Genomic DNA, 72,089 nt, shown 5'->3' on the forward strand with positions numbered 1-72,089 from the left:
GTAGTTTTCAGCCTTCTGAACTTAGAGTAGAGAGTTCTGTGTAGTCAAAGCAATGCTTCTGAGCTACTTTAAAAAAACAATCCCCAAATTCTTAGTGGCTTAGTACAATGTATGTTTACTTTTCACTCACAACACACCATAGTCCAATGTGGGTCAGCGGCTCTCCTTGGCATCCCCTCTTCAACGAGTTTAGGTCTGTCATCCTGGGGACCTTTGATTCCAACCATAATAATGAGGGGAAGGGAGAGTGCAGATGTGCATGGATGGTAGCATGGTGGGTATGTGTGTGTGGGGGGGGGTTGTTCACAGGACTGGAAGCTGCATATACAGTTTTTTGGCATGACATCCATTGACTGGACTTTCCAGTGCATAGTCACAGGGCCCTGATCTAAATACAAGGGAGGCCAGTCAACACAGTATTCTTGTATTTCAAGAAAAATGAAAATGGCTTGCTGAATATTGCTTCTATTCCTTTTTTAAAAAGTAAAACTCAACCTAAATTCCTTTAAAAGTGTAATGCTTTTAACACTATCTGAGATAGCTAAAGAACTTAGGTGCTTGGATACTAATACAAATATTAAGTACATACTGAGAGTCTAAATTCCCACTGCATAGCCATCACTGTTCCAGTCAATGCTAGCCAAAGCAAGACAGGAATAAATGCTGCAAAACTAGAGTATACATCATGGTGACACATGTGGTGACAAAGGTGAATTTGCAAAGAAGTGACATTAAGATAGTTTATGTGAACTCTGAAAATTTATCTTCATATTTTCTTTCTTTAGGACACCATTTATCTTTGGCTGGATTATCGTTAGATGGAGTGAAACAGTTTCCTTGCAGCAAGAAACTGGTGAGTTGACAACTTATCATTCTGCCCATGCGGTGAACGTGGGCATTCTCGCTCATTATTTCTTTTCCTTTTTTACTTTCTTTTCCTGTTGTTCTTATATTTATTTTTCCCCCAATGACTATTATTTTATCTTTTTTAGCTATTTTGTATGATTCGATATGAACCCCCATAATGCTGCCATTAAATGTATTCATATATTCTGAGCTCATTTTACTTGATACTCTTTTCTTGCCCCTGGAACAGCGTACTGAATGGTACTAAGTGAAACTGGCTCTTCAAATTCCCTTTATACTGTGCCATGGGGCATGGATAACTCACTCATGACTTAGGAGAATGATTCCCCTCTGCCTCTTAAACATGGTAAAACAAAAGGTCAGCAATCATTTGATACTACAAAGAGAAAAAACACGACAGTAACAACAACAGCAATAAAAAAAAAACGGAATAGATTGTTTGAAGCTCATGAAATTTTATAAAGAGTCAAATAACTAGAATCAGAGATTAAATCTTTTTCATGTGAACTTGAATATTCCTGAGGGCAGATGACAAAAAAAGACATGGGAATCAAGTCAGAGACATTTCCATGCATTCTGAATAATAATCTCCCTGTGGTAATGGAATAAAAGGGAATTAGAAACTTCAACAAATCAGCCAAAGTTTGTCAAACCTATCACCTGCTATTTAAGCCTGATTTAAAATTTGTAACGCTTGAGAAAGTAATATAACATTAAAGTTACGAGAAACAGAATTCTGTTATCTGGCCAGCAGGTGAGGATCTTAGAAGCTGTCACATTGGTACTCACAACAAGAAAAACAATATGAACAAACTGAAAATCAATAACTTGTCTTAGATCTATCAGAGAAGTGAACTGGGGAAGCAAGCACATGGATGGAGAGAATAAGTCACTGGAGCTGGAACTACTGTGAGAACCAACAGCAGGGTAGAGAAACCTCAACTATAATCAGCAAATGCTGGAGGTTCAGTGTGGGCCAGCTTGAGAATTAAGCCCCAGGACATGGCCCCTAGCCTTAGGGACAGTCTCCACTAACACTGATTTCATCTCTAGGAGCTCCACCATCTTCTCACATTGATCATCAGGTGAAAAAAAAAAAATATCTTGTGATTTTTTGCTGAGGGAGGAAAAAAGAAGCCATCTGACATACTCCCAGAGCATTCTGTTCCTTCCAACCGAGGCCTACCCTTAAGAGAAACTGTTTTTATCACAGCCTAAGTGACAGGGCTTTGATTGGAGCCTAATCCATCCAGGAGAAGGGGAATGCCCAATGTTATCCCTCTCTAGTTTTACATGTAGAAGAAGGTTAATGTATATAATTTTAGCCACGTTTAGCCTTTCTGTCTCACCTCTGGAAGTAGGGATGTGTTGGGAAGCACTTGGGGAAGTCAAAGCTCTGGGTCACCGGCTCTCTTAAAAACTGTTACCTACAATAGCCAAATTGTGGAAGGAGCCACAATGTCCTTTGGCAGATGAATGGATAAAGAAGATGTGGTCTAAGTATACAATGGAATATTCCTCAGCCATTAGAAATGATGAATACCCACCATTTGCTTCGATGTGGATGGAACTGGAGGGTATTATGCTGAGTGAAATCAGTCAATCAGTCAATGGTTTCACTCATATGTGGAATATAAGAAATAGTGAAAGGAATTATAAGGGAAAGGAGGGGAACTGAATGGGAAAAATTAGAGAGGGAGACAAATCATGAGAGGCTCCTAACTCTGGAAAACAAACAAAGGGTTGTGGAAGGGGAGGTGGTGGGGGGCTGGGGTGACTGGGTGACAGGCACTGAGGAGGGCACTTGATGGGAAGACCACTGAGTATTATACTATATGTTGGCAAATCGAACTTAAATAAAAATAAATGTAAAAAAACCGAATACCTAATCATAGGATAATAGAATGTCTTAGTTCAGGCCACTATAACAAGAATATGATAGACTGAATAGCTTATAAACAGTAAAAATTGGGATACCTGAGAGGCTCAGTGGTCAAGTGTCTGCTTTTGCATCAGGATGTGATCCTGGGATCCTGGGATTGAGTCCTATATTGGGCTCCTTGGAGGGAGCCTGCTTCTCTCTCTGCCTATGTCTCTGCCTCTCTCCCTATGTCTCCCATGAATAAATAAATAAGATCTTTAAAAAAATGAAATTTATTCTCAGAGTTCTAGAGGCCAGGAAGTCTAAGACTAAGGTGGTGGCAGATTTGCTGTCTAGTGAAGGCCCACTTTCTGGTTCACAGATGGCGGTTTTCTGTGTTCTCACATGGCCATCTGTGAAGTGGTAGGAACACTCTCTGGCATCCATTTTATAAGAGCACTAAGATTCTTAAGAGCTTTACCTTCATAAGCTCATCACATCCCAAAGGCCTCACCTCTTAATAACATCATGTTGGGGATTGGAATTTCAACACATAAATTTTGGGAAACATACATGTTCAATCCATAATAATACAATAGAATGCTTTCTCTTCCCTCCCTCCGTTACCACCATATCAGTAGGGCTCCTGTAGGAGATAAAATTGAAAGAACCATATATCTCAGACCTTATTTAAGAAGTCTCTAGAGAAACTCAGAGATAGCAGAGAACACACAATGACACCAGAGGAAATTTTAGTCTCAGACACTTAGAATTAAAACAAATAGTAAACACAGACTTATAGCCAAATAAATGTAAACTTCACACAAATCACCTACTTATCTTAGTTTCCTTTACGTAGGTGTCCAGATTGGTTACTTACAAAGCATTCTAACAGATAAAAAAACATACTTTGAAAAAACAGAGTAATGATCAAAACTAGACCTTTTTGTGGCAGAAATATTAGATTGTTTTTCTACAAGAAACCCTACTGAAATAGACAAAGAGATTAAATCTTGGGTGATGGAGAAAGACAGTATCATGTTAACACTAATCAAAAAAAGCTGGAGTAGCTATATTAATTTCATACAAAGCAGACTTCAGAGCAAGGAAAATTATCAGGGATAATGGGGGATACTACCTAATAATTGAAAAGGGCAATCCTCCAATAACTTGTAATTATCGTTACAACAAAGTTTCAAAAATTTAGGCCAATATTGATAAAGCTGCAGGGAGAAATAGATGAATCTACTATTATAGTTGGAGACTTTAATACTCCGTTATCAGTAATCGATATGACAAGTTGATGCCATATCTAAAAACTGTAATCAGCTTTTCCTGAAACTAAGGACATTTTAAATTAAAACACTAAGCTATAAAGCATAATAGCAAAGAATATTTCAATTGTGCTATAGTCAGGTACTAATGGAAACTAAAGAGATAATGATGTAGTGACACATTTAACCTTTCTCCCAGTAAGTATAAAAATGAAGAAAACAAGAATTAATCTAGGGATTTCTTTAAAGAGTAAAAAAAAAAAAATCTTCAGAGCAATTGAAAACAAGAAATTTCAACCAATAAGATTCTATTTTTTTAAGATTTTATTTATTTATTCATGAGAGATACAGAAAGAGAGGCAGAGACACAGGCAGAAGGAGAAGCAGGCCCCCCACAAGGAACCCGATGTGGGACTCAATCCCCAGATCCTGGAATCAAGCCCTGGGCCAAAGGCAGACATTGAACCGCTGAGCCACCCAAGCATCCCAATAAGATTCTATTTTAACTTAGTAAGAGAGGTTCCATCTTGGCTTAGAAACTAGAAGACACTTTGCTTTAAGAGAAAAAAATGTAAAAAGAGACTTCATATTTTATATTTTTATGATCTTTTAAAAAGTCTCTTCCCAACCACATTTTCAGGTTCTGGAGGAGAAAGAAAGTAGTATTTGAGACATACAACACTTTGTAAATACATCCTCTGGAACTGATTCCAAAAATTTACCTGAATTACTGCATCATAGGTAACCTATAATGTGAAATATTTTAATAAATTTTCATTTATTAATAAGAGACTTGTCTACTTCTTTGACATTATTGCTCTTTAAGAAATGCAACCAAATAGGCGATCCCTGGGTGGCGCAGCGGTTTGGTGCCTGCCTTTGGCCCAGGGCGCGATCCTGGAGATCCAGGATCGAATCCCACATTGGGCTCCTGGTACATGGAGCCTGCTTCTCCCTCTGCCTGTGTCTCTGCCTCTCTCTCTCTCTCTGTGACTATCATAAATAAAAAAAAAAAAAAAAGAAAAAGAAATGCAACCAAATAGACTAAGCGTTTGTGAGGACAGTATAGAAAAGTACAAGATGAGGAAAATAAATGACAATGTAAAGTGAATGCAACTGAAGCAAAACATTTTTCAGAGATTATAGAATACTTTTTGCATTAAAAAGGAGGTTTTAATTTTCATTTCACTGAAAAATCAAACTTAGAGAAATACAGAGACCACTTAGTTCTTAATCTTCCATAATTCTTTTGGAAATACTACAAAGTGATATGAGAATGAAAAAACATACTGTATTTTCTACAAAACTAGGAGACAGAAAACTTTTAAACTCTGAATGATGTGTGAGGAGCACAAAAGCTACCCAAACAGCTAGTTTTCAAAGTTTCTTGACCTCCATCAGTGCTGAAGACTTGGGAGTATTCAGCTAGTCCAAAATACAGGACAAGAGTCTGCAGGCTGTGATAAGACATGATTACTGGCTTACTGAGTAATGCAACAGCCAGACCAGTAAGAAGTGTTCAGCTAGGTGATTGGCAAATTAGAGGAAATTGAGTACACACTAGTGGGAGATAGTGAATCCTTTGGGAAAGCAAAATTAGGTCAAGTTCATATCCTGTTAGAAGCTTTTTCTCCACCAGCTCCATCTAGAATTCACAGAAAATTTGGGAGAGTACTAAACAAGTCTCTCTATGGTACAGAACTCATACAGGGGAAAAGAAATCATAAAAGTATTTTTTTTCAGGTCACAGGGGAATGAAAATAAAATCAATAATATCTATCTATCTATCTATCTATCTATCATCTATCTATCTATCTATCTATCTATCTATCTATCTATGGAAAATTGCTGGACATTTGGAAATTAAGCACCACTTCTAAAAAAATCCATTGGTTCAAAAGAAATTAAAACATTTTGAACTATATAATAAGCATTATAAAGCTTATCAAAATGTGTGGGATATAGCAAAATACAGGGTTTAGCTGGAAATATATAGCATTTAAATGCTGATGTTCCAAACATAAAACTTCTCAAATTCAAATCTAAATTTCTATCTTAATAAATCATAAAAATAAAAACAAAGTCAATAGCAAGCTAACAGAAGACACTCATGAATAGAAATCAATAAAATGTAAAACAGTAAAGGAAATCAATAGAGTCAAATGCAACTAAAAACTTGTTCTTTGAAAAGATCAATTCAATTGATAAACTTCTATCTAGAAGGATGAAAAACAAAATACAGAAGATATATATAAATATATAGATGCTACAGTAATTAAAGTTACCTAATATTGGCCACACACACACACACACACACACACACAGGAGTGGAACTGAACAGAAAGCTCACAAAGACTCATACAAATATGCCCCATTAATTTCTGGCAAAGAACCAAAAGCATACACATGCAAAAAATAAACCTTAAGACACATCCTATACCTACCATGAAATGTAACTCAAAATTTAACTCAAAAACTCAATTTAACTAAAATGAAAAAGCAAAAGTATAAAATTTCTTGAAGAAAACACTATAGAAAACAGGCATGACCTTGTGTTTGGTGATGAGATGTTACATAGAAAATCAAGGCAAAATTCATGAAAAGAGAAGTTATAAATTCAACAATTTGAACTTTATTAAATTTAAAAACTTGCTTTGCAAATGACACTATTCAGAGAAAGAAAACAGCAATCTCAGGACAGGAGAAAATATTTGCAAACCACCTATCTGACCAAGCACTTATACATAGAAAATGCAAAGAACTCTCAAACCCAGCAGTAAGAAAATAAATAATCCAATTACAAGGGGGTAAAAAATCTGAACAGATCTCTCTCCTGAGAAGATACGCAAATGGCAAAAGAGCACATGACAACACACTCAACATTATTTATAATTAGGGAAAAACATATTAAAACAACAAGATATCCTTACAGTGTCTCAAATGAAAAATTAGCGAGAGCAAACACAGATGAAGATGCAGAGCAATAAAAAATGTTTTCACTGGTATTGGGAACATAAAAAGGTATAGCCACTTTGGCAGACAGATTGGCAGTTTATTACAATATTAGAACACGGAGGGATCCCTGGGTGGCGCAGCGGCTTGGCGCCTGCCTTTGGCCCAGGGCGCGATCCTGGAGACCCGGGATTGAATCCCACGTCGGGCTCCCGGTGCATGGAGCCTGCTTCTCCCTCTGCCTGTGTCTCTGCCTTTCTGTCTCTCTCTGTGTGACTATCATGAATAAATAAATAAAATCTTTAAAAAAAATTAGAACATGGATTTATCACATGACACAGCAAACACAAACCCAGTTACTGACCCAAGTGGCAATAATTTGTATCCACATGAAAACCTATACGCACAGGTTTTCAGCAATTTTATTCATTCATAATTGCCAAAACCTGAAAGAAACCAAGATGATCTTTGAACGGTGAATGGATAAACTGTGGTACATCCACACTGTGGTGTTCAGAATTGAAGAGGTGTCAATCCACACAAGGGTGAATGTTAAGTGCTCATTTTTAAGTGAAAAGCCAACCTGAGAAGGCTTCATTCATACTGTATGACACCACTGATATGAAAGTATGGAAAACTAGTTGAAAAGCATTGCCTTTCAATTTATTAGAAAATATGATACTTACATCTTTGATGGTCATACAAGGCATTTTGTTGCACTTGTGTTTTTAGAGTCCTAAATGTAGCATCAGAGTTGAAGGAATTACTTGGTTTCACTGTGTGCTTTCATTTTGGACCTTTAGAAATTAAGATCGATTCCTTTTTTTTTTTTTTAATTTTTTTTTAAATTTATTTATTTATGATAGTCACAGAGAGAGAGAGAGAGAGGCAGAGACACAGGCAGAGGGAGAAGCAGGCTCCAGGCACCGGGAGCCCAACATGGGATTCGATCCCGGGTCTCCAGGATCGCACCCTGGGCCAAAGGCAGGCGCCAAACCACTGCGCCACCCAGGGATCCCCCCCCCCTTTTTTTTTAAGATTTTATTTATTTATTCATAGAGATGCAGAGAGAGAGAAAGAGGCAGAGGTAGAGGGAGAAGCAGGCTCCATGCAGAGAGCCTGACGTGGGACTCGATCCAAGGTTTCCTGATCACGCCCTGGGCTGCAGGCGGCGCTAAACCGCTGTGCCACCGAGGCTGCCCCAAGATCGATTCCTGAACATTCATAAAAGCACTTGGAATTATGGAAACTTTCTTGATGGTAGGCACATTAAAATGTAGAAGTTTCTTTGACTATGAAAACATGCAGAGTGAAGGTGATCTATTTCTGAATTTCTTAAGTATTTAAATATTGACTTTCTTCCCCTTTGGACTAGTACAAAAATTCAGAGTAGATTTGAATAAAGTAATTAGTTTCATGTACTGGCTTTTCTAGGGCTTATACATTAGCATGAACATTATTTTAGTGGAATTAATACAAGGTTGGGTGGGTCTTACAAGCTACTACAAATCACACTATCATACTGTGATGCTATAATTTTTTTTCTTTTTGCTTTACTTGCAGAAATAGGGAAGAACTAACTAATCCTACACATTATAAACCTATGATTCTTTATGAAAATAAACCCAGCTCTTGCACAGATCTTTCTCTTCAGAAGAATGTTTACCAAAGTACACTAATGGTCATTAACGCCCACCCGTCATGGCTTTTTGCTCATTTCTTCCCTACATATGATTTCACAAACTCCTGTGCTTAAATTTATTATATTCATGTAATCACTTAAGTTACTTATTGAACATCGACTTTTGAGCATTGGGCAAGACACTGGAAATAAGATATTTAACTCAACAGACATGGTTCTCTCTAAATGTTACAAGTCTGTGTCCTTCAGAAAGATATATTCGTAATACAGAGATGATCAACCGATGGATAGATAAACAGGCTACAGTATATAATACTATGGAATGTTATTTTGCTTTCAGACACATGCTCCAACGTGGATGAGCCCTGAAGATAGGTATTACACTAAGTGAAATAAGCCAGTCACAAGGGAGCAAGTTTGATTCTTCTGCTATGAGGAACTTAGATTAGCCAAATTTATAAAGAGAAAGTGGAAAGTTGTGCTAGGGCCTGGAGAATGAGAAGTTATTGTTTAATGGGTACAGAGTTCAGTTCTGCGAGATAAAAACAAGTTCTGGAGATGATGGTATTGATGGTGTACTGCAGGAATGTGAATATACCTGAACAATACACTTACAAATAGTTAAAATGATCATTTTTATGTTAGGTATATTTCACCGCAATTATTAAAGGGAAGCATAAAGAACAAAACTGACACCTATATGAAATTGTAATCAGTATTTCTAAAGTGTGAATTTTCCGCGTTAAGAATGGAGATCATATTAATAAAAGGACAATACAAATGAAATATGAAAAAAATGAATAGATGCAAGACAGATGGTCAAGAACCAGTGCAGCACCTTTGCATCTTCAGATTCCCCCGACATCAGGGAAGTTCAGTGTTTGTCCTTTGTTACTTTCTATTTTCTTTTTTTTTATAAATTTATTTTTTATTGGTGTTCAATTTGTTGTCAACATATAGAATAACACCCAGTGCTCATCCCATCAAGTGCCCCCCTCAGTGCCCGTCACCCAGTCACCCCCTTTAAAAGCTTTATACTCAGGGAACCAGTGCTACCACAAATATCTGCTAATTTTTTTTTCTCTCTGCTTTTCCTCTCTTCTGCTTCTTCTACTCTGGGTCTTTATGCCATAAATCTTAATCATATGTTAATTCTATGGTCTAATACAGACATCACACACAAGTTTTTCTGGAGTATTATTTGTCCCTGCACAGAGCAACCTAGTTAGCGTTTTAAATAAAGCTTTTTTTTCTTTAGGCTTTATTTATTTGCCACTGAATGTCTACTTTGAGACTATCTCTGGCTGCCAAAGATATTTTTCCATCTCTTGAGGATCTATTTGAAGGTTTTTCCCTGTTTACTCAATAATGCTCTTTATCTCTCTGAACTCTGACCAACTGACATACTGATATCAAACTATTTATGGCCAAAAAATATTTTCAGTTGTTCACATAGTAGTCAACCTGGAATTCATGGTGCTCATTATTAAATATCATAAATGTAATGAATAAACTGCACGTGTTTCTATTATCTATAATTTAGAGATAATTTTTACCACTAGAACAAATAGAATATAAAATTGTGGCCATGGGCAATTTCTACTGATAAATAAGGAATTGAATTAAGAAAAATTGGTTGGTTCCAAGTTTTTTTTTTCCCCTGTAAATATTAGTATAAAGAAAATAAAGAACCAGAAAGGCACATACTGATCAAATATATAAACGTATTTTTGATAATTAAGATGGTTTAGTATTCATGCAAAAATAAATAGAGATCAGTGGGATAAATAACTTTATAACACTGTAGTATACATAAAATCTTAACATGTGATAAAGGAGGCATCATAAATCATTTAGGAAAGATTGAATTATTAAACATATTGTGTTTGGAAAATTATTCAGCTTTTATTGGGGGAAGGGTCAATTCACACTGTTCCCTATTCAACATGAACACATATATACCAGAAGAAATTAGAGTAATGTAGGAATTAAAGATTAAATATAATGAAGAGAAATTGACTTTTTTTGTCCTTGAGATTGGTACACTTTTAAAGAGATCATAAAACTGAAAAATCCTGACAACACTTAAGTTTTGGCCTCAAATACTTGGATGCCTATGGAAATTCACTGAAAGGTAGAAAGTAATTAAATACAGGTCATCATCTGGCCAGAGCAAGGGAACAGAGCAGGAGATTATGGGGTGCGGCAAATGAAGAGTGAAAGAGAAGTAATGTGTGATCAACAGAGCTACTCAGCAGTTTTATCTTTAAAGTTCTTAAAAATTAAGAAATATAAAGAAAACATTTCCATATATGAGAGCCAAGGGTACCTTAGAGTTACATTACAGAAAATGTACAAATTACTTTCACGCTGTTGCTGGCAGGCATCGGCATTCCAAAGTACATTTTTTAATATTTTGCCAGTCATTCCTGAGCAATCTACTTTGAGCTAAAAAAGTAAACTTTGAGCACATAAGGCATTTATTGAAAAATAGAGCAATAAGGCAAGTGGAATGGGCAAAGAGCAAAGAATTGACCCACTTTCAGCAAGCAGAACCTTTACTCCTTGCACATACATGAATTTGTTACATGCAGCGTTGGGTCAAAAGGCTATGTGCTTTTTCAAGGCTGAAGTCCGAGTGGTTTTACAGAACAGACCACAAAGCAACATTTTCAATGCAAGGTTTACTTGAATACTCAATAATCACTTTCTAAAATAGCTTTTTCCAAACTGCAGGTCAAGACCTATTAGTGGATTATGAAATCTAAAAATGGTAGGTTGAAACTAGCATTTTTAAAAAAAATTAAAGTAGAACAAAAATTAAGAGAATACAGATATGATGAGCTATATTTTAATGTATTACTCATAGTAAGAGCACATACTATTTATGAAACTTTGCTATTTTTATGCATGATACTTATAGCCTACTTAATCCTATCCACATGTACCCACAGGCACACCTATGTACACTTGCATGTACACCTCTGCACATCTCTGCTAGGCTTTTAGTGTAAAATGAATTCCCTATTGTGGAGAAGTCAAAATATTTTGAAATCTGCTGTCAGCAAACAACCACCTGGATGAATAGATCTTAATGTGATTAAGGGTATAAATAGTGTGTGCATCCATGATGTGTGCATGTATATGTGTGCATGTGTGTGCATCCGTGTGACCATGTGAACTCCCATAGGAGCAGATATGTGAAATCAAAGTCCACATCATGCAGTCAGCTCGGTGGGAGTGTGGTTAGCATAGAGCACTATGCTATACACTATAGAACCTCTTGGTTCTGCAGAATAAATATTCTGCTTATCTAGACTATCATGTTTCTTTTCTTTTTTTTTTTTTTTTAGACTATCATGTTTCAATTGTAACAATGCTGCGAGCAAGTTCTAACAGTTTACATATTCTATCATGGACACTCTACTGCTGTAAGATACTTACTGATCATGTTCCATCGCCCAGCCCTCCTATGGACACTTCCTCTTAGTAGCAGACCATCCTACAGTGTTCTCGCCCTCTTACATCATTTCATCTAAGCCAGCCACAGTGAACCCTTACCCCAGGCTCGTTAAGTACCGTGGAGCTTACTTACCTATCACTTATTGTGATATGGGCCTTGCCTCTTGCTGCATCATAAGAAGACATTGCTATCAATACCTGAGCATTTCCTTTCTGCCAGATGCTACATTAAAGGTTCCAAAGCTATAATCTCACCTAATTTTTTTAATAACATAGACACTGTAGATAATTTATCCTTAATTGATAGATGGATGCTTCTCAGGTAAACTTTGATTTCATTTTGTTTTTATAAGAATTCATAGAGGTGACTGTAAGTACCCCAATTCTGAGATGAGATTAAGGGACAGGTCAACAAAGTCAACATTAAATCAACAGAGAGATGTTCCAAAGTGGAGTTGAGGCCTCAGTCTATGGTCCTACTTCCTACTTTTCTACTCTTCCATACCACAGCATCATCAAAGTTGCTTCTGCTCCATTAGGTCACAACTTTGCCCTCCTTGTGACAGTTACAGTCCCTCCTCATCTTTAAAGGTTCTGGTACATGACAGAGCCTACGTCCGTGCTGAAAGCTGACCAAAAGGTCAATTCTGTTTTTCTAAGCAAGTAGGTGGGGTAGTGACTGCAAGAAGTCAGGTGCTGAGGCTTTAAGAGAAACAGGAATAGTCAGGATCTGGGGGAAGAGAGTAGGAAAAGCATACCATACAACCCCAGAGCCTCATAGTAGGTTATGCATCTGGATGTGTACAGCTTAAGGCCTTTTCAGGCATATGTTTAATCCTGAAGTAGAGTGTCTCCCAGAACTAGTCATGGGCCTATCTTAAGTCAGCCTTCTGAATGATTGAGGCAAGGACAGGGCTCCTGAGATTGCCTTAGTGATTTGTTCATATCCAAATGGTTCATATCCAATGTCCAAAATAATTCTTTTTTTCTTTTTAAAGATTTTGTTTATTTATTTGACAGAGAGAGAGAAAGAGAAAACACAAGCAGGAGGAGTGGCAGCCAGAGGGGCAGGGAGAAGTAGGCTCCCTATAGAGCAAGGAGCCTGATGTAGGACTCAATTCTAGGACCCCAGGATCACGACCTGAGCCTAAGGTAGATGCTTAAGTGACTGAACCACCCAGGGGCCCTGGTACAGACAATAATTCTAAAAGCTAACACTTGTATTACGATGTCCTGGATGCTATTCTAAGAAGACCTTATGTTTATATATCTGAATAAGCTTAACAAAACCCCTATGGGTAGACTGGCATTGTATCATCACTTTACAAGTGCGACAGTTGAGATGCAAAGAGTTTTCACAACTTGACCAAAGTCACACAGATATGGAATTTGGACCCAGGCTCTCCTGGTCCAAAATTGTGCCTCAGCGAGAGCACAATCAGCTATATGCATGTATCTACCCTGCGTGACGGTGAGAGACTGCACCTCATTTTCAGCATGGGTAGGCAAGGGTAGATGTCCTTCTTCTGTGAAGGATGTAGAAATAATATGCTTAACCTCGCACATCCTGAAAGCTGGTGATACACAGTCCTTTCAGCTAGGGAGAAATGCAGCGAATTAGAGAAAAAAAAAACAACAGTTTTCATTATACCCCAAAATATCAGACTTAGCACTTAAGAATGGATTAGAGCAATAAACACTAACACTCTAACAGACTGTTGAATACTTCATATTTGGATCAAATCCAATAATTCCACATTCTTGATAGTCTTCTGAATTTTAATTTGGCTGGAACAACTATTCAAACCTCATGAACTCTAATTGGCTCATTTGCCAGTGGGCTTACTTGCATGCACAAGGAGGTCCTTGGAACATCAGGGAAGGTGATCAGCTATTACCTTGCAAGCCACTAACAAGAACAGTGGCTTCAGGAGCACAGACAATGAGGGAAGCCCTATTTAGAATGAAGCATTTGCTGGGATCACTGTAACTTCATCCAAAATTGTCGCAGAGTTATGAGTTTCCAAATATTTTGCTAAAATGCCAGACAGAAGACAAAACTGCATGATTATATATTTAATGCAATGTCATTTGGAAGTGTTCAAAGGGTTTACTGTGTTTTTTTGGTCAAATAAGTAAAAATATTAGTGCTTTGATTCATTAATAAACTTGCAAAAATGGGCAAAGCTAAGCTCTTGGAAGGCAGGATAGTGATTATTCACTGGAAGCCCAAGGAGAACTATTAGAACCTTGGTAATGTTCAGGGTTTTTTTTTTAAGATTTATTTATTTTAGAGAGAGAGAGTGCACATGTGCAAGCAGAAGGAGGATCAGAGGGAGAGAAGGTCCAGCAGACACCCTGCGGAGCATGGAGCCTGACATGGGGCTCGATCTCAGGACCCTGAGATCATGACCTGAACTGCAACAAGAGTCAGACACATAACTGACTAAGCCACCCAGGTGGTCCAATAATGTTCAGGTTTTTGACCTGGTTGTTGGTTTCATGTGCATGTTCTGTTTGTGAAAATCTTATCAAGATACATATACACTGATGAAATATGTACTTCTCCCTATGCATAATACACTTCAAATATATTTTAAGAAAAAAATAAATTGTGTCACTCACTCTAAATAAATGAAAAAAATTCAGATTAACACACACTGAGGTTTTGCTTATAACAAAATTACATGTTCAATACATCTCTGTTAATGACAAGGGTAACCATCGCCATTCTGCAAAATGCACAAGCTGCCAGCTACCTGAGCCATGGAACTACTGACTGGAGTGTTTAGTGTTCAAGAGCTGGGGGCATCACAATGCCAGATTTCAGGTTGTACTACAAAGCTGTGGTCATCAAGACAGTGTGGTACTTACTGGCACAAAAACAGACACATAGATAATGGAACAGAATAGAAAATCCAGAAATGGCCCCTCAACTCTATGGTCAACTAATATTTGACAAAGCAGGAAAGACTATCCACTGGAAAAAAGACAGTCTCTTCAATAAACAGTGCTGGGAAAATTGGACATCCACATGCAGAAGAATGAAGCTAGACCATTCTCTTACACCAGACACAAAGATAAACAAAATGGATGAAAGATCAAAATGCGAGACAAGATTCCATCAAAATCCTAGAGAAGAACACAGGCAACACCCTTTTTGAACCTGGCCACAGCAACTTCTTGCAAGATACATCCATGAAGGCAAGGGAAACAAAAGCAAAAGTGAATTATTGGGACTTAATCAAGATAAAAAGCTTCTGCACAGCAAAAGAAACAGTCAACAAAACTAAAAGACAACCTACTAAATGGGAGAAGATATTTGCAAATGACGTATCAGATAAAGGACTAATATCCAAGCTCTATAACGGATACCTTACTTAATCGTGTTATTCAGGAGCATGCTTGTATTCAAGTTTGTCTCCCTATATAAAGCTTTGTGTCTGTTTTTAGATATACATAGTTCACTAAGCATTTAATTATATTTTCCTATTTTTTGCTTTTTTTCATTTATTGTGATTGACCTCTAAGAAATATATCTATTCCAGTATAAAGTCTCATTAGTAACTACGTCATCATATGCTAATAATAGTTTTCAGAATAGTTTTCATAATAATATAATAGTTCTCCTAGTCATTCTTAGAGTAGCTTAATGGTTCTCAGAGTTACTCTGTTGATTACCAAGCTTAGTAATCATAGATAATGCTAATTTAGTTGCCTCTTTCCTTTTTCTGTGTAACAAACTAAAATTTTGGGGATCTGATCACTAAAAGAAAGGGGCAGAATTGACAAGGAGACAATTAGCAATACCAAGTTCACATTTCCAGTGTTTCATTATTAAATATGATTTTTGCTCTTGATTTCACATAAAAAAATGTCTTCTAATACCAATGAGAGAATATATTTATATTTCTAGGGTTTTTTTTCTGGAAAATGCAGCATTCTTTTTTTCCTCTTATTCATTTACTGCTTCTTTTTTTTTAAAAAAATATAATTGATATATAATATTGTATTATTAGTCTCAGGTAATACAACATTGCCATTCGACCTTTATATGCATTGCAAAATGATCACCACAATAATCTACCATCTTTCACGATCTGTCACTATGCAGAGTTATTACAATATTATTGAACATATTCCTCATATTGTACTTTTCATCTCTATGACTTCTGTATGTTAGAAGTGAAGGTTTGTATGTATTAATCCCCTTTGCCTGCTTTGCCCAACACCCTTGGGCCCTCCGCTATGACAACCACTAGTCTGTTTCTGTATTTATGAGTCTGTTTTGTCTGTTTTTTTAGATGCCACATATAAGTGAAATCAGGCAGCACTTGTCCTTCTTTGTCTGATATTTCACTTACCATAATACCATCTAGGTGCATCCATGTTGTAGCAAATATTAAGATTTAATTTTTTATGGCTGAATAATATTCCTGTGTGTGTATTTCTTATGTGTATATATCTCACATCTTTTTTATCTATTCATCAATCCTTGGACTCTTAGGTTGCTTCCATATCTTGGCTATTATAGGTAATGCTGCAATGAACATGAGGGAGCATTTGAAAAGACATATGTCTTTTCAAAATAGTGGTTTTTTTTCCCCCTTTGGATAATTATCCAGAAGTAGGATTGCTGGATTCTATGATAGTTCTGGTTTTCATTTTTGGTGAACCTCCGTACTATTTTCCACAGTGTTTACAACACTTTACATTTGCACCAACAGCGTGCAAGGGTTCCCTTTCTTCCACATCTCCACGGACACTCGTTTTTTTGTCTTTTTTGATAATAACCATTCTGACAGTTGTGAGGGGGTGTTGTGATTTTGAATTGTCTTTCCCTGATAATTAGTGATGCTGAACATCTTTTCATTTGCATCTTGGCCATCTGTAATGTCTCCTTTGGAAAATTTTCTATCTAGGTTCCAGAATTTTTTAAAATTCTGTAGTAAATGCTAAGTTTTATCCAGTAGTTTCTGAGCATCCAATGAGATGGTAATTTTTAAAAAAATGTGTGCCAATAAAGTACTGAATATTTTTTATGGACATTGTATTGTCATGGCACTGACTGAATACATCTGTGTTTTCTGGCTATACTGCATTAACTTTAACGTGCAACTGCATATGAATACTTGGAATTATTATAGGGTATGTAGCTTTTGAAGGAATGTAATACATAGTGTCACTGGTTTTTGTTTTGTTTTGTTTTGTTTTACAAAAAAAAACCCCAAAATTGTTCTAATTTAAGTCCTACAGGTATCTGCAGTACCTAGAATTATGTAGCTTAGTGCATTTCCATCATTGTTAAATAATTTACTAATATCTTTAAAGTTTTCATTATTTTTATAAGTAGTCTTACCTCTTAGTTTTCTTTTATTTTAAATTTCTGGTGAGATAAAACATTTTCCTATGTTTCTTAGCAATTTACTTTTCCACTTAATACATTTCATTAAAAAAAAAAAAGGGTGGGGGACACCTGGGTGGCTCAGTGTTTGAGCGTCTGACTTTGGTTGGCTCAGGGCATGATCCCGGAGTCCCAGGATCAAGTCTTACATCAGGCTCCCCACAGGTAGCCTGCTACTCCCTCTGCCTGTCTCTCTGCCTGTGTGTGTGTGCGTGTGTGTGTCTCATGAATAAATAAAATCTTTAAGAAATTGTTTTGCTTGAACACTTATTGAACTCAACATCAAGAAACAAACAATCTAATCATGAAATGGGCAAAAGACATGAACAGAAATTTCAACAAAGAAGACATGCACGTGGCCAACAAGCACATGAGAAAATGCTCTGCATCACTTGCCATCAGGGAAACACAGATCAAAACCACAATGAGATACCACCTCACACCAGTGAGAATGGGGAAAATTAACAAAACAGGAAACCACAAATGTTGGAGAGGATGTGGAAAAAGGGGAATCCCCTTGCACTGTTGGTGGGAAGGTGAACTGCTACAGCCACTCTGGAAAACTGTGTGGAGGTTCCTCAAAGGTTAAAAGTAGATCTGCCCTATGACTCAGCAACTGCACTGCTGGGGATTTACCCCAAAGATACAGATGCAGTGAAACACCAGAACACCTGCACCCCGAAGTTTATAGCAGCAATGTCCACAATAGCCAAATTGAGAAGGAGCCTCGGTGTCCATCAAAAGATGAAGAAGCTGTGGTCTATGTATACAATGGAATATTCCTCAGCCATTAGAAATGACGAATACCCACCATTTTCTTCAAAGTGGATGGAACTGGAGGGTATTATTCTGAGTGAAGTAAGTCAAACGGAGACAGACAAACATTATATGGTCTCATTCTTTTGGGGAATATAAAAAAATAGTGAAAGGGAATAAAGGGGAAAGGAGATAAAATGAGTGAAAATATCAGTGAGGGTGACAAAACATGGGAGACTCCTAACTCTGGGAAATGAACAAGGCGTAGTGGAAGGGGAGGTGGGTGGGGTGGGGGGGTTGGCATGACTGGTGACGGGCACTGAGGGGGGCACTTGGCAGGATGAGCACTGGGTGTTATGCTATATGTTGGCAAATTGAACTCCAATAAAAAAATAATAATTAAAAAAGGAAAGGATTTTGAACTATACAGTTTTTCCTAATCTTAAAAAACTTGTGGTAGCAAACTTGTTTTTTAAGAGTTATATTTTTTAAAGAATTTTCCTACAATATTGCTGTAATAAACTTATTTAAATGACAAAAAAGTAAGGTATCCATTATCATAAATGAAAGAGCAATTCATCACCATTCCATCAACTAAAATTTCAACAGATTTTTTTAAATCAAAAGTATTCCTAAATAACATGGAATGATAAATGGGAAAAATCTCCTAGAGAGTTTGGCAAAGGGAGGAAATAAATAGGTATTTCTCCATCAAATACTAAATTGCAACAATATTGTGGTGCTAAAGACTAATAGATTAGAAAAAGAGAAGAATCAAAAGGAGGCCCTGAAGTAGATTTTAAAAAAAAGCTTCATAAGTGATGGAATAATTTTATGTATACTGAATATGGTATTCCAAATCTGTTAGAAAGATATTACATATGATTGTTTCTTATCTATACCTAAAAGTACACCATATATGATGGATAACAACTCTTTGTCTTCCACTGATGTAGAAAATACCCTTCCCTAATTTGTCACTTGCATTTTAAGTTAAATGAAGGGTTTTTGATATATAATTTTTGAAAATTGTTTTCTACTCTAATCTATTGGTCTTTTTCCTGAATACTATTTTTGCTTTTCTTTCTAGAGTGTATAACTCATGAAGGAACTGTTTATTTTTTTCAGAAATATTGAGTCACCTTTCTTTTTGTCTTTTCCTTCCTTCTTTTTCTTCCTGTATTTCCTTCTTTCTTTCTTTGGGAATCTAGTTGCAAAAAATTAGAAGCTGTTATGGAAAATGTTGATATCTTTAGTCATTTTGTCACTTAAAGGAAACAGGAGGAAGCAGGATTAATTCTGGGAAGACTAGAATCCAGTTTTTCTTTTTTTCTCTTTTAGGAAGAAAAGGCTCTTTCATCTTAATTCTGGCAGTACAACATTGTAGGTTCTATCCTGTCTCTACCTTCTGGCAGTAAGAAGTGGTATGTATCCCTACTTCTTCATACTTCCTACTAGTTTTCTGTAGTGAAATTTTTTCTGTAAATATTTTTTTAATATTAATCAACCCTTTCCTGTGGACCCTGAATCTATGCATATCTACTAGTTCTTATACCTCAGTATGTGAACCTACATCTCTTTCATTGTAAGACAAATGTCACAAGCCAACAACAAAAACATTTTTTCCATTGTCCAGTGGTTCTCCCCCTTCAACTTGAGATCCTCCTTTGTCTGATCCCCTTCAAAGTTAATCTTCTTGAGAAAACCATTTAGATCAGTAATTATAAATATTTTCAACAGGCTCACTCAGGAATGTTACATGTGCGTTTCAGTATTACCATTTCTATCCTCCATCCAAAACACTGAATTAGAATTTTTCCATGGGTATAGAAATCTACAGGCGTAATGACATATGGATAGTATTAACTCTGTAGAAAGTAGAGGACTCGCTGAAATACTTGGAAAGTAATAGAAATTTCTTCAAAGAAGTAAGATTTGAGCTGTGTAGGGTTTACCAGTGCAAAAGAGGGTAGAAAAATGTTCTTTTAACTGCATAATGTGCTCTACAACCGGAGCACACATCAAAATCACTGAGCGGGCTTGTGAAACAAACAGGTCACTGATTCAGTAGGTCTTAGAAATAAGCTAGATTTTATATTTTAGCAAGTTCCCAGAATATGCTGCTGCTTATCTGAGGACCATACTTTGAGAACCACTGTTCTAGAGTGAAGAGAAGCATTTAAGACAACTGGGAAGCTATCTGGGGTTTTGGCTGTTTTGAGGCATCATAACAGAGTCAAGACTGTTAGAATAGAAAAATTGAAGGGTAAATATGTCACAGAATAGAAATCTGAAGAATAAAAAAAGAGGTTAAATTTTGCAAAGCAAAATAGGCAATGCTTAAAAATCTAGAATGCATACTAAAAGCAATGAGAAAATATTAAAAGTTTTAAGCAGTAAGCTGGCATTTAAAAGTATCACTTTAACTACAGTATGAGTAAAAAAAATTAAAAAAATTGTTTGGGAAACTGGTGTAACATAATAGTACCCAAGTTAGAACAATGATAGGCAAGAAATCAAAGACTGGACAGCTTACAGGGATTTATTAGAGAAAAATCTATAGGATTCAGTAATTGATTTTATTGCTAATTTGAAACACTGACTACTAACATGACTAGAGATTGTAGCTTCACCATCAAGCAGATTGCTCTCCTAGAATAATAATTTAATTAAATTTCTATGTCACTTATGCCTATATAATGAATAACAATAAATCAAAATGCAGCTATTACCATACTTTTGTCTATTTCTAATATGATTTAAGGTAGCAAATAAGTTAATTATGTATAGAAGTCTATTAATAGGATGATCTCTAAAACATGAGTTAAAAAAATAAAATCAGTTGAACATAGAGTTCTTGAACATATTTAGATTCTTTATACCCTCTAAGAGCCTTATGGAAATCATGATCTCTTTTGCATGTATAATATGTATGTTCCATGTACAATTTCAAGGAATTCACAGCAACCTTGATGCACACCCTTGGGAAACTCTCTCCATGTAACAATGGCTCCATATCAATCATCACCGAACCGAATTTATAGACTAAGAATGTGTCAAAATGTATCTAGAGAGTGAGTTTAAAAGACTGGAGGCCATGAAACATGGTGAAAAATTTTAAACTCTTGACCCTTTGACTTGGGATGATTCAACCTAAATTGGGTATAGATGGTGGTAAAGACTAATTTATATATTTGTCACTAAAAATGGTAATATAAGAGAAACTCAATGCCTTGGAAGGACTATGAGATGCTCAGTTGGATCGTTTAGAAAAGCTGAGGAAACAAATTATTACAGTAGTGAGAATAGACCAGATGGACTTTGGCTGAACTCACAGGGTAGCATCACTCTCACTGGACTGTCCTGGCTCCTGCATTATCATTTAACACTTAGTTGTTTGTTGGACACACACTAGAATAGGAAGCCATAAATATTCAGTATTTCCTCATGTCCTATTTGAAAAATGCTTTTTCTGCACGGTTCAATACTACAAAAGAACACATCAATATAAGGATCATTTTGCTGCCTTTTAAAAATGCCTCCATAATCTTATTCTATTAATCACTCTTGCTTGCCTGGAGTACTTATTAAATAAGCAATACATTTCACTCCATCCTGAAGGTAAAATGGAGTTGCAAAATGGTTTCTATATGGCTCTTAGGAAAATCTAATTGACCCAGTCAGAGCTATTAGTCATATTATGGGTCAACAGGTTGTTAACTGCCCTCAAAATTGCTAAGCTAGGTGCAACTTCCTTAAGGTCGACACACAGAAAAAGTTTATCATTTCCATCTGTGAGAAAAGGCAAATGACTTCACCAAGTTTCTTCCTACTTCCCCTATAATAGAATCTGAAAACAAACTTAACTTTTAACAGGACTGCAAAATTAAAATAAAGCAAAGGACAAATTGGCTTAACGTGAAACAAATTTCCCATCACATCGAGTGCCTCTTAATTGTACCTTCTAGGCAATTTGTATTGCAGCCCAGAAAAGCAACTGAAATATTGTATATAAAGATAGACTCTGGTTCAGTGAGTTATCAACCAGCTATGTCAAGTATATTAAAATCATTTGTCAACAAAACAAGTGATTTTTTTTGCTGTTAATCCTCCTGAGAAAACAGCTTGATGTGAAAACTATATAAAAAAAAGTACCCACTTGGTAAAGTCACTGTTAACAGAGGCATCTAGCATTGAGCGGATCTAGAAGCTTTGTGAAAAATCTGGATTTAAGGACAAAAGGGGACAAAATGATGGGAAGGCTACAGTGGGAAGACTACCGTGGAAAAATCAGATCAATGGCCACTTAGTATTATTCAGGTCCCAACCAAAGGAAAAAGAACACTTCAGACAAGGGAGACAAATGGTTCTCCCACTGTGGTGTCTACAATTTTTGAGTGAAGTATTCTTTATGCATCATGTATAATCATTACTCGATGGTGTTGTTGAGTTCAACTGTATACCTACTGATATCCTGCCTGCTGGATCTGTCCATTACTTTCGGAGTGGTGTTGAGGTTTCCAACTACAATAATAGATTCATCCATCCCATCTTACCATTCTATCAATTTTTACCTTCTATGTTTTGACTCTCTGTTGTTAGGTGCATTTGTATTAACAATTGTTCTATCTTCTTGAAGAATTGACTGATTTATCAGTAACCCCCAGGTTGGTTAGGCTCTGGGATCCAGTGCATATGTTTCTTTTAAAGGCAGACCTTGTTTAGAAGGACAGAATATTTCAAGTATTTCCAAATAGTATTTCCTTCCCCATGCCAGAGCACAAGAGAATTATTCTATTATTCTATTACTACTACTACTACTACTACTACTACTACTACTACTACTACTATTATGTCTTCACTGTGAAAACCTGATAGGGCTCAGGAAGTGAAGCTTACAAGCATGTGGTGGTCCCTGTATCATGGGGCACCCATGGAGGTTTTAACTCTCAGACTTGCATATACTGAGCCTTCAGCAATTAGTCACTACAGTTTAGGTTTTCCTGCCTTAGTCCTGGTCTCCAGGCAGATTTCTATTCATGGGTTTAAGCTCCTCTAGATTATGATTCTTGTATCTACTTGTCTGTCTTTCCAATTTTGGATACAGAAATTTGCCTGGTGCCCTAAGATCTCTGACAGACCTAAGAAGCACTGCTCATTTTCAGTTTGTTCGGCTTTTTACCTGCTGTTAGAATTCAGTAACAATTTTCATGTTCCTTATAAGCTGGACTGCAAACTGAAAGGGGCTCTATTTTTCGGGAAAAAATCCTATTATTAATTTGCTGAGAGTTTTAATAATGAATGCCTATTTATTGTTTTTGAATAATTTTTTACATCTATTGACATGATCATGCAGTTTTTTTTCTACTTTAATCTATTAATATGGTAAATTGCCTTGATTAATTTTAAAAGATTAAACCACTCCTGTTTTCTTAGGATAAACCCTACTTGGTCAGATGTTTTTGGACTTCAAATACTAACAATTAGTTAAGGAATATTTTGTTTATATTCATGAGGAATTTGGTCTTAATTGTTTTTGTAGTGATTATGTCAGTTTGTGCTGGACTCAAGGAAGGTAGTGATCTAGCCTTTTTTTTTAATTTTTTGCAAGATTGATATTATTTCTTACTCAAATGTGTTTTGGAGGAGGAGTTGATAACAAATTCCATTTCTTTCATTGAACTATAACTATTCGGCTTGTAGCAGTTTTTTTTTTTTAGCAGCTTGTATTAATTTTGCAAGTTGTATTTTTCAATAAATTCTTCCATTTTATCTAAGTTGTCAAGTTTGTTGTTATAAAGTTTTAAATGCAATCTCATATCGTCCTTTTAATCTCTGTAGAATCTGTGTAAATAAATCCTTTTGTATGCCTGGTATTCGTAGTTTCTCTTTTCTCTTATTTTCATAATCAATCTAGCTACACATGAATCAATCTGATTCATTTTTTTTTTTTTGCCTCTGTTTATTTTCTTTATTGCTTGGCAAAGTTTTTGTTGTTGCTGATGATTTCTGCACTTCTTTTTTTCTACTGACTTTAGATTTGCTTTGCTTTGCATTTATAGCTTTCTAAGTTGGAGCCTTAGGTCATTGATTTCCTATCTTCTTTCCTAACATAGGCATTTGGGGTTGTTGGTTTCCCACTAGGCACTGCTTTAATTATCTCTCTTATCATTTCAACCATAGCCAATAGATTCTTTATAATTACTTAATTTTAGACATTATTAATTTTAATCATGATTTATTGCCAGCAATTTTTAGTTTAATTCCTCTGTGCTTAGAATATGTGCTTTATATGATTTTGATCTATTTAAATGTATGGGTACTTGTCTTTATAGCCCAATGTATAGTTATCATCATAGTTTTAATTTTGGCTTGTCTAGTTGTTTCTAACTTTAAAGCTACTTCACATTCAACATTTTTTAAAAACCTGCCACCAACTCTAGGATGTAGTTACAGAATCTATTATATCTAGTTTATGAATGAAAAAAAAAGCCCCCCATGTCATAAAGAAAGCCATATAAACTTGAAAGAAAAATGCTGTTCCACTGACACCTCATTCATATTTTAATTCTACCTTTGATTCAATATTACTTCTGAAATATCAAATTGTCATTTTGTTAGTGTCTGAATTAGCCTAAGGCAATTAGCAACTTTTTTACACACAAAAGATCCTTTTAGCTATCAAGGTATCTCAATCTTCTTACCGATAAGAAACTATTTTATAAATTCAAGTTCATCTGCTCTTGACACTCACTACGTCTTCATTGTACCTACATGAACCATCTAGTACCCGTGCGCACACAGACACATACACCATGAAATCCAAGATTCTATTCTGAGCCCAGCCTCAGGAAACAAGAAAGAAATCCATTATCAGGAAGTGAATAAAGTGTTGTACACTATTATTTAGTGGCCTGGAGAAACTGCTTCAACAGTGACAGGTGGAAATAATCCTGGGATGGATATGAGTCAAAGAGGTATATACACCCTGATTTTGCCTCAATGCATACTCAGCTCCTAACATGCAATCATGCTGACAAGACCCTCTAGTCAAACAGATTTCTGAAGAAGTGAGCTTTTTATTAAGAGACCATTAAACCTACCTTTATTTATTTCCAGGATTTGGGGGAAATATGAGAAAAAGAGCAGTATCAGAAAAGCAACAAGAAGTCCAGAGAATGTAGAGATATGGTAGAGCCACAGAAATTGGAAACAGCATTATTTACTGACTTCCAAATCTAATTTTTACTCCTATGTTTTATGTCCTTCTAGCACCCTACACATCTTCAGAGCTCTTTTACAAGACTATAATTATGTATTGATGTGCTTATGTCTTCTCTACTAGGGACAGAACCCGGATTTATCTTATGTCCTTTATTATGACCTAAAACTAGCCAAGTATCTGGTACACACTTGGCAGTAAGATACCTGTCGAAGAAAAACATGTGAGCAATTCTTCCGTATGGTAGCTAGCTATACTGCAGCATAACTTATCCAAAAGAAATTCTCATGTTCTCTTAAAAGGGAGACTACACTGCCCAGAAAACACCATACCAAAAAGAACGAATACTGGCCAAAGAGAAGAACATACATAGAATAGTGGTGATTATGGGGAAATTGGAAGAGGTTAATAAGATACTAGTATGGAAAGGAAATTAAGAAGAGGTAGCTGTCTGGAAGAAGAGTTGATGCGTTTAGTTTAAAAAAATATTAATTTTCCTTTTCTAGATACCAATGCCTAAGAGAGACATCCATACAGTTGAGGAATTTGAGTTGTAGGTGAAATGAGAAATAATACCAGAGCTATAACTACAGATTTCATCAATCATTGCAAATATGAGCAGATGAACTAGCATTTTGAATAAAAGCATAGAGATATATGGATCTGAGACTTGGAAAATACTAAAGACCTTGACAAAGAAGATAAAGCAGTATAAAAAATAAAATTAGCACCTATGTCACCATTCTCAACAAACTTTTTTTTTAATCATTTGCTGCCTTAATATTGTTAATGTTTTAGGTAAATAATTAACAATCTTTGGAAATTTACATTTCAGCTGTCAAAAATAAAGTAAAATAATACAATTTTCTGAAAGCAGGAGTACGAAAAGAAAACTGTTAAAGAAATTTATGTCTTACTTTTTCTTATTCTTACTCTTTCTATCCTATGAATTCCATAATTAGTTCTATAGCCTTGCCATAGCAGAAGTGGTGAAATGAGGTAGGTTTCATAATCCTTAATGTTAAAATTGTTTTGTAACATCTAAATTGAATTTCAGTGCAATTCCCATGCAAAAGAAATATGATCTACATTTTCTGGAGATTTGTTTATATATGTGCATAGTTTTTATACTATTTTTAAATTTATAACTGTCACATTCTCCTGTGATCCACTAGCTTCATATTTTTACAAGTGTATATAATTTAAAAACAAGAAAAATGCTTACTTAATGGAAGATTTGAGTAAAATGTTCATTTTAGAAGGTTAAGATCAGTAAGTAGGAAGGGAAAAAACTTGAGCAAGAAGGAATCATGTAGACAGTAGCTATTACTAGGTTCTCATCTGTGTTGGGTGGATAACTAATACACAATTGTCACTACAAATTAATATCTAAAAGAAGATAGTGTAGTATGTTTAGCAGAGCATTTCACTATTCCAGACTCTCTCAACTCTGAAATTCCATAGACATAGGAATCCTTGAAAAATTTAAGTGTGGACACACTCACACAAAACTTAAAATATTCCTACTCTGTGACATTAGAAGAATTTCAAATATCCAGATAATGATTACCAAAAACTTTAATTACACTCATTTCAAATCTACATTTAAAAAAGCTCTCTACAAGTTACTTATCTCATAGGTGACTTTTTGTTGAATTATGAAATCCATAATGAAAATTCTATGCTAGAACTCATTCAGGCTACATAAATCTGTAGAAGATATTAAAGTGAAGATAAGGTAGTGTTGAATAGCTACTAAGAGACACTCCCATTTTTGTGCTTAAATGTACATTTATTAATGCTCAAGAGTAAGATTACAAAGAATAGTTTCGCTGAGGAGCATTACTTTTGCCCCATTTTCCATTTTAATAATTTCACACAAATAACCTATACACTTAAGAAAAATAGTGCATATATTTAAGGAAAATAGAACTCTAAGCAACTATTCCCTGTTTACAGTCCCCAATATTATCAGCCACTTCCTGACAGCCACTGCAAATACTGACAAATGAATGTAAATAAATATATTCCAGGACTATCCTCATAAACAGTTACAGAATAAATAGAGAAAAATCTTTTATCTTGGTAGTTTTAAAGGAGTTTGTGTTCTCAGGGTAGATACATTTAGATTTTCATAGCCAAAAAATAATTGGGAGAGATCAGAGCAGTTTTTATAAAAAATAATTAAACAATGAAGGCATGAATTTCTGATTTTGTGAATAGCTATTTGCCATGAATATCGATTCTATATATACCAACATAGTAAGAAGTCATCGTCAAAGTTTTGGGAAATATAAAAATGTCAAGCCAACTATTCAAAAATCACAGGTAATTCCATTATTTAGAGACAATGTGCAATATCTAAAGATTTCCTTTTAGACTTTTTGTAGTTGGTATCATATTACTTATACAATCTATATTATTTTTATAATGATATCGATACATGTCATCATATTATTTTCTTATTTAGTATGATCTCATTAATCAGAAGTGATCTATGTTTTATGAGAGTATTCATAGCAAAAAAAATCATTTCTACACAATTTCTAGACTTTTATTATTTTTTTATTCTGAAAGTGAAAGAACTTGCTTTCTTGTGTATAAGTGGCTAAAGATCAGAATTAAAGAGTGTGTAAGTCTGTCAATTTGTTTACCTTCAGATGAACTGGTGAAATGCAGCTGTTAAGTTCAGAATGCTGTGAAATAGAATTCAAGTACATTTCCAAGTTTTATTAATTTTAAGCAAACTCCATAATCTTTTATTAAGTATTTAATCAACCAGAGACAAATCCAAGGGATGAATAAACAGGAATTTATTTTTACTTCAATAAAATAATAAGCTGATGTACAAAACAAAAATGGATTTTGTTTTGGACTTAAATGGACAAATGACTGGAACAGAGTTTAAGAGTACACCCAACCAATATATACATACAATGGAAATTCATTTTTACTTATCACAGCTATGAAAGTTACAAAACTGAAGTGTAATCTTACCTATTATAATTTTTAAAAAGTTATTGGAACAATAATGCCCAATGGAGCTGGATAATGTGGCAAATTTACATACACTTTTTTTTTCTAGGCCCCTACACAAATTAGACTTTAAAGACACGTATTAAATGCAACTTATCAGAGGAAGAAGATCTAAATGTATAGCAGAAGATGTTATGTGTGTAGAGATCTCGAGGATTGAATACAGGTTATCAACAACATAGTATTTAAAATTAATTTTAAAAATGGTAGGATACTATATGTAATCAACATGAGAGAGTTTCCAAAGAAACTGTGATAAAGAAATGAGAACTATACCGTGATATGGAGTCAGTCAATTAGTTGGGCACCAAGATGTTGAAACACATGAAAACATTCTTCTTCCCTAAAGTGTATCTTTCCACTTTAGTTTCCACTGAAAACACAATTCAATCTGATATTTTGGGCTGAAACTGACCTTTGTTTGGAGATATTTACTCGTAATACCAGGGCTAAAATTTCAAGTCATTTTGTTTCTCATTTATAATTACTGGGTTCCACTTTATGTGCTAAAGAATACAAATTCTCTTGACTTTTCTGTGCCTTGTTAATTTGGCTCCTATCTGATTTTTTCCAAGACTATGGATTTATGCTCGCCTCCTAGATTAATGTTTCTGAATCCCCATCTGGAATTTAGAGTCCTACTACTTGCTATAATTCTCCTGCTACCATATACCTTGTTTCTGGGTTCTAAAAACAGTTTGGAACACCAATTTTCCCAGCTTAGACTAACATATATCACTACTTAGTACACCCCACTACTTGGCTACCAACACCATACATAATGGATTATCTGACCCAAGATACTATGGACTCCATGAGCCTGAATCACCCCCTCCCACAATTAATTATTAATAATTAATTAATTAATTAATTAAATACAGTCCTATTTTAAGATATAGTCATGTGCACTTGAATAAAAATATAAATTCAATAGTATCACAACCTGACTTGTTTGCTTCAATATTTTTTAATGTAACTTAACCATGTGACACTCTGAAAACCTATTTTAACTGGATCCAGTTAACAAAATTTCAAGATGTTTGTCATGTAACTTTCATCTTACTTTTATAAATGAAAATAAGATAGTAACTTCATATAACTCTTCTTTGTATGTCTTCTAGTCCTCAAAGTAACTTCAAGAATAGGATTGTAATTTGTGCTTTACTGGGACTGGCATTGCCATCACATGCTAACTCAATCAAGACACTATATCGAAGGCTGACTGACCATGCCTCGCAGACAGTCAACATACTTGCACATTAGCTTCAAATGGCACATATGCAAATGATTTGGAAGGAATTCCTTTAACTGAATTATCATTCAGACTCTATACATTGAATATCATATTACTAGGAAGTACTTTTTAAAAAGACTCACTTACAGCATCTGGTACGTCATACTCTAATAACAGAAAACAAAACCACTAACCAACTGTTGATGCAGAGTCATCTTTGCAAAAGACACCCACTATATTGAGATGTACAAAGAAAAGATAGCTTTAAAAATGGTTTCTAATTCCGAGCTCATAAACCCACAGCTGCTTGCGGGAATTCAGTAAAGAGGAAAAAACCTTAAATCTTAGTATCATTTAATAAACTCAGTCCAACAGTCATCAATACAGTCCTTTAGGGTGATTGTTCAATTCTTTTAACTAAGATGCTTATTTTCACAAATTGTCTGCACACCCCCTCAGATCATCTTTAAGAAGACATATGGATTTGTTTGGGGATAATATATGACTGAAGGATTTTGATGGTGGGAAAAAAGAGACTGAATCCCCATTTCGACCTTTTTTCCTCTTCTGTCTTTCCATTGATTTCTATGGAAGTTCAGTGATTGCCAGCCGGTCTTAAAAACCTCAAACTCCCTACCTCTTCCCTTCCCATACCTCCTTCCCTTCTACCCGATTCCTCTCTCATCAAAATTAGCTTTTAAAACTACTGTCTTGACATAACATTATGTTTAATGCACTCTAATCTCAATACTGTGTTCTCAGATTCAAGAGATATTCAAAACGCCTGTCCTCAGATGACTTGAAGTGAATGGGAAAAAGTTTAGAAAATGGATAGCCTGATATTCACCTATAGCTTCTTGATGGTCCACTTGAATTACTCCTCTAGAATGGATTCCTACAACAGCCGTGGAGACTCTACAAAGTACGTGCAATTGGTTCATTGTAACTATTCTCTAAATAAAGGTTCAACACCAAAAAATACAACTAAGAAGTAATATTTTTTAGAAGTCTCATCTTAAAAAATAGCCTGCATATATTAAAACTGCCTCAGATTCTCAACCTTTGAAAAACATGGTATTTTAAAGTGTGGAGATAAATCTGAAAGAGAACACACTAATCATTTTCAACCAGCTATTTGTTTTCCATTTTACATGGTTCTTCTCCTCTCATACAGAGATGTCCAGAAATTGAAGAAATAATTCTTTTTTTCCTTTTTTTCTCCATTTTTTGGGTATCAATTAAGGTATGATAGCAAAGCTTCAATCAGTAATTGCATTAGTCTACTTGTATTTTTTCTGGTTCATGTTAGAATGTATAAATCATTCTTCAGGGCATTCAAATGCCAAATTCACCTTTTTATTCCTAAGGAAAAAAAAATAATTGTGGAACCAATCAATAAATAGGACCTGTACTTCCTGGATAAAGAAGGGCTCAACATACCAATTACCTTAGGTTCTTCATAAAAGGATCTATTTTTTTTAATCTCTCAGAGAAAATAAGAAATAGTACTGTAGGTCTGATAAAAACTGGCAAAAAGTGCAGTGAAACATTCTTTAGTGAAATGGGGAAACCAAGCCATCTTTTACAAGATCTTTAAAATGAATGAATGAACTCAAGCGAGAGTCTTAGAGACACAGTGTCTCCAGAGATCAATAGAAAATACAATCAGTAAATTAAAAAAAAATGTATCTGTCAGGGAAATAGGTTATATAAAGAAAGTGAATCAAAAATTGTTGCTAGGCAGTAGGTTACACTGAGGTTAGAGAATTTTAACCTCAATTTTCCATCTGATCTTCACCAGGAAGGGGATATTTGCCCTCCTCCAAGTACCTAATATCCAGGTACAACTCCAACTATTGCAGAGCATCCTTCAGGAGAAGGTGCTGAGTTCTATCTCTCACTGTGGCCTCTGTTTATGACAGGTACCCAAGGAAGATGTGTTCTATGGAGACAGAATACAGTTCATGCATTGGCATTGCTTATCATTTTACTTGGCAGCTTCTTGTACCTAGTTTGGGATTTCGCTTCTTATATGGGCTACTCTTCACTGCCAGGGAGCCATTTCTTTGTATTTATCTCCATACTTCAAGTTGCTTACTCTCAATGAATTTCGTAAGGGAGATGATATCTCTAACACTTTCTGTGTTGACTTTCATCTCAAATAGACCTACCTTCAATCATCAACTTTGTCAAATATCAGTTGAGTAATTTTTAGCAAGTTACTTTATCTATATTAACAAGGTTTACTCTTGTAAAAAAAAAAGGAAAATGACAAAATCTATCTCACAAGAACTAAAATAATAAATGCTAGTTTTTAAATTACTAAGGCAAGGTATCATCTATATCTTCTAAGCCTTCAAAATATAATAGCTATTAAAACTATTACATTGGGGATGCCTGGGTGGCTCAATAATTGAACATCTGCCTTCGGCTCAGCTCATAATCCCGGGGTCTGGGGATCAAGTCCTCCATCAGGCTCCCTGAGAGGAGCCTGCTTCTCCCTCTGCCTATGTCTCTGCCTCTCTCTGTGTGTCTCTCATGACTAAATAAGTAAAATATTTTAAAAAACAGAATGAAATATTTTCAAAATACAGAAAAACTATTACTTTGAGAAGCATTATAACAATTTAGGCCATTTCTGTATCAATTAAGTAAAGAGTTGTATATTATTCAACCAAAAATTATAATTTTGGAAGATAAAATGAATTATATAAACTTAACCAAAGAGGTCAAAGACCTATACTTTAAAATATATGAAATACTAGGGGATCCCTGGGTGGCTCAGTGGTTTAGCCCAGGGCATGATCCTGGAGTCCCAGGATCAAGTCCCACATTGGGCTCCCTGCATGGAGCCTGCTTCTCCCTCTGCCTGTGTCTCTACTTCTCTCGCTCTCTGTATCTCTCATGAATAAATAAATAAAATCTTTATATATATGTGAAATACTAAAGAAAGAAATTCAAGATAACATGAAGAAATGGAAAGACATGCCATGCTCATGATTTAGAAGAACAAATATCATTATAATGTCTATACCCAAAGCAATCAGATTTATTGCAATCCCCATTAAAATATCAACAGCTTTTTTTCATAGAACGAGATCAAACAATCCTAAAATTTCTATGGAACCACAAAAGACCTTGAATAGCCAAAGCAATCTTGAAAAACAAAACTGGAGGTATCATGATTCCAGATTTCAAGTTATATTACAAAGTGGTAGTAATTAAAACACTATGGTACTATAAAAAAACAGATACATAGATCAATAAAACAGAATAGAAAACCCAGAAATAAAACCACAGTTAAAAAAAACCCCACAGTTATATGGTCAATTAATCTTTGACTAAGGAAGAAAGAATATTCAATGGTAAAAAGACATCTCTTCATCAAATGGTGTTGGGAAAACTGGACAGCTATGTAAGAGAATAAAAGTTGACCATTTTCTTACACCACCTACAAAAGAAAACTCAAAATGGTTTTAAGACGTGTCTGTGACACCCAAAACCATAAAAATCCTAATAGAGTGCACAGGCAATGTAATTTCTGATATTGACCATGGCAACACTTTTCTAGATAGGTATCCTCAAGCAGGGGAAATAAAAGCAAAAACAGACTATTGGGACGTCATCAAAATTGGAAACTTCATAGTGAAGGAAATAATCAACAAAACTAAAGGCAACCTACGGAATGGGAAAAGATATTTGCAAATGATATACCTTGTAAAGGGTTAGTATATAAAGTATAAAAAGAATTGATACGAGTTAACACCAAAAAAACCCCAGAAATGATCTAATTAAAAGATGGACAGAGGACATGAACAGACACTTCTCCAAAGAAGACATACAGATGGACAAACATAAGAAGACGTTTAACATCATTCACCATCAGGGAAATGCAAATCAAAATATAGAGAGGTATCACCTCACACCTGTCACAATGGCAAAAATCAGAAACACAAGAGAAAAACAAGTGTTGGTGAGGATGTGGAGAAAAAGGAACCCTCTTACTCTGCTCATGGGAATCCAAACTGGTGCAGCCTCTGTGGAAAACAGTACAGAGCTTCCTTGAAAAATTAAAAATAGAATTACCCTATTAACCAGTAATTCCACTATCAGTTATTTACCCAAAGAACAAAAAAACACTAACTTGAAAACATATATATGTATCCCTGTGTTTACTGCAGCATTACTTATAATAACCAAATTATGGATACAGCCCAAGTGTCCATTGGCAGATTGACAGATGAATGGATAATTATGTGGTACACACACCCACACACAGAGACACATACTCAATGGAATATTATTCAGCCATAAAAAAGAAATCTTGCCATTTGCAACAACATGGAAAGAGCTAGAGAGTACAGTGCTAAACAAAATAAGTCAGAGAAAGACAAATATCATATGAATTCACTCATGTGTGGAATTTAAGCAACAAAACAAATGAGCAAAGGAGAAAAAAAGAGAGAGACAAACCAAGAAACAGAATCTTAACTACACAGAGCAAACTGATGATCAAAAGGGGAGCTGGGTGGGTGGATGGGTGAAACAGGTGATGGGGATTAAGGAGTACACTTTTCAGTATGAAAAATAAATAAACAAAAATCAAGTATAGTGAAGCACTTCATTGGAAAAACTACTAATCAGAGAATCCCAGAATTTTTGAGTGACTTTCATAAAACATTTATTTTGGTTCCCAAAACATTTGTACATCTGATGGTATTTTGTTTAATGAATACATTTCTAGAAACAATAAATTTGAAGTAATTTTATGTTGTGTTCCTAATATTTTTCGATGATATAGTAGTGATATGCATAGTATATTCAGATTTCCTAAATACAATCCATAAATTTATAGAAAATATGATGAAATACTTTTCATTTTAATATCAACAGAAAAGTTTTTAAAACTTTAGGAATAAATGTATTAATGTATAGATGTTAGCTTTTTTCTAAGTTGATCTTACATTAATTTACTTTCAATAAAATTAAAAATAGGCTAATTTGTATAATCTGTTAAAATTATCATAATTATCCCAAAGAGTAACTGTGGGAATAATCAAGAAAAATATCTGAAAAGAGGAAATTAATGAAGAGATTATTTCTACAATATGTCAGGCATTATATAAGCCTCCCACATTTGTATAATGTAGAAATCAATAAAGCAGATCACTGGAATGAAACAGTGTGTCCAGAAATACATATGAAAATGGATATGATAAAGATACAATTTTAAATTAGGAAACAATGTGAGTTGTCATATATGTTGTAGGACTGGCAAACAATATTACATAAGAGTCAGACTAGGCTCTACTTCATTCTTTATACAGAATAAATTCCTGATATACCAAAATTGAAAGACAGAAAAAAAAAAACAACTAAATGCTAGAAGAATGTTCAGGTTAATTTTAAAAAACAATTTTGCAGGGATAAAATTTTCTAAAGCTAATACAAAGCCATAGAATCCTAGGAACAAAGAGTAACTAACCCCCCCCCCCCCTGTTTTTTTAACTTTTATGTTTCCCCAGGAAAAACTACTACAAAATTCAAAGTAGCCCATGGATTGAAAAGAAAGACATTTCATTACTTATGTCAAACAAAAGACTTTTTCTTTAATATTTAATCAACCTATAATTAGAGAAATTCTCACAACAGGAAAATGGGCAAAGTATAAGAAGATGTTTCACCAACAACCAAGTGATTAACATGTAAAAAATTGCCTACTATCACTCATGATTAAGAAATATGAATTAAATAAGCAAGAGTATATTATTCTCATCTATAGATAAAAAACATTTAAAAAGACTTGATAACATCTAGCACTAGTAAAGAGAAACAGGAATCCTCAGGAAATGTTTGTGGGGCCAGCAAATTTTTACAACTCCTTTGACAGTCAGTATTAATCAACTTTCTTACCACCTAGAGAGATTTCACCTCCAAAGACGTGCTCAAATATAAAGACACATATATACAAGGATATGTATTGCAGCAATAGTCCCAAAATAACAAAAATCTGAGAGCAACATAAATGTTTTTGAGTATGAATGTGCATCATGGTGACTGTAGTTTTTTTTTTTTAATTATTTTTTTATTGGAGTTCAATTTGCCAACATATAGCATATCACCCAGTGCTCATCTCGTCAAGTGCCCCCCTCGGTGTCTGTCACCCAGTCACCCCAACTTCCCGCCCACCTCCCTTTCCACTACCCCTTGTTCATTTCCCAGAATTAGGTGTTGCTCATGTTCTGATGGTGACCGTAGCTAACATTGTGTGGTATACTTGAAAGTTGCTAGAGAGTAGACTGCAAATGTTCTCACCATACACACACAGGGCAATTATTTAAGACTACCGAGGTAATAACTAACTTTACTATAGTTATCATATAGTTTCCCAATGTATGTGTATCTCAAAAACATCACATGCATACCTTAAACTTATACAATATTATATGTCAATTATATATCAATAAAGTTGGGGAAAACATTCAACAGAGTTACCAGTTTGAATAAATTCACTGGAATACTCAGCATGCAGTAAAAAGAAAAATATGATCCATCAGCAGGAATTGGGGGATAAATGAGATATGACAGTCAGTAAGTGTGTTAAAAACAATGTTATCTAGTATGACTCCTTTTGTGTAAGGAAATGCATATCCTTCTGCATATATACTTTTATAGGTTTATAATATGTGGGAAAGAAATCACAAAAAAATGATTATGCCTGAACAGAGGAATGGGATGATGGCCAGGTGGTCAAAAGGTACTAGTGGATATTATTATGTCGATATATTAATTAGTTTTTTAAAAATCTGGAAAAACCTTAGTTAATGCAGCCACTTTGTAGATATTGCTGATTTTTATCAATTTCTATTTGTTTTTGAGTCACATCATACTTATCAGTTCCAACCACACCACTCTCTGGCTGGGGAAGGTTATCACACTGACACCTCATTTCTTACTACTAAATAATTCAGAGCTGTCAATTGCTCCTATCATTGGGTTTTAATAAAGCAGGTTTCTTTAGAACTCCTTATTATATATTTTATTGCCTTACATAATTGCCTCTGAATCAACAAATCACATGAAATTCTCACAGCCCATTTCATTTTTACCCCTTCCAATTTCATTTTTCAGAAATAACTGTGATGTTAACTGTAGTATTTTTTAAGATTTTATTTATTCATTCGAGAGAGAGAAAGAGAGAGAGAGAGAGAGAGGCAACTGTAGTATTTTTGTGGACACTCTTCATCAAGTTAGCTTCCTTCTAGTCCTAACGTGCTTAGAGTTTTGTCATGGATGGATGTTGGATTTTTCTCAGGTGCTTTTTGGGTGTCAATTATACAATCATATGATTTTTGCCTTCTTTTAATTATTGATACAGTGAATCACATTGATTTTCAAGTGTTGTATCAGCTTTGCAAACTTGGCATAAATCCCACTTGGTGATAATACAATAATTATTTTTGCACATCATCGGATTTTTCTTTGTCAATATTTTCCTAAGAGTTTTTGTATCTATGTTAATAAGAGATACTGTGCTCTAGTTTCTTCTCTTTTTTTGGACTATAATCTGTGATATTACCAAGGTTACACTGGCCTTCATGAAATGAGTTGGAGAGTGATTTTTCCTCTCCTATTTTTTGGAAGTTATTATATAAAGTTGGTACTATTTTTCTTTACGTATTTAACAAACTCCCCAGAGAAACAATTTGGTCTTGGAAGTTTATTTCAGGACGAGCCTAATTTCAACTTTTTTACTGGTAATAGACATATTCAATTTCTCTGTTTAAGCTTGGTTGAGTTTTATTAGTTCAGATTTTTAAGTACCTGGTTTATCAAATTTATAAATATTAAGTTGTACAAAGTGACTCATTTCTTTTTAATGGCTCTAGGATCTATGCTGCTATTTCCTATTTTATTCCTAATACTGGCCATTTGTGTTCTTTTTATCGTCGACAATCTTGCTATGATTTTATCAACTTTATTATTTTTGAAGAATCAACTTTTCGTTTCACTGCCTTCATTATATTCTTATTTTCAATTTCATAGAATTCTGTTATTATATTTGATATTTCTTTCCTCCTGCTTGCTTTGAAGTCTTTTGTTTGTTTTTGCTGTTCTTTTTCTAGTGTCTTAAAATAGAAACTTGGATTACTGATTTGAGTCCTTTTTTCATTTCTAATGTAAGAATTTAATGCTATTTTGCCTCTTCACACTGCTTTAGATTTACCCTGCAGATTTTGATATACTAACTTTTTAATTTCATTTAGTTCTATTTTATATTTAATTCCAATCATCCTCTCTGATCCATGGGCTATTTAGAGGTTGCATTTAATTTCTGCATAATTATAAGTTTGACAGCCATCTGTCATAGATTTCTACTTTAATTCTGTAACTAGCTGAGAACAGACCCTGTATGATTTCAGTTCTTTTAAACTTATTGAGATGTGTTTTATGGCCCAGAATATGATTCACCTTGGTAAATATCTTGCTGCTATTGGCTGGAATATTCTAAATATTTCAATTGGATACTGTTTGTTGATTATATTGTTCAGATCTCTGTACTTACTAATTTTCTGACTGGTTCAATCAGCTGCTGATGGAAAGTCTTCAGCTATAGGATTGTAAATTGTCTATTTTTCCTTTTAGCTCTATCTATTGTTTCACATACTTTAAATCTTTGTTGTTTGATGGGAATTCTATTTATGATCATTATGCATTCTTGATAATATGATCTTTTTATCTTTATGTAATGTTTTTCTTTGTCTCTGGTGATTTTACTTACTGTTAAGTCTACATTATTGGATATTAATATAGCCACTTCTGCTGTTTATTGCATGGTTGCATGGTATATCTACTTTTTATATATATATTTGATTTCAAAGTTAGTTTAAGTAGCATGTATTTGAAACATTTTTTTAAACTGACTGGAAAACTTTTTTTTAAGTTAGTATATTTAATTGTTTTACCTTTAAGGTAATTATTGATATGTTACACTTAAACCTGACATTTTATTATTTGTCACATATTTTAAGCCATAAACATATGTTACCTATCAATATTGGTATCTGTAGGTAAAGTAGGTAATGGACATGGACTAAGAAATCAGCATTGTGTGACTAGAAGTTCAAGGGAAAAGTGTTTCAAAGAAATAGTTTGATGATTTTTTATAGCTGTTAAAAACATGAGCCTTTCTACTGAAATGCCCTACAAAATTACAAATAGTATGACTGAAAAAAGACCAATCCTAAGCATATTTACCTAATATTTTATTATCCCATAGATTAAAATAATCCAGTGACTTCCAAGAAACAAAAATAATACAACCAAAAAGAATAAGAATCAGACAAACATCATATTTATCATCAACAAAACTGAATGTTAGGAAACAACTGAAAACATCTTCAAGTTACTCACAGAAAATTATTTTCAATCTGGATTTTTTTCCAAGCAAAATTACTATTCAAATGTGAAGACAAAATATATTTCAGACATGAAAGGACTCAGAAAGTTTCTTTCTCACTTAGTGTTCCTGAGGAAGTGTCTTGAGAAGAAACACAAGTGAGGAAAAAATAAGAGATGTGGGATGAAGAAAGAGCTTTCTTACCAACAGGAAGAAATTTGACTTGATGATAGCCTTACAATAATCAAACTTTAATGCAAACCCAGAATAAACTGGGAAATTAAAATCACCATCACCATCAAACAAGAGAGGCTGCTCAGAAAGAGGAATCAAATTTTCACTAATTGCTATGAGTGGGTAATAACAGAAACCTAGTTAATTCTTGTAACAACAACAACAACAAAATCTAGCTCCATTTCATCTGAAATCATTCATAATACTGCCCATCCACAGAAAAACACTTTCTCCCTGAGGAAAATCCTTCTATGCCACTCAGATGTTGATCCAGGAAATGCTGCTCCATTTTCCTACAAATGGAAATCCTTTGTTATACTGTGTCATAGATGATGAGCTTAGGGATTCAGACCTCTTTATTTTCATCTGTTTCCAGGGTGAGAGTCTAATATAATAATCATTTTAAATAATGTAATATATCAGATGTCAAGAAAAAAAACTCACAAACTCAACAGGGGCCTGAAAATAATCTGTAAAGACTAAAGATATTATATTTAAGTTTCCTTTTCTTTTGTCATGCCAGTAAGCTTTGTCTTTTCCATTGAAAGTAAAACAAGTTCATTAGAAGTTTTTTCCTATAGGATAAGGACTTCCATACACTTGTCAAAGAAGAGACAGAAATTCTCTGAACTCCAACCTTTAGACACTCCTCTCTGCCATCTTAGCAAACTAAAACATCTCTTACTCTACTACATGATTTCTGATTTCAGTCTACGTACTTTCCAATACTCTGTCTATGTGATTTATATTAAGCAATAGAGATTGTTTTCTGTCCCTTACCAAGCAGTTTTAAAGGTAAAGGAAAACTCTATTCAGAGCAATTCTTTAAATGTTTAGGTCAGAGAAACCATTTGGGCCTGAGGATATCTGAAGGAGCTACCCACTCTCAGCTGCTGTATAACTTTCAGAAAGTCTAATTTACTAGCTTCAGAGCCATTTCCCATAACAGAAGCACAAGTCAGTGCTCTAAGTGAAGAATAAGCTGTGTTGCGCTCATTAATGCTAATGAAGGTGGCACAGTTACATCACATTGTACTGAAAATAATTACACACCCTTAGGAGTCCTTAATTTTGTAAATTGGGCAAGAGGGATGATACAGTGATATAGTGCTTGTTTGTGCTTCCATGAGAGGTGCATTTCATGAAGAGTAAATATTTATTTTAGGCATACTGTATATAAACAACTTCCCTTGTGGAATACTCAAAAGAAACATAGTAAAACCAGAGCTTGCAAGATAGAAACTTTGCTTTATCTAAAGTCAGACATATTTATGTCTCCCTTTACATATGGTGGCCATTTAATGTCGTGAGTTTTATTTCTACATTTTATTTTTCCAAAGAAGAGAAGATATTAGAAAGCACTACTTCTGCCTAAAGTCAAGTCATTGGAAAGATTTCTATTTGCTCTCCAAAAATAAAGTTATAAAGTGCTTTTATTTTAGATGTCTCAGTTTTGTGAATCCAAATGGTCAATATCTGATATATTCCTTTCAGTAAAATTATCTTGTCAGCCAAATCTTAGAGAAGTACCATACATAACCACAGTACAATTTTAACAAATAAAATTGTTAAATTGCATATTTACTAATGTGATAGACATTATAACCCTAAGATACTATTTGTGGACTGTCTACATATATAATAAATAAGAACAGAGAAATTTTGATGTCACCAAAATTATTTTTAGTGAACATGAAAATACAAACCTGTGTGCATTTGCACATATGCACAAACACATAAACTTTTTCAATAGTATAGTATACTTAATCAAAGTCCAATTCTTTTCACAGAGATAGAAAATTTGTGTTTTTTTTAAGATTTTTTTATTTTAAGATTTATTTACTTATTTATGATAGACACAGAGAGAGAGAGAGAGAGAGAGGGAGAGAGATTGGCAGAGAACAGGAGCACAGGGAGAAGCAGGCTCCATGCCGGGAGCCTGATGTGGGACTCGATCCCGGGACTCCAGGATCGCACCCTGGGCCAAGGGCAGGCGCTAAACCGCTGAGCCACCCAGGGATCCCCAAATTTGTGACCAAAAATTCAATATTGTTTACTTCTGCTTTTAAGAAGATAAAAAAGGTAAAAGGAGGAAAAAAATTTTCCCCTCAATTTTCCCCTCAACTACTAATATCAGTATCAATGTCAGAAAAGGTTGATAGTAAAAAAAAAGAAAAGAAAAGAAAAGAAAGAAAAGAAAAGAAAAGAAAAGAAAAGAAAAGAAAAGAAAAGAAAAGAAAAGAAAAGAAAAGGTTGATAGTGTCATGATAGAAAACCAAGGTTTCCCCACTCACATTTGTGCCAACACTGAAGTTGTAAAACTGTCAAATATGATGTACTTTAACAAAGACATTAACACCTCTTATTTTCCCTCATGCAGATGAAATAGACATTTTTTTCTAGCTCATTTTTTATTGGGATATATTACAGGAATATTCAAAAGCTGTCGATACCTTCTGGAAACTTTTACATTTGTTAAAGTCAGTTGACCTCTCTAGGCCCTGATTCCTTCATGGACATATAAAAAGATCATTCTAGATTTCTGAAAGTTATTTTCTATTACTTCTAGACTCTCAGGCTCTAGGGACTCCAAATCCTTAAAAGGGGAACTCAAGGAGGTCCACACTAAGACATCAAATAACTAAGTAAGCAAGGAATGGTAAAGGGAATTGTAAAAGCAAGATAAAACAAACACATATAAGGAAAATCCCATAAGGCTATCAGATGGCTTTTCAGTAGCAACTCTGTAGGTCAGAAGGAGTGGCATGAGATATTCAAAGTGCCAAAAGGAAAAAAAACCTACAAGCAAAAATACTCTACCAAGCAAGACTATCATTCAGAGTAATAGGAGAGATAGCTTCCCAGAGAAACAAGAGTTAAAGAGATTCCTCACCACTAAAGAAGCCATTAAATCGTTCAAGGGATTTCTCTAAATGGAAAGAAAAGGCCATAACTAGAAGCAAGACATTTCTGACAGGAAAAAAAATTTAGAGGTAAAAGAAAACATATAGCAAAGACAGTGGATTAATCACTTATCAAGCCAGTATGGAAGTTAAAACACAAATACTAAAATCAATTATATCTAACAAAAATTAGTGAAGGGGTACACCAGGTAAAAAGATGTAAAATAAGAGGTACATAAAACATGGAGGGAGGTATAAAAACATGCTTTTAGAATGTGTTCAGACTTAAGCAACCATCAACTCAATGGAGACTTTATACGTAGAAGATATTATATATGAACCCAATGATAACCACAAATCAAAACTCTGAAATTGATACACAAAAAATAAAAATAGAATAATTTAAGCCTAATACTAAATAAAGTCATCAAACCACTGTAGAAGAGAGCAAGAAAATAACAGAGGAACTATAAAAACAACTAGAAAACAGTTCATAAAATGGCAATAAGTACATATCTACTAATAGTTAATTTAAATATAAATAGAATAAATGTTCCTACTAAAAGGCACAGGGTGACTGAATGGATTTAAAAACAAAACAAAAAACAGGACCCATCTATACTAACAAGAAACTCACTTCAGACCTAAAGATATACATAGATCGTAGGTGAAGAGATGCAAAAAAACACACATCATACAAATGGAAGTAAAAATAAATTACTTAAAGCAAAAGTAGCAATACTTACACAAGAGAGTTTAAAACAACAACTATAGCAAGAGACAAAGAAGGGTACTACATAATGATAAAGGGAACAATCCAATAAGAGGACATACAATTGTAAATCTCTGTGCACACAACATAAGAGTAACTAAAATACATAAAGCAAATAGTAACAGACAGAAAGAGAGAAATTTACAGTAATACAATAATAGGAGGGCATTTTAACATCCCAGTTACATCAGCAAATAGATCATCTGGATGGAAAATCAACAAATAAACAGTGACTATATAGGGCACATTAGACTCAATGGACCTAACAGATAATATACAGAATATTCCATCCCAAACCAGGATATACATTCTTTTTCAAGTATACTTGCAACATTCTCTAGCATAGTTCATGTTAGGATGAAATAAGACTCAGTAAACTAAAGAAGATTGAAATTGTATCAAGCATCTTTTCCAACACCAATAATACAAAACTAGAAGTGAATTATAAGAAAAAACCTGGAATAAAATATTAACACATGAAGTGAGACAACATGCTACTAAAGAACCAATAGGTCAATGAAGACATCAAAGTAGAAATAAAAATATACATAAAGACAAATGAAAATGCCACATTCCAAAATCTTTGAGACACAGAAAAAGCAGTTCTAAGAGGGAAGTTTATAGCACCACAGGCCTATCTCAAGAAACAAGAGAAATTTCAAATAAGCAACTTAACTTATACCTAAAGAAACTAGAAAAAGAGAACAAAGCCTAAAGCTAGTAGAAGAAGGAAATAAAGTTTAGAGTGGAAATAAAGATATGACAAAGCAACAGAAAAAAGTCAATGAAACTGATCTTTTCAAAAGATAAACAAAACTGTTAAGCCTTTAGCCAGACTTATCAAGAAAAATAGTGTATGCAAAGAAATAAAATCAGAAATAAAGGAGAAATACAAAGAAATGCCAATATTTATGAGAATATTATAAAAAATTACATGCCCACAAATTGGACAACCCAGAAGAAACAAATAATTTCCTAGCAACATACAGTCTTCCAAAACTCAATCAGAAAGAAATGGAAATTTGAGCAGACCAATTATCAGTAACAAAAGTGATGTAGTAATAAAAAAACCACCAACAATAAAAATCTAGAACCAGAAGGCTTCACAGGTGAATTCTACCAAATATGTAATGAGGAATTAATACCTATTCTTTTCACACTATTGCAAAAAATAAAAGAGGAGGGGCAACTTCCAAATTCATTTTATGAGGCCACTCTGATATCAAAACCAAATACAAAAAAAAACAAAACAAAAAAATCAAAACCAGAAACTATAACCATTATCTTTGATGAACATAGACACAAAAATCATCAATAAAATAGTAGCAAAGCAAATTTAACAATACACTGAAAAAATTCACTACAATCAAGTGGAATTTATTCCATGGGGCAAGCGGGGTTTGATATTCAAAAATCAATCAATGTGATGTTACATTAACAAGAAAAAGGATAAAACACATGTGATCATCTCAACAAATACAGAAGTAACATTTGACAAAATACATTTGTTTATGACAAAATGTATCAACAAACTGGGTTTAGAGTGAATAAATCTCAATGTAATTTAGGCCATATAAGAAAAATCCATAGCGAACAACATAATGATGAAAAACTGAAAGCTTTTCCTCTAAGAACAGACACAAGACAAGGATGCTCACTCTGAAATTAATTCAGCACACTCCTGGAAGTCCTAGCTGCAAGAATCAGACAAAAAATAAATAAATAAATAAATAAATAAATAAATAAATAAATAAATAAATAAATGGCTTCTAACCTGATAAGGAAGAAGAAAAACTGTCATTATTTGCAGATGATATGATACCATATAAAAAGAACCATCAGGGATCCCTGGGTGGCGCAGCGGTTTGGCGCCTGCCTTTGGCCCAGGGCGCGATCCTGGAGACCCGGGATCGAATCCCACGTCAGGCTCCCGGTGCATGGAGCCTGCTTCTCCCTCTGCCTGTGTCTCTGCCTCATTCTCTCTCTCTCTCTCTGTGACTATCACAAATTAAAAAAAAAAAAAAAAAAGAACCATCAAGCTTCCAACAAAGGCACTGTAATTCATAAGTGAATTCAGTGAAGTTGAATGATATAAAAGTCTTAATATAATGGAGTCTGCTATGTTTCTACACACTAATAACAAAGTATGAGAAAGAGAAATTAACTATCCCATTTATAATCATGCCAAAATGAAAAAAAAAATGACCTGTGCTTTGAAAACTGTAAGATATTAATGAAAGAAATGAAAATGACATAAACACATGGAAAAATAAAACATACTCGCTACTGGAAGAATTAATATTGTTAAAACACCTATGCTACTCAAAGAATTCTACAAATTCAATGAAATCCCTATCAAAATACCAAAAGCATTTTTTTTACAAAGCTAGAATATACAATTCTATGGAACCAGAGAAGACCTCCGATAGCCGAAGACAAAGAAAAACGAAGCTAGAGGTATCATGATCCCAGATTTCAAGATATATTACAAATGTATAGTAACCAAAAGAATTTGGTGCTGTCCCAAAAATACATACATAGATCAATGGATAGGATAGAGAGCCCAGAAATCAACCCACACCTAGGTAGTCAATATACAATAAAGGGAAGTAACATGCAATGGGAGTAAAGACAGGCTCTTGAAAAAATGGTGTTGGGAAACCTAGACAGCTACGTGCAAAAGAATGAAACTGGACCTTGCTCTTATACCAAACATAAAAATAAACTCAAAATGGATTAAAGACCTAAATGTGACACCTAAAACCATAAAACTTCTAAAAGAAAACAGAGGCAGTTATCCCTTGGACCTCAGCCTTAGCAACATATTTATGGATTTGTCTCCTTAGACAAGGGAAACTAAAGCAAAAAATCACAATAGGGACTACATCAAAATGAAAAGATTTTGCATAGAGAAGGAAACCAGCACAACAAATGGACAACCTACTGAATGGAAGCAGATATTTGCAAAATGACATATCTGATAGGGGTTAATATCCAAAATGCATACAAAAACTTACAACTCTATACTAAAAAATACAATTTGATTAAAAAGTGGGTCAAGGACCCAAACAGACATTTTTCTGAAGACAACACAGAGATGGCCAACAGGCACATGCAGAGATACTCAATAGTACTAACCATCCAGTGGGGAACGCAAATCAAAACCACAAAGAGATATCATCTTAAATCAATAAGAATAACTAGTATCAAAAGACAAGAAATAACAAATACTGATCAGAAGGTGGAGAAAAGGGTACATTTGTGCACTGTTGGTGGGAATATAAACTGGTGTAACACTATGGTAAATAATATGGAGATTTCCTCCAAAAAATAAAAATATAAAGACCGTATGACCCAGTAGTTCCAATATTGGTATTTAGGCAAAGAAAACAAAAACACTAATTAAAAAAGATACATGTATCCTTTTATTGTGGCTTTATTTACTGTAGCCAAGGTAGAGAAGCAAATCAAGTATCCATCAATAGAAGAATGGATAAAGAAAATGTGGCGCACACACACGGATACTGCTTAGCCAAAGAATGAGCTCTTGCTACTTTTGACAACATAAATGGACCTAGAGGATATTGTATTAAGTAAAGTCAGATGCAGAACTACAAATACCACATGATTTCACTTATATGTAGAATCTAAAAAAAAACAAAAAACAAAAAAACAGAGACAGAGAACAAACTTTTATTTGCCAGATGGGAGGTAGATGGGAAAGTGAGCAAACAGAAAACTTTTACTTATAAAATAATTAAGTCACATAGATGAAAAGTACAGCACAGGGAATATAGTTGATCATATTGTAAAAACACTGTATGGCAGTGACTAACCTAATAGTGGTGAGCTCTGAGTAATGTATAGAATTGTCGAATTCGTATATTGTACACCTGAAACTAATATAACGTACGGCAATTATGCTTCAATAAAAGTTTTTTTACAAGGCACACTGTTCTCCTGAAGTGACTATTTTTAGATTATATTTTTCTCATCTGCTGAGCTCTCTCCACCACATAATCACATTCCACCATCTCTAAAGTCATCCATACCCCTTGAAACTCACCAATGTAATATGAGCCTGGAGGTTCAACGTTGATCATGGTATGTATCCAAATGTCCTATCAACTATATAGATCCTTGGGAATCAGGGTCAAGTCTGATTTTTTGGTGAAGATAATTGCTCTCCTGTTACAAATTTAAATAAATGATAAAGACAGAATATAGACACACGATAAAGTACCTACTGTATAAGTAATCTCAGTTCTCCTGTAACTGACTCAATTTCCCTACTTAGCAGATCTTGAATTCATGAAAAACAGCACTCCTGTCCAGTCCTTCTGCATGGCCGATCAGGTAAGGTGCTAAGGTCCCAGAAGCAGGTACAATCTAGATCTTAGTTCTAGCATTCTGTACTCAGTGTTGTGAGAGCCAGTACTGCATTGTGGTTAAGGGTGTGGACTTTCGAGCTGATTATAAATTGCTACCTGCCAGCTTCTTACCTTAGAAACCAACCCAACCTCTCAGAACCTCAATTTTCTCTTTTGGACAATGAAATAATAGTGTTGCTGTGGGATTATTTTAGATGACTCGTGAAATATTTAGAATCCTCCCTCCACACACAGGAAGCATTCAATATGTGTTATTTTTACCGATCTCCACTCATGTCATATAGGATATGAAACTGCATTTATTTGAAATATTTCAGTATAGACAATCTGCCACCATACATGTGTATGAAAACCCCACTCTAGGAGCATTTATTTGTCCTCATCACAAATTCAGCAGAGAACAAACGCTACATCCCTCCAACAGCTACTATATACGCTTCAGTTACCTCTTCTTCTGGTCATCATTATCAAAGTTAGCTCATTAGCACGCTATGTTATAATTATGACTCAACTGGAGAATTCTGTCCATTAACAAAGTAGTCATTAGATATGAAATCTCACTGGGGATCTTCAAGACGTGTAGATTGACCAAAATATTTTAGGAATAATCCCAGACTTTACATGAACAGGGATAAGAGTATAGCAAACACTGCATCCTTCATCTGTACCTTTAAGCATGACATCTTAGATTCAATAAGAATCTTATTGATTCTTGAATATTTCTTTTCCACTACTGATCCAGGGATTTCTTAACGGCTTTAAGTAAGTGTAGTATGATCTAACAATGGAATATCGTCATAAACGACCTCAAGAACATTTTTCCTGCAAGTTATTTTCTTATAAACTTCAAACTTTTAAAATACATCATATATTTGATCGATAATACATGTTGGCATCTGTGGTCAAATTTGTTCTGAGATTTGCTTTTATTATAGCTCAGGAATTACTTTTATTTATTTCAAACTGCTGACAGCTATCAATAGTTACCAAAAGAACCCACGGCTTGATTATACACATAGTACTTTTGGCCAGTTTATAGCAGTATGCCTCCCTAAATCAGCTAGATTATCAATTGTTGGAGAACATAGCCAAAACTTAGCTAGAATTAATTTGTTCAATGAATACTTATTCACAACCTAATAATTACAAAGTATTGTTATGGGCAGTGGGGATCTTCAGATGACTAAATTAAGATCTGTATTCTCAATAATCTTACAATTTGGTGAACTCTTTTTTTTCCTTTATAATTTTTCTGACAGAAAGTTGTATAGAACATATCCCTGGCACTACTCAGTTAATAGGGAATTGAAAGATAATTTCTCCCAGGAAAATTACTTCCTAAAACATAGTATCCCCTCCTCTCCCTGAAGGGGAGCTCCTCGGAAATTTTCCTAGTAGATAAATAAACATGTTTGTCATCAACTAAAATCTACCAAAAAAAAATTGTCTTATGAAAAAACTCCTATCATAAGCTAACTGGCTTCACGGGTCTTGTGTTGATAAAAGATTCATGTGAGACAACTCACTTAGCTGTATCTGAAACAGTTTCCACCAAAGTAAAATAATACAGTTTCCTGCATTTTTTCCTTTCTAAATTGGATTTTTAAATTTGCTTTTTACCTAAGGCCTTTCTGTCAGAATAAAATAGCTTTTCTTGTAAAAGCAAAATGTTTTATGCTGATCTCATAATTCATAAGTGCTGTGAAGTGGAAATGGGGAGTTAAGGCAAAGTTTAACTCTGGCTTATTATTTTGTTTCCTTCGTTTTTCAATTTATTTTATTTTTCATGTAATCTAGTACACAGGGTAACCCTCTGGCGGAGGTGCCCGGTAGACAGCTTTTGCTTGACCAGCATTTTATGATCTTCCTCTCAGAGCCCTGCATTCTTCCCAATGTGCTCTGTGATACATAATAATTGACTCGAGTGACATATCATTTATCAGTTTTTTTTCTTCCTCCCTCTCATTAAGATGTAACCTTAGACTCATTTCTATATGATAGGTGACAAGGGTGGGTAATAATTTAAATGAGCACATCCTCAGTGATGCATCAGCTAGCTCATTATTTATTTGTTCTCCCTTGGTAGTAAAATATTTTAATTCAGTTACAATGGCCTGTTACCTCAGAAAACCTCAGCTACAGAATTTCTAGTACTTTTAGCAAAGGAACAAAGCATTTTCATGTCAACAGAGACTTTTTTTAAAAAACTCCATAACACAATCTATCCGTATTGCCTAATATAAACAGTCATGTGGTTTTGAGCTCTTGGAAATAGTAGATAGTGGATTAAGCAGAACTCAAAATTCTATTTTCAGTTAGTCATTTAACAAATGGGAAAATAGTCTTCTAAATGAATTACAGTTAAGTTGTCTTTAGAAGCAGTAGTAGAGTCAGGTCAGTGGATTAATCACAGATTGTCCTGATGACAGCCAGTTATAAAGCTGATAGACTGGTACCCATCAGGACTTAGATGATGGGAATAGTTAAGACACAGTTATAACTGAAATAATATATCCAAAATCAAAGAGCCTAAGTCTTGGAAAAGCCATAGTCATAAATTAAATCAGAGATGGCTTTCATAAGGCCTCTTCACTGACCACTGAGTAAAACAGCAAAGCCTCTTTTATTTGATTGGGGTCTAGTATATATAATTTGATTTTAATTTAGGTATCTTAGCTTTGATTCTTGAAGAATAATAGGAGAGAAGCAATCAAGAGCAACTATTTGATTTAGGAGGTACAGCCTATACTTCAGGGATATATGAGACAAGTAAAAAACGATCAGTTATCAAGCTAATAAGGTGAGCTGTGCAAATCTGGGAAACATGTAAAAAATACATGCCTCAGAATTTTCCTGCCTCAAGGGACCAGGAAATTAGAATATATATATGGCAAGTTCTGAGAGTCACTAGTTGGGGGATATCTGAGAAGGCATTAATTCCTTGGCATTTCCTCCTTGCTCTAGGAGTGGGAAGAGGACTTCTGAAATTCCAGGAGAAGTTCTCAAGCATAGAGATACTAATCCTGGCCTTGCAAAGTTGGCTAGACTACAATGGAACTGGAGAGTCTGAGAACATGGGTGGGTCACTGACAGTACCTGCTCCATAGGGAAATTCAGATTTCCTTTACCATGAATCTATCACCATGAAGAAGTCAGTAGGTAATACTATCTGGCCAATTGGAAATTATTTTTCTAGTATGTAACACAGAAAGCCTAACAACGCACAAAGTCAGTACGCAATCCAGATCTTCTTCAGCAGCCTAATAATATCATCAAGGACCCAGGATTTTTCCATCTTTCTCTACTATGCCTATTATTGTAGCCTCTGGTCCTCAACCACATAGAAATTACATGGTTTCAAGACAGCGGCTCCAACACTAAGATCAAAGGGAGGGAGAGAAAGAGAAAGAGAAGAAGGAGAAGAATAGCTAAACTGCTTACTTTTATACCCTTATATCTTTAATCAGAAAACCACCTTTCAACAAAATTTCATTCAACAAAATTTCAATAACCCTTGCAAATACTGAGTCACATGGCCAGCCTTACCTGCAAAAACAAGAGTGTGGCTGTATCCATTGTGTTCAGTATAGGAAATAAAAATCTTTTAAATAAAAATATTTTAAGAATAAAAGGAATTAATACAAGAATTAGATGCTTACAAAATCACAGGAAAAACTAGAGGAGTTCTAATATGAACCCCAGGGATTCCTGAAGCCAGTTAGCTGAATTTAGACGTGAAGCTAGCTACAGTTTGGCTGCAGTCACAAAACTGGGGACAAATGAGGATATTAATGCTAACTACTGAATGTGGGAAGACTCACCTGAGGTATGATCCAGTGATTGGAAGCCAGAACCAGAGAACCAAGACTGCTGGGAACACAGCAATACAGGCCAGAGCACTGCTATGAACAAAACAAAAAACATCTCCAAGTGAGTAACTGTTACTGACAGCACTTGCCACGGAGTCTCTGAATACAGAAATTAAAATGAGACTAGCTTGATCTGAACAGACCAAACTATGACACCTCTTCTATGGTTAAAAACATTGCATTTTTCTAAATATCAAGGTTCTGTAAGCAAAGGAGAAGTTGGGGGCCATGACTATTAGAAAACCAATTAATAATACTGGACTCAGCCCTTCCTCTGGGACTGTCATAAAGGTTTTACTTCTTGCTTATGGTGGTGAAGATGCTTCTCTAAGTCCCCAATTTCCTCCTTGTCAAAGTGCTTCTATAAAGATTTCATTTCTTCTTTGACTTAGTTATGGCTAATCCTTGATAAGAACTATAGGGAAGAACGACAAGAAAAGGCTAATAAAGCAACGAAGGGTGATCACAAAAATTTCTCCTTAGACTTAGGAATTTTCAAATACAAAAAGAGGTCATAGCACTGATGATCTTTTTTGTTCTTCTTCTGAAGACTGTAATCATACCATAGCTAAATTCTACCTTGGAATGGAAACCCACATCACTTTTAATTAAGTTTGTTTAAAGTCTAAAATAAAATATGGTATGTATTAAAACATATGACACTAAAGCATTCCATGTTGAATCTTACTCCTTGTGATGTATCTTAGGCAAATAATAGCAGATGCTAAAATGTAGTTGCTTCTTACAGAGGAAAAGAGGAAAGCTCATGCTGTTTCTGTTGCCATTTCCAGTCAGACAGCTCAATATAACTGTCTTACTGTAAAGCACTGAAATGTTGCCTATGGACTCAGTGAAAATGACACAATAGTACTGTAAGTGAACAACATTAAGAGGTTATGAAAGCCTCACTTCTATGCTGCTTCTAATAAGACCAAGAGTCTGGTTACACACACAAAACCTTTTACAAAATACATTTCTCACTCTCATGATAAGAGATTAAGAGGTTTTGTTTTGTTCCATAACACTAGAACATTAAGGAGCAGAGAGCATTTGAAATGTAATGAAAATATGAAGATTTAGAATAAATGATATTTACATAGGATGGAACTACTATGTATTCTTTAAGATTGCCTTGAGCCATTAGTAAGTTCACTCAGGGCTCAAATTTGAAGTTGTCAGGGACTTAAAAAACATATTACAGAATAAAAATTTGGAGTTAAATGCTAGTATTCAGTAGAGAGTACTATGAATTTTCCATAAATGGATTGTTAATCCCCATGATGCCACTAAAACCCTGAAAAAAATCAAGACACTCAACCATAAAGGTATCAGCCTTTTAATGCACCAGAACAACAGAATGAAGTAAAAGGAGAGTGTTTATTGTGGAAGCATAAGGACCTTGGTATAACGGGTGAGTTAAGAGAATTGAGCAGGCATTTCTGCAGGCACTGTAATAGGATTCCCCACTTCAGTGTTTGTTCAGAAGACTTTGGTCTCCTGATGCTAAGTTTGGAATGGATCCCTTTTAATGTGAACTCTTAGTGAGGCAGTCCTTTATATGTGTTACACTGGAGTGGGAACTGTAAAAAAAATTAATATGTAATAGTATTAATGTTTCTGTATTAACAAAGCCAGAAAGAGCCTGGTGATGCTTGGGCATTTGGACACATCACACGGAAAACCTTTTTAAGGTTGGTGACTCAACCTTTCATCATCTCCTTGCATTTTGTGAATTAGGTAAATCTTTAGACACATTTAACAAATCTGGCATCTGAAATATGGAGAAAATGAACTTGGGTGAGATGATAGATCTAGTAATATTAGGAAATGCAGAATGAGCCTCAGATGTCAGACTCCAGAGCCTAAGTGCTCAGCCCCCTAACTATACCCCATGCACAGACACATGCATTTGAAGTTCAGTGTAGAGACATGAAAATAAAGCTATTCCTGAGGTACTGGTTTCTTGACAATAACATGGAACATCAATTTTAACTGCATTTCAGTTACAACTGGATTGGACAAAGTTTTTCAAATAAAAACAGTGGAAATAAATATTATGTAGATAATGGAGAGGGTTTGAAGTAATCTTTTTTCCTGATACTCTCTTGGCTATCAAATCTACATGCAATTGTAAGAACTCTTTGCTGGTATATTACATTTAGAAAATGGTGGCCTGATTTCTTATGTGCTTTAGAGCAATCAAACAAACATTAAATATGAAAGATAGCATAGAACCTTTTATTTGTATCTCCCCACCTGCTAGCTGATCCTTTTATCAGTCTGCATGGAATTTCTGGGAAACCTGATTCTGACATATTTTTAAAGGGTTGTGAACCAGAATCCTTCAATGCCAGCATCTCTCTCTCCACCCGCTCTCAATATTTGATGACTCCGTCATTACTGCTGACCTGGAATGGTTCCAAAGCTCACTGTAAAAAAAAAAAAAAAAAAAAAAAAAAACAAAGCTCACTGTATCAGCATTCCAGTTCAGACTTAAAACTGGGTTGAGGGGAAATAACTACCCATCCTTATCAGGTCTCTACTTTAAGACTTTGACTTCCCCATTTTGAAGAGCTTGGCTTCTGAGCTTACATTCTATTGTTAACCTCTTAGTTATAATTTTCTAAGATTAAAGCCCAGTGAACCAGGCTTTGCATGACCAGACTAATGAGGAACCAGTTATAGGCCTGCCAGAAATTTGGCTAAGAAGTAGGTTCTGTGTCAATGTCACCCTGCCAAAGTGGGAAATCATACAATCAAAACAAAAATAAAGGCTGAGCAATGGGGGGAAAGGGAAAACCAACGGTAAAGCCAAGTCTGGAGAAAAGCTTGGACAGAGAAAAGTAAAGTCCGGAGTTGCACACAGAGGAGGCATCATTTAGTGTCTTTATCAGAAACCTGGAGATGTGTCATTGAGAAGTCTTATCTAAGTCTCTAATGTGTCTTTAGCTTGCTACAGAACACAAATAATTACCTTTTAACCATCCCTCTTATGCCTCCCTATATTGTAGGTCTACAATTTTAGGGTTAGCATCATTGCTACTTGAGATCATGGTAGTCACTGATTTACAACATTTCAATGATCTGTTTATTCCTTTGATCTCAGTCTTCTACTCTGATGTTTTACTTTTTGTTGATTTTAGCACCATTTATTTGTATTAGTTTTTCATTTTGTCACCAAGAGTAACACAAACACTCAGGTACTCTTTGCTTGAATGAGTCACTCCAATTTTCCATTTCACTGATCTTTTAAGTAAATTTATTTCAAGAATCTAATCTTAAAAAACAATTTTTAAGAATGAACGATAAGAAGAATACCCATCTTAAAAAGGATTTTCAAACATTACTATAAGAGCGATAATGAAAGAACTTTGCAATTTTGATGATGAAGTAGCAATTTTGCATAATTTAAAAAATGATAAAATGTAATAATAATACAGTTGGAATACAACTCAGTAATCTAATATCCCAATGCCTTTAAGTATTTTGTTTTCCTACAAATCAACTTGATGGTTTTACATGAAAGAGTGGATTAATAAAAGAAGAACTAAAGATTCAGCCTATAAGCAATATGACATGGGAATGAAAATAAAGGAATTAATTGACAAAATGTTGAGTAACAATCAACTAAACTTCCAGTGGGTAAGGTGTTTGACATTATTCATTCCCTTTGGAAGGCTTTAATTGCTGTGTCAAATGCTTTCTATGATTAGGGCCTGGTCTAGCTTTGACCTCTGTAGTACATTACATTCAACAAAATGATTAAGGTATTACTGAATTAAATGTTTTTTTTAAGTAAACTTGTATGATGATGTTCAAGATTTGCAATATTCAAGACCATTCATTAAAATATAAATATGACAAAGTACCTAGAGAAATTTTTTTTATTTCTACTATTTATCCTAGAAATTTATAAAGTTTAAAACCTAGAGACCAGTTCTTAAAATCAGACGCAAGAATAGGGGTTAATGAGAAGTCCTACAAAGAAACTCTTTAGTCAGCAGTGAAGAACTTCCAAATGACTACTGTACTTGTGAAAATGAAGGTAAATATTAGGCTAATATCTGGAGGACTAATGATTCCCCTATACTAGGTAACTGAAGCACCCATTCCCTGATCAAGGAAACGGAGAGGGCTCTGTAATGGGAGGTCCCATGTGCATTCAGGTGCGAGAGGATTTAGTTACACGACCTTACTGAATGTGGAAGCCCTTCAACACCCTTATTTTACACATCCCTCAATATGACAGTAGCTAAGTCTACCGTCTCAGATGACCAGAAAATTTTTCCTCTTGTGAATGGACCAGGTAAAGATGAAAGAACTAAACATACATCTGGAGGTCGCTAACATAATGATACAATCAGATGATGCTTTAACACTAAAGCCTGCACATGGGCATCGTGTATTGATGTTTTTTATTTTTCCACTTTTTAAAATAAGGATGAGCAAAAATCATTAGCAGAAGAAATCTCCAACTTGAAAATTCGTAAATAAATAAGACAGCAATAGAGATACATGATTAAGAAGAGGAAAGGGGGAATCATGTCCATGAAAATGGTCTATTAGGTAGTTCCAAGAGTTTCCAACTGCACAGAAACACTGAAAAATGTCAGAGTTGTCAGAATAAACTTTCCAAAGTCTACAAAATAGCCAAAGGTTTAGAGCCACTGAACAAACACTGAATCAAGAAAACACTAACTTGAAAACGATAGAAAGTCTTTATAGCATTTTCATTCATCCTTGTCCCTTCCCCCTCACTGGCAAGGCAGTGAACAGGCAGACTGTAATCTCTGCTCCCAGGGCTGAACCCTAGTCCAAGGTCCAGAGAGAGCCGAACAGCTCTGATCCTGCAAAAACTTGTCCATCTGCTTTGACCTATTTGCAGCCTATATGAAGGACTGATTGAAGGCCCTGTCTCTGTTTTTTGGTTTTTGTTTTGTTTTGTTTTGTTTTTGTTGAGACAGAATTTTCTCCCTGACTTATTTAATTTAGCATTATACTCTGTAGCTCAGGGAGGTAGGTGAGGGGATGGGTCAAATCAGTGATGGGCATTAAGGAGGGCAATTGTTGTGATCAGCACTGGGTGATGTACGGAAGGCTGAATCACTATACTGTACATCTGAAACTAATATAACACTGTGCGTTAACTAATTGGAATTTAAAACAAAATTAATAGACAAAACGAAAGAACCCTTTTAGGCAGAGCTGTGGCTGTGCAGAGGGCATTCTGTGAAACTATTGCAAGGTACACCAACACCCTGCTGTTGCTTGAGGTGAGAGCATCAAGTGGAGGACAACACTAGATGTACTGGGAGCCTGGGATGGAAAGCTGGGGAGAGTTTCTTTGGGAAATGAGTTTGGTCCTCAAGTGGAGGACAACACTAGATGTACTGGGAGCCTGGGGCGGAAAGCTGGGGAGAGTTTCTTTGGGAAATGATTTTCTTTGGAAATCTGTCTTTGCACACACAGAGGGATTTAGAGGGATTTAGAAAGACAAATGAATTTTAAGGTCACAATACATGTTCAGGAAAGACTTAAGAAGCAAACCTCAAGCTTTCACCTCTGGCTGATTGTAGGCTCAGCAGGAGAAGGAAATGAAGGCTACCATCAGAGCTGTGAGTGGTCTGGCCAAGTGTTACAGACATGCCTGAAAGCAGAGCGGATCCGTAAAGACCAGAGGAGCACCCCTTCCCCTCTCCATCTTCCTTCCTTTCTTATTTTGGACCACAAACTAAAGAAATAGGGACTTCAAAGTTTCCACATGACAAAACCCGCAAACTTTGTGAAAATAGTTCAGAAAGTGACTAACTACACACCGACAACATGCAGCAAACTATGAAAACAAACCCCAAGGACTGGGAAATGTCAGTTCCAGAATCACCACCTTATCGTACTCAAAATTTCTAGTTTTAGTAAAAAAATTACCAAACCAAGCATACAAAGCAACTAGAAAGTAGGTAAATTCACAAGAGAAATGAACAGAAATTGTCTTTTCTATCCTATCCCACAAGTCATTGCTGAGCTTTCCCTCTATACTTTCTTATGGTAGTTTTACAGTCTGTGGTTTTGCGTTTAAGTCTTTAATCCATGTTCAGTTGATTTTTGCATATGGTGTAAGGTAAGAATCCGATTCCATTCTTTTGCATGTGGATATCCAAATTTCTCAGCACCATTTTTGTCGATTCTGCTTACCCCACTATGGATTCTTGGCACCTCTGTTGAACGGTAGGGCTATATATGCATGGATTTGTGCGGGCTCCCTAGTCTGTTCCGTTGGTCTCTGTGTTTCTGTGCTAATATAATACTGTTTTTATTGCTATTGTTTTACAATGTAGTTTGAAATCAAAAAGTATGATGCTTCCAACTTTGTTATTCTTGCTCAAGACTGTTTGGCTATTCGTGGTCCCATGCAAATTTTAGAATTGGGTTTTTTTTTTTTTCTATTTTTGTCAGAAATGTTTTGGGAATTTTGATGGGGGTAGCACTGAACCTGAGAATTGCTTTGTGTAACATGGTCATTTTAACAATATTGATTCTTCCAATCCATGAATATGGTTTGTGGCTTAATTTCTTTCGTTAATATTTTAGAGTGTTCATTGTAAAGATCTCTCATCTCCTAGTTAACTTTATTACTAAGTATTTTACTATTTTCAATGCTATTGCAAATGGGATTGTCTTCTTGATTTCTTTTTCAGATGTTTTGTAATTAATGTATAAAAACACAGCTCATTTTTGTACATTGATTTATATCCTTTACCTTTGCTCAAGTTGTTTATTAGTACAAACAGTTTTTGGACTCTAGTATTATTTTATCTAAAAATTTAGACAATTTCATTTCTTACTCTCTGATTTGGATGCCAAATTTTATTCTTTTTCTTGCTTAATTGCTCTGGTTAGGACTTCCTGTACTATGCTGAATGTAAGTGGTGAAAGTTGGCACGCTTGTCTTGTTCCTGATATGAGAGGAAAAGCTTTCATAATTGTTATTTCCTTCCTTCTGCTAATTTTGGGTTTAGTTTACTCAGGTTTTTAAAGTTCTTTAAGGTGTAAAGTTTGGTTGGCTATTTGAAATATTTCTTTTTAAAAAATTATTTATTAATTTATTCATGAGAGACACAGAGAGAGAGAGAAGCAGAGACATAGGCAAGGGGAGAAGCAGGCTCCCTGAAGGGAGCAATATGTGGGACTTGATCCCAGGACCCTAGGATTATACCCTGAGGCAAAAGCAGATGCTCAGCCACTGAGCCACCTAGGCGTCCCGAGATCTTTTTTTTGTTGTTGTTATTAATATTGGCATTTATCACTATAAACTTTCCTCTTAGAACTGTTTTTGCTGCTTTCCTAAGTTTAGGTATTGTGTTTCCATTTTCATTTGTCTCTATATTTTTTTATTTCTTCTTTAAAATCAGGAGTTGCTGTTCATCAATACCCCCGCTTTCCTGTTATTGATTTCTAATTTCCTAACATTGTATCGGAAAAGATACTTGCAAGGATTTTAATGTTCTTAAGTTTGTTAAGGCTTGCTTTGTAGCCTATCATATAATCTATTCTGGAAAATGCTTCATGTGCCCTTTAGAAAAATGTGTGTTCTGGTGCTGTTGGATGGATAATTCTGTATTAGTATATTCTATATACTATTAGTTTCATTTGGTCTAAAGTGTAGTTTAAGTCAAATGTTTCTTTACTGATTTTCTGTATTGATGATCTATCATCTATTGTTAATGATGTAATATTAAGAATTCCTATTATTGTTGTATTGCTCCTTATTTCTTCATTCAGATATGATTATATTTCCTGTATATATTTAAGTTCTATACCTGGGCTTAGGGAATCTTTCCCTTCAATCCTTTTGGGTATGATTTCCTCAGGTTTAGGTATACAATACATATGTTGATCAAAACTCAACTGAAAAATTGAGACTCTATAAGATTTCTACTCTCTAGAGTTTCTCAGCACAATTCTGTCATCTCTGGCCACCTGTCCTGTGAGATATGTCTGCTCTGGCCTCTCACACTCTCCATTCAACCAACTCAAGGGAGACCTCTGGATTCTACATGGGGTCTTCTTACCTACTCTATGATTAAAACATTCTTCACATACTAAATTGAGGCAGTATTAGTGCTGTGTTTATTTCCTATCTTTTAGCGATCACCATTTGTTGTCTAATACCTGTCTTAGTATCTGCTGTTTTCAGGTACTGGTTCATTTTTTTTTTCTAGTTATTTCAGGGCACAGGATAAATCTAGTACCTTACAACACATTCCAAAGGTTTTTGAAATAGATTTATATCAAATAAGCCAAAGAAGTAAGAATGTTTGCCCCTCTCTCAACAGTCTCAAAGCAAGGAGTATTCAGTATATAATAGTTTTTGTGATTATTAATATAATCTTATTATTAATAAACAGAAGTTAATTTGGGTGACTATCCCTTCTTCCCAAAGCTGAGATCTTTGATATGTAATTCTCAGAGACAATTATTTCATTTGTATTGTTGTATTATATTGTATCATGCATTTGAGCATTTCTCCAATACTGTCCAGTAAGAAGATCCCTTTGGCTTTCTTTAAGACATGAAGTCATGCTGGAAATTTTTTTTATTTCTAGAATTGGTCTCCTCTTAGATTTAGCAACAATAGTACCTGTTGGCCTTCTAGGTGATTTCATTTATCCCGGATTAAATTTTGCCCAAATAATTTTGGAAGATTAATTACTAACATAACTGGGAACACTATGGTGTGCTCACTACGTTATCTAGGTTACTTAACTATTTTCCTCAGATCATATGGAGTTAATATCTTCAATGGTGAAAAAAACAACATTACATTAAGATGAGATTGTACATGTCTGAAAGTTTTTTTTTTCCACTTCTGCATATTGTCTCTGCAAGATAAAACCAATCCTTGGAAGCAAGTCTTGTTGGTATAATACTGTCATGGAGTATAGAGGACAGCAGTCCTTCTTACTTTTTGTTTTTATTATTTTCTTCCCCTAAATAGACTTTACAGAAATGTTTATGTGTTTTTCTTTTTTTTAAGAAATAAGAAAAAGTTCTGGAATACATACTTTCAAAGTAGGTAATAAAAAATAAATTCCATTCAAATACATCCCCAAACTTGCTAACTTCTAATGTGAATTACTGAAAATATCACATTAGAGAAAGATTATAAATCAAATCTAGTTATGATCCTATAATTTTACTCTCCTTCTGAGAAAAGTGAAAAATTTTTTCCTATTGTAATTTTACTAGTTCAACTCACTTTATAAATTCCTTCACAGATTCTTTTTTTCCTTATAATTATATCAATTTCCTTTTTATTATCAAGAGTTTTTAAATTAGCATTCAGTTGATCTGGAAAAAATGTATCCTCTTCATCATATATGAATTCTCTTTTACTCATAACTGAACATAATGATGCTCATGTGATTAATAACTTCACAATAACTATCAAGTTTAGTTTCTTTCAGCTCCTTAGTTATCTGGAACATAATATTCCTCCCTATAGTTTAGGAATTTGTCTTATGTTCCTTTACTTTATTTTTCTAGTAACAATACACTCTGATCTTATATTTTCCATTATTCCTTTTCATTCTTATTGATATCTTTTAATTGATGTCAATTTTTATAAAACACTATTTTGTATTCATCTTGTTCTTTAATTCAGGACACAAAACTCTAAATATTGATTTTTTTCAAATGTGTCCTTAAAAAGGTTTCTGTCAATTTTTTGTTTTCGTGTATCTCCACATTTTCTCAAGCTCTTTTTATTGTTAAAAACATTTGGGGCATTAAGTCTGTACTTTAGGCTTAATAATTTAAAACATTTTATAGTTAATACAAATGTTAAATTTTCAAATATGGAACAGTACTCCTGGTTTTAAAACTTGGCAGATTTAAAGGATGAGGGAAAAAAAGAATCTTAAGTAGGTTTCATCCCTAGCATGAAACCCCACACTGGGCTCAATGTCACAACCCTGAGATTATGATCTGAGCCAAAATCAAGAGTCAGATGCTTAACCAACTGAGCCACCCAGGTGCCCCAAAAATTATTTTTTAAATTTAGTTCTCTACTTAGTCTAAGAAACATTATGAATTTAGATATTTATATGTGGAAAAAAATCTACCCCTTTTCCATATATTTAAAAGTATTGGACCTCCTGGGTGGCTAAGTTGGCTAAGCATCTGCCTTCAGCTTCGTTTATGATCCCAGGACCCTGGGATCAAACCCCAAGTTGAGCACCCTGCTCAGCAGGGAGCTTGCTTCTCCCTCTCCCATTGCCCTTACCCCTGCTCATGCTCACTTTATCACTCAACTCTCTCTTCTCACTCTATCAAATAAAATCTTTTAAAAAAATTAAAGTACTCAAAGAAAAGGTTAATGACTAGTTCTATGACTTTGTTCTATATCCAGGAAATGCTGGTTATTTGAATCTAGGTTCAATCCTCTTTGCAGCATTAACCAAAGGACTGTTATAAAAATATTTATACCAAACCAAGATAAATGAAATACTAAGAATAAATCAGGCAGTTTAGACAATCATAAAGTTTTGAGAAACATTGAAGAGCTAAGGCAAGGTTGAAAAAGGTTCATCACCTATGCAAGCCCAATCATTTGAGACTGAGATAGGTAGCTATCTTGCTTAATACAGAGAAAGAAATGCAGACAGCCAAGCAAAGTGAGGACAGAGTATTATGTTCTGAATTAAAGAACAAGATAAAACTTCAGAAAAAAAACCTTGATGATAAGAACCAAATAATCTTCCTGATAAAGAATTCAAAGTAATGATTATAAAGGTGCTCAATGAATTCAGAGGAATGGATGAACACACTGAGAACTTTAACAAATGGACAGAAAATATTTAAAAATGCTAAACATAAGTCACAGAGCTGAAGAATACAACAACTAAACAAAAAAATATACTAGAGGGGTTAAACAACAGATTAGATGATGCAGAAGAACAGATCAGTGAGCTGATAGACTAAGCAGTGGAACTCAGCACACCAAAAAGAAAAAATGAAGTTTAAAAAATGAATATCACTTAAGGGACCTACTGGATAACATCAAGAGGAATAACATTTCCATTACAAGTGTCCTATAAAGAGAAGAGAGAAAGGTGCAGAAAATTTGTTTGAATAAATAATGGCTAACCACTTCTCTAACCTGGGGAAGGAAACAGACATCCATATCCAGGTATCCAAGACAGTTACAATAAGATGAATACAAAGGGATCTACACCCAGACACATTAAAATTAAAAAGCCAAATGTTAAAGATTTTTTTTAAATCCTAAAAGCAGCAAAAAAATTGTTATTTATGAGGGAAACTCCATTATGTTTATCAGCAGAATTCTCACAAATGCTTTGCAAGCCCAAAGGAAGCAGCATAACATATTCAATTGCTGAAAGGAAAACACCTCCAACAAAGAATACTCAGGGTTATCACTCAGATTTGAAGGAGTTATCACTCAGGTTATCACTCAGAATTGAAGGAGAAGTAAAAAATCCTTCCAAACAAGCAAAAGTTAGAAGAGTTCATTACTACTAAAGCAACCTTAAAAGAAATGTCAAACAGACTTTTGTAAAGCTGAGAAGTAGCACTAATAACAGGAAAATATGTAAAAGCAAAACCTCACTAGAAAAGGTAAATATACAGTAAGACTAGCAATTAATTACTTATAAAGCCACTAGAATGGTTAAAAGATAAAAGTAGTAAAGTTAAACCACAATAATAAGTTTAGGGACTTTAAAAACATTTAACTGTGACATCAAAAACAAAAGATAGGAGAGTAGAAATGTAGTTTGTACATTTAAAAATAAACTTATATACATAGGATGATTTGTGAACCTCATGGTAACCACAAAACAAAAATTATAGTAATACACACAAAACAAAGAGAAAGGAATCTAAACATATTATTAAAGTAAGTGACCCAACAACAAGGGAAGAGGGAAAGAAAAACGTAAGGAATAGAAAGGAACTAACAAATCGAAAAATAATTAACAATATCTCATGACTATACACTTATCAATAATTAGTTGTAAATTGACTAAATTCTCTAATCAAATAAAAGAGAGTAGCTAAGTACATAAAGAAACAAAACTCATTTACCTGTTGTCTATAAGAGACTCCCTTTCGAAATAAGGGGACACACAGACAAAATGAAAGGATGGGAAAAGATATTCCATGCAAATGGAAATGATAAAAAGGATGGTGTAGCTATACTCACATCAGATGAAATAGACTTTAAAATAAAAACTGTAATAAGACAAAGAGAGTAATTATATAATGATAGAGAAGTCAATCCAGCAAGAAGATACAACATTAATATTTATGAATCAAACATACAAGTCCCAGGATATATAAAGGAAATACTAATCGACTTAAAGGGAGAAACTGAAAGTAATACAATAATAGTAGGAGACCTTAACACCCCACTTACATCAATGAACATATCGTCTGGACAGAAAATCAACAAGGAACATCAGCCTTAACACATTAAACCAGATGTACTTAACAGATATATATTAAAATTTCATCCAGAATCAGCAGTATACATGCTCTTTTTAACTGCATGTGTAACATTCTCCAGGATAGATCACATGTTAGGCCACAAAGCAAGTCTCAATAAATTCAAGTAATTAAAATAAAGTATATTTCCTGACCACAATGGTACAAAACTATGAATCAATTTTAAGGAGAAAAATGGAAAAAACTACAAATATGTGTAGATTAAACAACATGTTACTGAACAACTACTGGGTCACAGATGAAATCAAAGGAAAAATGTTAAAAAAATGCCTGGAGAAATGGAAACCACAACTAAAAACAAAAATACAACACACACACACACACATACACACACAAATAAAACACACAACACCTTTGAGATGCAGTCAAAGAAGTTCCAAAAGGATAGTTCATAGCAATGCAGACCTTATCTCAAGAAACAAAGAAAATACTAAGTCTCTTTTAAAAATGTAACTACCAAAAAAAAAAAAAATGTAACTAGTAAATAAATGTTTAGGGTAAAACTACTATGGTAAAATTATGATGAATGATTTTCATAATTTTAGGATTATAGAAGATAAAGAAGGCAAACCAAATAATTAAGTTTTTTATTTGCATTCTTTAGTAAAAAAGCTGCTAATCAGAAGCATACCAGTGGATTAATTATGGCCATTTTAAATTATGGAGTATTACTGGGATTAAACATATATTTAGTGAATGAATAAGTGATATATTATTTTGATTGAAGGAGAATAAAAAGCCCAATATCCTCAATGAATACAGATTAAAAAATATTCAACAAAAGATTAGCATATATATTTCAACAGTGAATAAAATTACACAGGGGAATTTACCCTTGTGGTGCAAAGATCATTCAACATACACAAATCAATTCATGTGACACAACAGTAATAAAAATCACATAATCATCTTAAAAGATGCAGAAAATGTTTATTTGGTAAAATTCAACACCCTTTCATGCCCTCAACAAACTAGATACAAAAGAAAATGAACTTAACATAGTAAAGGTCATATATGAAAAGCTTATAGCACTAATATCATATTCAACAGTGAAATACTCTAAGTTTTTCCTCTAATATCAAGAACATGACAAGGATGCCCATTTACACCAATTCTATTCAACACAGTACTGAAAGTTCTTTCTAGAGCAGTTAGGCAATAAAAAGAAAACAAAACCCTATGAATCAGAAAGTAAAAGAATAAAATCATCTCTTTGCAGAGAACGTGAATATATATATAGAATTCTACAGAATCCACAAAAAAAAATCATTAGGGAATTCAGAAAGCTGCAGGATACAATTCAACATGCAAAAATCAGTCACACTTCTATATACTACACTATATGCAGTGTAGTGTATATACACACTATACACAGACTATATACAGTGTTCTATACACTATGAACTATCTGAAAAGGAAATTATAAAAATAACCCCATTTTAATGGTATTGAAAATTATAAAATCCTTAGGAATAATCTTAATAAGGTAAAAGATTTGTATAGTAAAAACTACAAAATATTCATGAAAAAAATGAAAGACAACATAGATAAAAGGAAATAGATTCTATGTTCACAGGTTAAAGACTTATTTTTGTTAAAATGCCCTTAATACCCAATTTGATCTGTAAGATTTAGGTTGGTGTAAACTCTATCAAAATTCTAATGTCAATTTTCACAAAATACGAAAAAATTCTAAAATTCATATGGTGACAAAAGATGCAACACTCAAAACAATCTTAATAAGAACAAAATTGGAGGTATCTTACTTGCTGATTTCAGAATACCATAAAAAGGCACAGTAATCAAAACAATATGATACTGGCAATAAAGACAGACATATAGCCCAATGGAACAGAATAGGGAGCTCAGAAATAAATCTATGCCTAAGCAGTCATTGATTTTTAACAAGGGTGCCAAAAATAAGCAAATGGGATAGGACACTCTCCTCAGTAAAAAGTGTTTGGAAAACTGGATATCCACATGCAAAATAATGAACTTAGGCCCTTATCAGATGCCATGCACAAAAATTAACTGAAAATGAAAATGGATTGAACACTTAAGCCTAACATCTGGAATCATAAAACTTTTACAAGAAAACAGAGGAGAAAAGCTTAATGACATTGGGTTTTGTAATAAATTCTTAAATATGACACCAAAGGTACATACAACAAAAGCCAAAGTCAAGTGAGACTACAGGAAACTACACAGCTTCTGCATAGCAAAGAAAACAATCCACACGGTGAGAAGGAACCTATGGGAGATAATATTTGCAAATCATGTATCTGATAAAAGAGTTTAATATCCAAAATGCATAAGGAGAGGCACTGAGAGGCTCAGTCAGTGAAGCACCTGACTATTGATTTCAGGTCAGGTCATGATCCCAGGGTTGTAAGATCAGCATGGAGCCTAAGATTCTCGCTATCCCTCTCCCTCTGTCTATGCCCCTACCCCCTCTCTAAAACCACAAAAGACAAAAAATAAAAAAATAAAAAGAATAAAAACAAAATTCAAGGAATAAGGAATTCGTATGACTCAATAGGAAAAGAAATTAATAATGTGATTTAAAAATGAGCAAAATATCAGAAGACATTTCTCTCCAAAGAAGGTTTATAGATGGCCAACAAGTAAATAAAAAGATGCTTAATAACAATAATCCTCAGGAAATGCAAAACAAAATCACAATGAGATATCACTTCATACCTGTTACCATGGCTATTATTAAAAAAAAAAGTGCTGATGAGGATATGGAGAAATGAGGACACTGGCACACTGTTGGTGGAATGTAATATGGTACAGCTCCTATGGAAAATAGTATAGACACTCTTAAAAATAATAAAAAATAGAATTATCATAGGATCTAGGAATCCCATTTCTATAGATCTAAAAGAATAGGCATCAAAGTCTTGAAGAGATGTATGAAATTTCACATTTCTTGTAGCCTTTTTCATAATAGCCAAGATATGGAAACTACCTAAATATCCATCAACAGATAAATGGATAGAAAAATTACCTTCTACATATACACTGGAATATTATTCAGCCTTTAAAAATAAGCTAATCCTGCAACACGTAAACAACATGGATGAATCTTGAGGACAGTACTTATGTGAAAAAGAGCAGTCACAAAATGGTAAATACTGCATGATTCTAATTCTATGAGGTATAAGTCTAAGCAATGGAGTAAAAGAGTACAATAGTATGGCTGCCAGGGTTATGGGGAAGGGACAATGAAGAGTCTGTCATGGGAAAGTGGGAAGGGGGAACTTGGGTATAAAGTTTCATTTATACCAGATAAAGAAGTTCTAGAGATCTTGGGTACAACAGTCTGTCTATAGGTATCAATAATATAGTGTATATTATAGAAGGGCAGTAGGAGGTACAAGCTTTTAGTTATGAAATGAGTAAGTGACAGACAAAAATGTACAGAATAGTGAATATAATCAGTGGTATAATAATACTATTGTATGGTGACAGATGGTGGCTACACTTGTGCTGAGCATGACGCAAAGTATAGACTTGTCAATCAGTATGCTGTACACCTGAAACATTAACATTTTGTGTCAAATGTACTTCAATAAATAATAATGTAAGGGTAGAGCCCATGTTGTGTTCTTACCACAATAAAAAAATTTTTTAAATGTAAAAATATGTAAATAAAGTGTCCAGATAAAACAAAAGAGAATTCGACAACAATAGCAATAAAACTAATATAATTTTCTCTAAAAGGTGGTCAATCCATTCAAAATATACTTTGAATATTATTAATTCTCTTAACAACATGATAGGAATTAGTTGTCTAAAAGAAATATAATTCCTGATCTCTAAAAGCTTACAGTCTAAGACAAAACCAACTTAAAAGGAAGAACATGGAATTATATAAAATGGCTTATTGCTGATGTTATGAGTTCCTGACTCTTTTACAATGTTCTTATTTTAATAAAGAGTTGAGAGATAACGATACATGAAGAGTTATTTCAAAAAATATGTGAAGTGATAAACTTCCAAACTGTAGTGTTATTGAGAAAACAAAGTTCAAATATCTAAATCAACACAATCAACGTCCTATCAGGCAAGTTGCCTTTGAAATGTAATCTAAGAACATGCATATACTTACACTCTAATATAACATGCACTTGTAATTCTGGGGTAAATATGAAATCTGTTCTAATTTTTAAAATCCTGGCACATTTCAAATCATAGCATCAACAAATCCAGTTATAAGTGCTTTTTATGTAGTGCCAAATATTAGACTACAAATGCAAAAATAAGATTATTAGCCAGTCATTTTCGACCTGAATATTTCACAGCCTCATAAAAACAAAAAATACAATTTTTTAATATCACAGATTTATTTGTTACTATCTACTTTTTAATGCTTACTACATCATGGGTTTCAATATTCTCCTTGTTTTTTTCCCAAAAAACAACACTGGCAAGGGGATTTTTAATTGTTAAAATACTAGTAGTCCTTTAATTATTTACAAAGTAATTCCTGGTTTCACTTTTGTATAGTAACAAATATTTGAACATATTTTCCTTATTTATAATAAACTTAAACTATCACAGAGCCTCAGTTTTTTTAAAAAAACTTTTGCTACTATGTTCATCTTCATTTCAGAGATTTGCAAATCAGTAGAAAAATTCAAGAATATTTTATCCAGATCATTCGAATTCCATTCTTTTCAATTTTTGCTTTTTCATCCTTTTCAACTCTGAAGAATCAAAAGAAAATTCTGCTATATTACAGTGGAGTTTTATTTTGAAGTGCATTGACATGCAAAGCATTATTCACAACCTGAATTGTGTGGAGTGAAACTGGATTTCTTGATGAAATTGCCATTAAATTGCATAAAGTCATTAATGCATATTATCTCTGCTAGTCTTGGATTCTAAAAATTTTATGTTGGATTCCTAAACTGAATAAAGAAATAATACAGGTTAGTAATTCTTTCACAAAAATCAGCAAGAAGGACACTAAAGAAAGCGGTTTTGTCTGAGTTCAAAGTTATTGTGAAAATTAGAGAAATGAAATAAAATAAACGGAAATATTTCCTCAACAGCATTTAACTATAAGGTATTCTTTTGTAAATTCCTATAGAAGGGATCACATTCAAAATTTATTTGTAGTAATACTATCTTAGATCTTCTCAACTCATTCTATTTTACCATTTAAGTTAAACACCCCCAAAATAGTTTAACAACATGAAATCAGATAGATTTTTTAATATTTCTTCTTCACAGGAAATTCCATAATATCCTTGTTTCTGCCTAACTAGAATTTGTTTTTGACTAGGACTCTAATAAGCAAGTGCTTCTGACCAGCCAAAAAAGAATTTTGTCCTCACCAAGCCCAAAGAAGCATTTCTTTCTAGGATGTGGGCTACAAAGGCACAGGAAAAAATAGGTTTTTGATTGTAGTTACATAAATAGGTTTATGTTAAGGTAATATACACATACATTGATTTATTAGAATTAGTATATTCACTTAATTATTTTTTAAAGATTTATTTATTCATGAGAGACAGAGAGAGAGGCAGAGATATAGGCAGAGGGAGAAGCAAGTTCTCTGCAGGGAGCCTGATGCAGGACTTGACCCCAGGACCCAGGACCGCGGGATCACGGTCTGAGCCAAAGGCATAAATAAGCTCAACCACTGAGCCACCCAGGCATCCCTCACTTCTTAAATTTTTATTTCATTTAATTTTTTCAGCTTTATTGAATTATTTTTAATTAATTAATTAATTAAAATTTGAGAATGAGAATGAGACAGAGAGCAAGTGCCCATGTATGCAAGCAGAGGGGGAGGGAGAGGGACTAGGATAAGGCCCATTGAGCTAAGCCCAAAACAGGGCTCAATCTCATGACCCTGAGATTATGACCTGAGACAAAACCAAGAGTCAGATGCTTCACCAACTGAGCCACCCATGTGCCGTACTTCATTTGGTCATAATTAACACATAGCATTATAAAAGTTTAAGGTATTCAATATGATGATTATATATATATATATCATTTATTATTTTATATATTATATATAAAATATATATTATGTTATATATAATTATATATCATATTATATACATAAATAATATTTGTGTGTATATAATACACACATATATATAAATAATTACTGCAGTAGGTTAACACATCCATTACTTCACACAGTTAAAACTTTTTGTGTATGGTGAGAACATTCAAGATTTACTGTTAGCAACATTCTGACATACAATTCAGTACTGTTAACTACAGTCATCCTTCTGTACCATATATCTCCAGAACTTATTCATCTTACATTTTTACCCTTTGACCACCTTCACTGATTTCCCCCATGCTCCCTCTGTCCCTGACAATCACTGCTCTATTCTCTGTTTCTATGAGTTTGGCTGTTTGAGAGTCTACCTGCGAGATTTTATATATATATATATATATATATATATATATATATATATATATATATATATATGTCTCTAACTCATTTCACTTGGAATAATGCTTTCAGATTCATCTGTACTGCTTCAGAGTCATCTGTACTGCTGCAAACAGCAAGATTTTCTTTTTTAAAGCTGTATAATATTCCATTGTATGTATACGCCATAGCTTTTTATCCATTCATGCAATGATGGACATTTGATTGTTTGCATTGATGGACTTGGCTACTGTGAATAATGCTGCTATGAACATGGGGATGCAGGTATATCTTTGAGACATGATTTCATTTCCTGTAGACATATACCCACAAGTGGGATGATGGAATCGTTCTATTTTTGATTTTTTAAGGAATCCCTATACTGTATTCCTTAGAAGTTGTACCAATTTACATTCCTACCAGCAGTGTTCAGAGTTGCCTTTTCTCCCGATCCTTGTCAGCACTCATTATCTTTTGTTTTTCTGATAACAGACATTCTAACAGGTAAGATGATATTTAATTCTGGTTTTGATTTGCATTTCCCTAATGACTACTGATATTGAGCACTTTTTCATGCACTTGCCAGCTAAATGAGTATCTTTGGAAAAATGTCTATTCAAGTCCTGTGCCAACATCTTAATGATATTTCTTTTGCTATAGAATTGTATGAATTACTCACATATTTTGGATATTAACCCAAATATATCATCAGATATGTGGTTTGCAAATATTTTCTCCCATTCTGTAAGTTACCTTTTTCAATTTAGCATTCCTTTTGCTATGTAGAAGTTTTTGTATTTATATAAAACTCTAATACTTATGTTAAGCTTTATTTTTCCTTTAATTGCTTATGCTTTTAATGTCAAATCTAAAATAATTATTATCTAAACCAATGTCAAGGGCCTTTTCCCCTATGTATCCTTCAAAGAGTTTTATCTAAGTCTTTAATACACTGAAAGTTAATTTTTTATGAGTGGTATAATTTAGACATCCAGTTTTGCATGCGAATATCAATTTTCCCGATACCATTTACTGAAGAGCCTATCCTGTGTCTTCTCGTCTCATTGTCAAATATTAGTTGATTTGTAGGTATGGGTTTATTTCTGGACTCAATTCTGTTCCATTGCAATTAGGCAAGACAAAGAAAAGCCATCCAGATTAGAAAGGAAACAGTAAAACTGTGTCTATTTGTGGATAAAATGATCACATATATAATATACATATATTTTAAATATTCCACCCAAAACTGTTGTGTGTTTGAAATACAAAAAAAAAAAAATGTGTATCCATACACTAACAGCTATCTGAAAGAGAAATAAAGAAATAACCCCATTTACAACAGCACTGAAAATAATCCTTAGCAATACATTTAATCAAGAAGGTGTAAGATCCATACACTAAAAACTGGAAACATTGGTGAAAGAAATTGAAGACGCAAACAAAGACACAAATACATGAAGAGATAACCTGTGTTCGGGGACTGAAAGAATTATTCTTAAAATGTGTACACTACAGAAAACCATTTATGGATTCAGGGAAACCACTATCATAGATTCCTATGACACTTGTTACAGAATTTTTTTTGAAAATCCTAAAATTCATATGGAACCAAATAAAATCCTGAATAGTGAAACTACCCTGAGAAGGAAGAATAAAGCTAGAGGCGTCGTACTTATTTCAAAACATATGACAAGTTAGAGTAATAAAAACAATATGGCGTAAATAGAGGTTTATAAGCCAAGGGAAGAGAATGGATAGTTCATTCTTTAAAAAAATATTTTTAAATTAAATAAAGTCTCAGTATAAATAAGTTTCTTAGTAACTGTTGATGAGATTATCCTTGAGGATATCAACTATGAGAATTAAGACTTCATTTTGT

The 72,089-nt window shown here is 34.2% G+C and overlaps 1 long non-coding RNA gene across 1 annotated transcript; it reads left to right on the forward strand.

Annotated features, from left to right (window-relative positions):
- The first annotated feature begins 783 nt into the window (after positions 1-783).
- LOC140632977 (uncharacterized) lies at positions 784-30,634 on the forward strand. Its single transcript, XR_012030614.1, has 3 exons — positions 784-853; positions 19,560-19,642; positions 30,473-30,634. It is a non-coding gene; the product is annotated as an uncharacterized lncRNA (long non-coding RNA).
- Positions 30,635-72,089: the final 41,455 nt, after the last annotated feature.

The sequence above is a fragment of the Canis lupus genome, chromosome 5 (genome assembly GCF_048164855.1).
Source record: "Canis lupus baileyi chromosome 5, mCanLup2.hap1, whole genome shotgun sequence".
NCBI classification, from domain to species: Eukaryota; Metazoa; Chordata; class Mammalia; order Carnivora; family Canidae; genus Canis; species Canis lupus.